Source organism: Lathyrus oleraceus, chromosome 5, assembly GCF_024323335.1.
Source record: "Lathyrus oleraceus cultivar Zhongwan6 chromosome 5, CAAS_Psat_ZW6_1.0, whole genome shotgun sequence".
Classification (NCBI taxonomy): domain Eukaryota; kingdom Viridiplantae; phylum Streptophyta; class Magnoliopsida; order Fabales; family Fabaceae; genus Lathyrus; species Lathyrus oleraceus.
Genome location: NC_066583.1, coordinates 637,795,159 through 637,867,247, shown reverse-complemented (window position 1 = coordinate 637,867,247; position 72,089 = coordinate 637,795,159). Strand labels below are relative to the sequence as shown.

The 72,089-nt window shown below is 35.3% G+C and overlaps 7 non-coding genes across 7 annotated transcripts; all 7 read left to right on the top strand.

Moving 5' to 3' along the window:
* The first annotated feature begins 40,369 nt into the window (after positions 1-40,369).
* On the top strand, positions 40,370-40,442 carry TRNAK-CUU (transfer RNA lysine (anticodon CUU)). Its single transcript has one exon. It is a non-coding gene; the product is annotated as a tRNA-Lys (tRNA).
* Positions 40,443-42,260: 1,818 nt separating this feature from the next.
* TRNAK-CUU (transfer RNA lysine (anticodon CUU)) lies at positions 42,261-42,333 on the top strand. The gene has a single exon. It is a non-coding gene; the product is annotated as a tRNA-Lys (tRNA).
* Positions 42,334-47,745: 5,412 nt separating this feature from the next.
* On the top strand, positions 47,746-47,818 carry TRNAK-CUU (transfer RNA lysine (anticodon CUU)). The gene has a single exon. It is a non-coding gene; the product is annotated as a tRNA-Lys (tRNA).
* A 1,818-nt stretch (positions 47,819-49,636) lies between these two features.
* TRNAK-CUU (transfer RNA lysine (anticodon CUU)) lies at positions 49,637-49,709 on the top strand. The gene has a single exon. It is a non-coding gene; the product is annotated as a tRNA-Lys (tRNA).
* Positions 49,710-51,526: 1,817 nt separating this feature from the next.
* TRNAK-CUU (transfer RNA lysine (anticodon CUU)) lies at positions 51,527-51,599 on the top strand. Its single transcript has one exon. It is a non-coding gene; the product is annotated as a tRNA-Lys (tRNA).
* Positions 51,600-53,416: 1,817 nt separating this feature from the next.
* Positions 53,417-53,489, top strand: TRNAK-CUU (transfer RNA lysine (anticodon CUU)). The gene has a single exon. It is a non-coding gene; the product is annotated as a tRNA-Lys (tRNA).
* A 1,817-nt stretch (positions 53,490-55,306) lies between these two features.
* TRNAK-CUU (transfer RNA lysine (anticodon CUU)) lies at positions 55,307-55,379 on the top strand. The gene has a single exon. It is a non-coding gene; the product is annotated as a tRNA-Lys (tRNA).
* Positions 55,380-72,089: the final 16,710 nt, after the last annotated feature.

Sequence of the window (72,089 nt, the reverse complement as noted above, 5' to 3'; positions counted from 1 at the left end):
TATGAATACAAAACACAAAACATGTATCTCAAAGTAAAATGCCACCAAGGGGCTCAAACGTTGCCTCCTATCGAGGTCTTCCAGCTAGGAAAGCAGAAAAATGCGGGAAAAATGTAAAAGTACCACGCGGATAAAGATCCGAAGTAACAGCAATTAGAGGAATGGGAAACCCTGATATCCTTCCAAGCTAACATCATCAAAGAAAGTGGGTCAGTACAGGTAATCGGGATGAACCTCCAGGGGTTATCCCACAAATAAAGTGGGAAACCACGCAAGTTATCCCTGCAAAAGTCATGTGAGCCCTCACAAAAACTCAACAAAAGGGTTAGTGAAACACCATAAGCATTTTTTTCATGAATAACAGTATGGTTTCAGAAACCTCAAACCCTGTGGCATACATTTCAGAAATTAAACGGTTAAACATTCAAGGCATTGTTTATACATTCATATACATATTAAACCCATGGGCAAAGGTAATGGGAATAATGGCAAACCTGATTGGAGAGCTTGATTGAAATTGAGTTGCACCCGTGAGGTTTACAAAACAATCTTCAGGGTTTAAGTGAGGCAGAGGTGATTCTGTGTAGTTGAGTTCCCTTCGGGGTTTGGAGGCTGCTCTGAACTCCGTTAGGTCTTCTCTCACTATCTTTTTCCTCAGGGTTTTGTTCCAAGGAAACCTCAGAGTATTTTGCTTCTCTTCAAAATCCCCCTTTGTTCTGTGTTCTCTCAAGTGAAGCCTTGGTATTTATAGACTGAATTTCATGGTTTTGTGGGCTCAAATGAGAGAGACCCAAGTCCAAAATTTTTTATTATATTTTATTTATTTAATTATTTATTTAATTAATTAATTAATTAATGATTTTTTTTTTTTTTTTTATTATTTTTTATTTAAAAGTTATATATATATATATATATATACATATATATATATATATATATATATATATATATATATATATATATATATATATTTTTTTTTCGTTTTTTTTTTTTTTTTAATCTAATTCTGATTGACATGATGAAATGCAATATGAAATGCTAAATGAATGCATGAATGAGGAGGGCAAGTTTTGGGGTGTTACACATGGCATTGTACTAACCATTTCGAGGACTTAGGGATTTAACTTTGCTCTGTTTTGTAGGGCTATGGCTTCCAGGAAGACCATCCGGATCAATTTTGTAGCGACCTCTCCTCAACTCAAGGATTTAGTGTCAGAACTTCCCGATCATGCTCAGTTCATCAAGAAACATGGTTATCTCCTCAATTTAGTTACCACCGGTTTCAAGGAAGATATGATGAGAGTTCTATTCCAGTTCTTCGATCCTAAACATCATTGCTTCACCTTCCCAGATTATCAGTTGGTACCCACATTAGAAGAATTTTCCAGGTTGCTTGGGATACTTATCCTTGATCAAACACCTTTCAGTGGTTTAGAAAAGATTCCGAGGTCTGAAGAGGTTGCCACGACTTTACACATGACAACGTTCGACATTGAAACTAATTGGGTAACAAGAAGTGAAGTTAAGGGTTTACTTGCCAAATTTCTGATAAATAAGGCCCGAGAATTCCTAAAAGCTATGAGTGTCCATGCTTTCGAAGATGTTCTAGCATTACTAATCTATGGTTTGGTGCTATTTCCTAATCCAGATCAATTCATAAACATGAATGCTATTAAGATATTTCTCACTCATAACCATGTGCCCACCTTGCTTGGAGACATTTTGCATTCCCTTCACACTCGTACTATGAAAAGGCAAGGGACTCTCATGTGATGCGTACCTTTATTATCTAGGTGGTTTATTTCGCACCTTCCTCAATCAGTCTTGAAGAATGAGCAAAATTTGAAATGGTCTCAAAGGATAATGTCGCTCTCCCATTCAAACATCCATTGGTGTCCCCAACCCAAAGAAAATGTTATCTTCATTGACCATTGTGGAGAATTCTCTAACGTACCACTCCTGGGGATAAGAGGAGGTATTACTTATAATCCTACTTTAGCCCTACGTCAGTTTGGTTATGCTCGAAGAGATGGTCCACATGAAATAATTATCCAAGGCACTCTGTTTGACTATGACAACAATTCTCAAGGTCTCCGTCAAAGGTTTGTACGAGCTTGGGGCATGGTGAAAAGAAGTACTTTAGGACAGAAAAGCTCTATTCCTATGGAACCTTATCTCAGATGGGTACGCGCCAGAGCTCGTGAGCTTATCATGCCATATCTTGCAATCGGACCTCTGATTGTTGAACCAAAAGTTGAAGGAGGTGTCCCTCAGATCATTCCTTATCCAGATATGCCTACCAATGTTGAAGAATTGAAGAAATCTTGGATCCAGTTGAGAGAGGAAAGGGATACTTTTGAAGCTCAGTCCTGTGCTGAAAGGAAGAAAGTATTAGAGCTCACCAGCCAGCTTAATGAGGAACGAAATCTCAATGCATATCTTCGCCCAAAAAGAAGCCGTCCCTGAGAGACTTGAGCTTTCATTTTTTCTTGTAATGAACATTGATTAAAGAAATTATTAATAAAAGTTCCCCTTTTTGGTGGTTTACGCAAAGTTAAATTCCAAAAGTCCTTGAAAACATTTCATACATTGCATAACATAACATAACATTTCATAACAGGTACTCTAAAGGATCAATGTTCTCACGGTCTTCCTCTCAAACAGAAAAATGGCCCTCGAACAAACTGTCAAGGATCTCCAGGCTCAGAATGCTCAATTCCAGGAGATGATCTTGAACTTATCCAAGGGGCAGGAGGAACTGAAGACTCTATTGCTCGAGAAGAAGAAAGACAAGAAATCTGTGAGTTACATTAACCCGGGAAGAAGGCTTAAAGGACAAGCTCCAGGAGTCAAGATTGGAATTCCGAAGGATAAAGAAGATGAGACAGAAAATGATTCGGAAGATGAGAGTGCTGATCCCTTCAACCCTGAGGACGACTATGAAAATCATGAAAATGAACAGTACTCTCCGAAGGATGATAAGTATAAGTTGTTGGAAGAACGTATGCTAGCTATGGAGGGTCAGAAGGCGCCCAATCTGGATTTCAAAAGCTTAGGTCTGGTCTCTGATGTGGTCATTCCTCGCAAATTCAAGGTCCCCGCTTTCACTAAGTATGATGGTGCGTCTTGTCCTCAGATGCATCTGAGAGCTTATGTGAGAAAGATCCAGCCGTATACCACTGATAGGAAGCTATGGATCCATTTCTTCCAAGAGAGTCTGTCTGGCACACAGTTAGAGTGGTATTATCAGCTCGAGAGCTCTAACATCCGCACCTGGACTGATTTAGCGACAACTTTCTACAAGCTTTACCAGTATAATTCTGAATTAGCGCCTACTCGGCTACAGCTGCAGAATATGACTATGGGCTCTAAAGAAAGCTTCAAAGAATATGCTAAAAAATGGAGAGACTTGGCTGGCAGAGTCAAACCCCCTATGACTGATCGAGAATTAGTGGACATGTTCATGGGTACACTGACTGGCCCATTCTACAGTCATCTATTGGGAAGTTCCTCACCGGGTTTCACTGAACTTATATTGACGGGTGAACGTGTTGAAAGCGGCATTCGAAGTGGAAAGATACAGGCGGCTACCTCTGCAAGCACCAAAAAGTCATATCAGGGGAAGAATGAATCAAATGCTGTGTACGGTCAAAGGGGTCATAACAAGAAAAATCGTGACCATACTATTGGAGCAGTTACAATTGCAGCACCGCCATCTCAAAACTTCCAACACAGACAAGACAGGCCAAGAAGGCAGTTTACCAAGATCAATATGACTTTAGCACAAGCACTACAGGTTATGCTAAAAGCAAATTTAATTACCCTTAGAGATCCTCCTGCAAATCCCAACACTACTTCTCCTCGTTATAATCCCAATGCCAGGTGTGCATATCACTCCGATAGCCCTGGGCATGATACAAACGATTGTTGGTTGTTGAAGAATAAGATTCAGGATATGATCGACGCTGGAGAAATTGAATTTGATCCTTCGGAGACTCCTAATGTCATCACTGCTCCTATGCCTAATCATGACAAGACTGTTAATGTTGTGGATGACAATTCTCACATTACTAATGTAGCTGACTTAGCATCTCCTCTCCTAATCATCAAGAAGAATTTATTGCAAGCTGGTTTATTTCCAGGTTGTGCTGAAAATTGCGATCTCTGTATACTCCGACCCAATGATTGCTTGAAGTTGAGGAATGGTATTCAACGACTGATGGATGATCGTACAATTCTCTTTGAAAAGATTCCTAAGGTGGAAAACCCTATTGAAGAAATATCTGTGATTGCTAGGTCCAAAGTTCCAGTGAAGATTACCGCTACTAGAGTGCCTGTGAAGATTACTGCTGAGCCCAAGGTAGCTCCCCTAATTATTACTGCACCTGGCCCAGTACCGTATTCCTCAAGCAAAGCCATTCCGTGGAATTATGGAGGTGATGTTTACATCCACGGCATAAAGCAAGATGATAATTCTGCTAATCCTAATGACGTTGACATTGTTGGGACTAGTAAAATTACTCGAAGTGGAAGGATCTTCTCTCCAGAAATCTCACCTCCCGCCCCTGAAACTCGAGGAAAGGGACCAGTAATCAATCCTTCTCAGTCAAAGACACCAGTCGAAGTTACTACCGAAGATGTTGCCAAGCAGGAAATGGAAGAAATGCTGAAAATCATCCGTAAGAGTGATTTTGATGTGGTAGAACAGCTGGAGCATACTCCGTCTAAAATTTCGATGTTATCCTTGTTGTTATCTTCTGAATCTCATGCCAGTTCGTTGATAAAATTCTTGAAGACCACTCATGTACCTCAGGAGACATCTGTCGATCAGTTAGAAAATTATGTTGCTAACTTGGCTGTTGATAATGGCATAGGCTTTTCTGATGCTGACTTGACACCAGCAGGAAATAATCACAATAAAGCTCTGCATATCCCCATTGAGTGTAAGGGGATCACCTTGTCTCATGTGTTGATCGACAATGGCTCTTCTTTGAATGTGCTACCGAAAGCTGTGCTCGATAACTTTACTGTAAAAGCATTGAACTGAAACCTAGTGACGTTGTGGTGCGTGTTTACGATGGTGCGAAGAGTGTTGTCCATGGTGAAGTGGTTCTCCCTATCAAGATAGGACGTCAAGTATTCAACACTACCTGTTACGTAATGAACATTCGTCCTGCCTATTCCTGCTTGCTGGGACGCCCTTGGATCCATGGGGCAAGTGTTGTAGCTTCGTCTCTCCATCAAAAGCTGAGGTATCCAATAGAGGGCAAGATTGTCACTGTGTGTGGAAAAGAAGAGTATATTGTCAGTAGTGTGCATACCTTCAGATACGTCGAGATGGATGGTGAATTCTTTGAGACTCCTTCTCAGTCATTTGAAGTAGTTCCTCCGACCAGTCCTGTCCTTAAGCCAACTTCCCGTGTGCCCAAGGTTATTCGTGCTCCTTCTGCTATGATTTCTCTGAAAGATGCTCAAGCCGTGGTTGAAGATGGTGGTCGTACTGGCTGGGGTCAACTGATCGAGGTATCGTACAAGTCTGATAAATTTGGCCTGGGGTTTAGCTCTGAAAAGATAGTCAAAGATCAGATTAATGTTGTAGAAGATGCTGATAGCGATTGCGACTTGGATAGCTGGATTTTCCCAACAATTGGTGACAGACTCAATAATTGGAAGGCTGAAGACACTATCCCGATTTCCTTTAGTCAGGAGTAATTGTTATTGCTTATTTTAGTGTTTCAAATTTTGTAATTTTTATTATGAACAATTGAACTTCTTAAAGCATTGTGTCTATGCCCGGGGCACAATAGCTAATTTGTTAAGGGTTTTGTCATTTTCATAAGCATATTCACATTCAATAAATCAATGGACTTTTTGCATTCAAATATTGCGCTCTTTATCTTTCCTGTCATCTTTCAAATAAGCTATGTTTTCTTGCACACACTCACGTAACAAATTGCAGATCCATATCCACTATGGATCCTGTTGATAATAATTCTGCTACTGTTAATTATGGCTTTAAAAATCTGATCTACCAAGCCGAGGATGGAAGTGAGGAAGATTGTGAAGTGCCTGGAGAGCTTGCCAGACTGTTACTGCAAGAAGAAAAGACTATACAGCCGCATGAGGAATCAATTGAAATTGTAAATCTGGGTACTAAAGTAGACAAGAAAGAAGTCAAAATAGGAGCAGGCTTGGAAAACAGTGTCAAAGAAAGATTGATTCAGATGTTACATGACTATGTAGAGATTTTTGCTTGGTCTTATGAAGACATGCCAGGACTGGATACTGATATAGAAGTACATCGTTTGCCGATGAAGGAAGATTGTCATCCTGTTAAGCAAAAGGTTCGCCGCACGCGTCTTGAAATGTCTGAGAAAATCAAAGCCGAGGTTATGAAACAATTTAATGCAGGTTTTCTAGCTGTTACTTCTTATCCTCAATGGGTTGCTAATGTGGTACTAGTGCCAAAGAAGGATGGTAAGGTGCGAATGTGTGTAGATTACAGAGATTTGAATAAAGCAAGTCCCAAAGATGACTTTCTACTTCCGCACATTGATGTTCTGGTAGATAACACTGCTCAACACAAGGTATTCTCATTCATGGATGGATTCTTAGGTTATAGCCAGATTAAGATGGCACCTGAAGACATGGAGAAAACTACGTTTGTGACGCAATGGGGCACTTTTTGTTACAAAGTAATGCCATTCGGTTTAAAGAATGCAGGGGAAACATACCAGCGTGCTATGGTGGTTTTGTTCCATGATATGATCCATCATGAAATAGAGGTATATGTGGATGACATGATAGCTAGATCTCATACTGAAGAAGAACATCTCGATCATTTATACAAACTGTTTGAGAGGTTGAAGAAATACAAGTTGAGATTGAACCCGAACAAATGCACCTTTGGAGTAAGATCCGGTAAACTCTTGGGCTTTATTGTCATTGGTAAAGGAATTAAGGTTGACCCGGCTAAGGTGAGAGCTATTCAAGAAATGCCAGTTCCCCGTACAGATAAAGAAGTCAGAGGTTTCTTGGGACACTTAAATTACATTGCCCGATTTATCTCCCATTTGACTTCTACTTGCAAACCCATCTTCAAATTACTGAGGAAAAATCAAGAGATAATATGGAATGATGAATGTCAAGAAGCTTTTGACAAAATCAAGAAGTATCTCCAAGAACCTCCAATTCTGATGCCACCAGTTGAAGGAAGACCTCTAATCATGTATTTGATCGTGTTAGAAAATTCAATGGGGTGTGTGCTGGGGAAACATGACGAGTCTGGTCGAAAAGAGCATGCAATATACTACCTTAGCAAAAAGTTTACCGACTGTGAAACAAGATACTCACTGCTTGAGAAAACTTGCTGTGCTTTGGCTTGGGATGCTCGCCGACTAAGACAGTATATGTTGAATCATACCACTTTATTGATTTCTAAGATGGATCCTATCAAATATATATTTGAGAAACCCGCTCTCTCCGGAAGAATAGCAAGATGGCAGATGATTTTAACAGAGTATGATATCCAGTATACTACCTAGAAAGCAATCAAAGGAAGCGTGTTAGCTGATCATTTGGCTCATCAAGCAGTTGATGATTACCAATCTATGAATTTTGAGTTCCTTGATGAGGATGTTATGCTTGTTACTGATTATGAAGAACCTGGACCGGATGAAGGACCCGAACTGGGATCCCGATGGATTATGGTTTTTGATGGATCTTCTAATGCATTGGGCAATGGTGTTGGTGTTGTAATTATTTCTCCCAAGGGTTATCATACGCCTTTCACTGCTAGACTATGTTTTGATTGTACCAATAATATGGCTGAGTATGAAGCATGTATTTTGGGACTCAGAGCTGCTATAGACCTGAGAATCAAGTTTTTGAGTGTGTACGGAGACTCATCCTTAGTAATCAGTCAGATCAAAGGAGAATGGGACACTAAACATCTGAATCTCATCCCTTATCGAGAGCGGGTGTTGACATTAATCCCATACTTTGAAGAGATTACATTCAAACATATTCCACGAGAAGAGAATCAGTTGGCAGACGCATTGGCTACCATGTCATCTATGTTCAGAGTCAGATGGGACAATGAAGCTCCCATGATCACCATTGAACGATTAGATGAACCAGCATATTGTTATGAACTTAATGCTGATGAAGTAGAAGAGAAACCTTGGTTCCACGAAGTAAAAAGATATTTAGAAACTCAGGAATACTCTGAAGGGGCATCCATCAATGACAGAAAATTTCTGAGGAAGTTCTCCGCTAAGTTCTTTTTGAGTAATGGAGTATTATACAAACGTAATCATGATTCGACTTTGCTTCGCTGTGTGGATAAAAAGGAAGCAGAAAAGATTATGGAAGACATGCATGACGGTATTTTTGGGACTCATTCTAGTGGACATACGATGGCCAAGAAGATTCTGAGATAAGGGTATTATTGGTCTACCATGGAAGCTGATTGCCACCAGCACTCCAGAACTTGTCACAAGTGCAAGATCTATGCGGACAAAGTACATGTACCTTCTGCTCCATTGAACGTGTTGACAGCCCCTTGGCCCTTTGCAATGTGGGGCATTGATATGATTGGAGAGATTAAACCTACTGCTTCTAATGGACATCGTTTCATTCTTGTTGCTATTGATTACATTACGAAGTGGGTAGAGGCAGCCTCATTTGCTTCTGTCACCAAGAATGTGGTGGCACGGTTCATCAAGAATAGTCTTATTTGTCGGTATGGCATCCCTGAAAGAGTTATCACTGATAATGATACTAATTTGAACAACAAGATGATTACTGAACTCTGCACGCAGTTCAAAATAAAACACCATAACTCTTCTCCGTACCGGCCAAAGATGAATGGCGCCGTAGAAGCTGCTAATTAGAATATTAAGAAGATTATACAAAAGATGACAGTAACATACAAAGACTGACATGAGATGTTACCATTTTCTCTTCATGGTTATCGCACTTCAGTACGCACTTCGACAGGGGCAACTCCTTTCTCTTTAGTCTACGGAATGGAAGCCGTTTTACCAGTGGAAGTTCATATTCCCTCTCTAAGAATTATGAAAGATGCAGGCTTAGATGAAGATGAATGGATTCAGACTCGACTCGATCAGATAAATTTGATTGATGAAAAGAGACTTGCGGTTGTTTGTCATGGACAAATATATCAGAAGCGCATGACCCAGGCATTTAATAAAAAAGTCAAGAGACAGGTGTATCAAATTGGCGACTTGGTGATAAAGCGTATCATTCTACCACAAGGTGATCCTAGAGGCAAATGGACTCCCACATACGAAGGGCCATTTGTAGTTAAGAAGGTATTCTCTGGTGGAACCATGATGCTTGCTACAATGGATGGCGAAGATTTCCCGCATCCCGTGAACGCGGACATAGTTAAAAATACTACGCATAAAAGAGACCCGCTAGGTCGACATATCTAGGCAAAAGTAAGGGCATCCCGGCGAACCAAAAGGGTTCGGGCAAAAATTAGGGATAAACATATAAAAATGTACACCCGGCAAGTCGAAAACCTGAAAAGGCGGCTTGGGCAAAAAAGGGTATCCTGGTGGACTGAAAACCTGAAAAGGCGGTCCAGGCAAAACTTAGGGATTAAAGCGTATGACTATGTCCCGTTCTCGGTCAGCTTCACCAAAGTCAAAGAGACTGAACAAGCCAATCACTTCTATCTGACAGCAAGAGATGAGATGCTTGAAGACATAATAGCAATAGTAGAATTAAAATCAATAGGACTTTTTTTTCATAGCTGTTTTTTCTTTGCTTTCTTGACAATTTCCTCTTACTAGGATTTCTGTCTCCTTGTATTAAAATTGCTTGTTTATAGGCCCTCTTTCAAAATCAATACAATTTTATTTTCAAAAAGATACTTTTGTTTTACTTTCTCCGTTTTGTTTGCATAAACGTCCATTGATTTAATTCGAATTAATATATGCATTTTAATATGATTGATGTTTACCGAAAATACATGCATAAAATAGAAATAGCAATTACTAAAAGACTTTAGGATCAAGGATAAGGTTTAACCATGCGTTCTAACAAATCCGGTTGCAAATCCTATTCCCCAGCAAAACCAGTTATTCCCAGAAGAAATTGGCACTACTAGACAGACTGGTCATCTCTTTTATCCCCATTCAGGTTCTGTTGAATATTTCTACCATCAGACAGAAATCAAATATCCCCAGCTAAGAAAGGGTCATCAATACAAATATCTCCAACCAGAATATCGGGATTTATTTTCCCATGGCAAAAATTTTCAGACGCATAATTCATTCATGCATCATTTCACAGCATATACATGCATGCAATGTTCGCATTTATTTTCAAGAGCATAAAACATCTCATGCATCATGACATGGCATGAGGCTAACTCTTTTTTTTCCAGGTTAATTATCCTCCTGATATAGTCAAAATAAAGATTCATTCAGACGGATATCTTTATCGATTACATTCAAGATTCAGATACATCTTTCAGATATAATCCATATGAATATTCATTTTGACAAGCATTCTGATATCCTCCTAATGATGGCATCTTTAAGCCCATCCCAAACATTTATTGCAAATACAACATATACAAATATTATCAGATATAGCCTAACGTACGGCTGATTCTGATTCAGCCTAACGTATGGTTCCTTCAACTGTTCCAAAATACGGTCTAGCGTACGACCCATTTGGATATTCATCCCCTCAGATACTACCTAGCGTACGGTACATTCTGAAATGTAGTCTAGCGTATGACTACCCCTTTTATCATCAGATACAACCTAATGGACGGCTCATTCTGCTACTCAGATACGATCTAGGGTATGATCCATTCTGATCTTTTATCCTCAGATACAGCCTAATGGACGGCTCATTCTGCAACTCAGATACGGTCTAGTGTACGACCCAGTTTGGCTCTTCTCATCAGATACTACTTTTTATCGCTAGATACAGCCTAACGGACGACTCATTCTACTACTCAGATACGATCTAGCGTACGATCCATTCTGATCTTTATTTCTCAAGATACAGCCTAACGGACGGCTCACTCTGCTACTCAGATACGGTCTAGCGCATGACCCATTCTGATCCTTATCTCATCAGGTTCAACTCACCCTAATATCACCTAATGGATGACTCATTATACGGTCTAGCGTACGACCCAGTGTGACACCCATGTCTTCAAATATGGTCTAATGTACGACGCACTCTAAAGCTCTCATCATCAAACTTTCTGGATGGTATCTTTAAGCCCATCTCCATCAAGACTATCTTTTAATTAACAAGTGCAAATTTTTGGGGCATTCTAAGTGTTTAATAATCTTCCCCCTCCAGATCACGAATGGCGTGCATACCATTCTAATTCTCTCGGTTTAAGAATATTGAACAGGGGCAGCTGTCATACCCCAAAATTTGCCTGTTAACTTTTATGATAAATTGATTCATGCATGGCATTCATTTCACATTTGCATTCATTCATTAGCATACATTCTCATATAAATTATAAATTTTAATTTATTTATTATGTGATACAGATATAAAAAATAATAATGATTTTGGTTATCTGTATGATATAAATAAATTATATATATAAATAAATTAGTTTTAATTTAATGATAAATAAAAATAGATTTGAATTTTAATTGTATAATTAAAATTTTAAATTAATTTTATTTGTTAAAGCTCATTAAATTATAATAACTATTTTTTATAATTTAGTGACTCATGTTCCATTTATTCATTATGTAACAACCCGTATAATATATATCTAGAATAATATCATACAAGTGTTAAATTTTGGTACTGTCACAACATAAGTGCCTAATGGCATCAATATATATACATGTCCAAACTAAAAACATCAATGGAACATGTTATACAATAATGCCTAAACAATAAAATCTAAGAACTATGTGCAACATCTTCATTGCACACCACTCCACAGCGGAAGATCATAATGAACAGCAACCCTTGAAAATCCATAACAGCTTCTCTTAGATTCAACCTGTAAAGAATTACCTGAAAAATAACAACAATGATGGGATGAGATAATAATCTCAGTGAGTTCTCCTATCCTATGGGTCCACTCGGCTCTACAGGGTTTCTAATCAATATTCAGCTCATATCCAACTCAAGTCAACAAGGGAACGAAGACTTGAGCGATGGGGAAACTATCTCGCAATTGTATGGCAACATGCATCTGAGTTCTCATAACTCAACCACGATCATTATTCAGATCACGAAACATCAATTCCCGACCGGACTTACGTCTAAGCCAGCCTCGGTTCATGCATGCTCGTATGATTCGACTTTCGCGGTGGATATCAGGTTCCCCTATGGGAATCTAACCCACTTTTAAGAACCATCACCCATATGGGACTCTAACCCACCTAGGGTATCTTTCACCGTATGGGACTCTAACCCACATAGGTGTCCACCTTTCCCCCATGTCCGCCATGGTTGGGGCTCAAACCCAATTGAGGCTCGAGTCATTGGTCCCACATCCCAATGCTTACACGTTTAAGCATACCAATAGAGATGTGTACCATCACAGAAAAACACACATTCTGAATACATGATCGGTTCGCAAATCATTGGTTCCATGAACCATAACAAAATTCATTATTCATAGGTGACTTCATTCACCACAATACACAAATAATAACATGGCATGTTCCATACAATGCGTCTCATTCTCAATCATGGTAACAATTCGTCCACGACCTCACATAAGCGTCGTACAAATGATTACCGTATTCTCATACATATATCACACATATTTCATAACCTAGATTATCTTACTAAGTTATTAATCATTTTATCCTCCTAGGTTTCCTCACTCGCCTTTGGTAAGGTTTTAATCATGTTATTTCACAATCAAACATATCAACCATGTTTAACACCCATCATAAATATAATTCATTTAATTTGTAAGACACATAATATACTATAATATGATATCATAATAATAGCCTTTTTCATTATCTTACTAATGCATCCGGCTGTGTCCAAAACGGAGGTATAATACTCAATTAATTCATTAATCTATCTTAATCAAGATTTAGATTAATATTTATTCATTGCATAAGCATTCAACAACAACTTCTCTAGCCTAGTGGTAAGGCATGTACAGTTCCAAGGAGGTCCTGGGTTCGAATTCCCTTGGTGACATATCTTGTACAAATAGGAAATTTAATTCTGTTTCAGTGTTAACCGGTTAACCTAAACCGTTAACCGGTTAACCACTCACGAAATTGCCCAGAATGTGAATTTTGCTACGCGTTAACCGGTTACCTCATACCGTTAACCGGTTAACACTCTAAAAAGAGGAAAAATTCCAATTTCAAATTAATTCTCTCAGTAACTTCTTTCCTTAAATAACTCCTCTTTTATTTTCCTTTCCATATATCATTTACATGATTTTTCAACACATATCATGGATAGGGAGTATGCACACAACAAGTTTATCACAAATTCACACAAATCCTAACCCCACAAACATAGGATATTTTCCCCCAATGCTAAAACTATATAAGAACTCACCTAGTAGAAGAAGATGAAGATGGTGATGATGAAGATGACATGGTGGTGGTGGTGGTTCCTTCCTCTTCTTCTCCTCTTCTTCCACTTTCTCCTTTCTTCTTTTCCTCTTTCTTTTCTTTCCTTTCTTTTCTTCTTTATGATATATCTTCTCTTCTTCTTACCCACTTTTCTTCTCTTTCTTTCTACACCACACAATTATATATATAATATATATATAATATATAATATCAAGTAGTAACCAAAATATTCCAATTGATATTTTATCTTCCAGCACCAATTGACCAATTATTAATGTTACCAAAAATATCCTCTCTTGTACTTATTAATATTGGTATGTCTCTTTATTAATAATTAATCCCTTCAGAGTTCACCAGTTACTCTATTTCCTTTCCATATATCATTTTTACCTACTATTTCCACATAACATGATTTTTCAACACATATCATGGATAGGGAGTATGCACACAACAAGTTTATCACAAATTCACACAAATCCTAACCCCACAAACATAGGATATTTTCCCCCAATGCTAAAACTATATAAGAACTCACCTAGTAGAAGAAGATGAAGATGGTGATGATGAAGATGACATGGTGGTGGTGGTGGTTCCTTCCTCTTCTTCTCCTCTTCTTCCACTTTCTCCTTTCTTCTTTTCCTCTTTCTTTTCTTTCCTTTCTTTTCTTCTTTATGATATATCTTCTCTTCTTCTTACCCACTTTTCTTCTCTTTCTTTCTACACCACACAATTATATATATAATATATATAATATATAATATCAAGTAGTAACCAAAATATTCCAATTGATATTTTATCTTCCAACACCAATTGACCAATTATTAATGTTACCAAAAATATCCTCTCTTGTACTTATTAATATTGGTATGTCTCTTTATTAATAATTAATCCCTTCAGAGTTCACCAGTTACTCTATTGGTCCCAATTGACAACATTTAGAGCACATAGGAGCTTCAATTGTTATAACTAACAAAAGATATAGTACACAGGTACTCAATTGATCTCAACTGACAACTAATTGAGCATTTAAGGGAATATGGGATATTACATTCTCCCCCCCTTAAATTGAAATTCGCCCCCGAATTTCCTTCACTCAACAAACAAACAAACCTTGAATCAACATCTTAGACCAACACTTGACTTCTCTTCAATTCCAAGTCTCTAACATACTCATTCTTCTAAGTTGTCTTTGCTGACAAATTTCCTTCTTTCATGAACTCTCGAAACTTCTTGATTTCCATCACAATCTCATTCTGATATTGGATCAACATTTAAACTTGCTTCCACATAATTCCTCTTATATACCACTCAACATCAGGGGGTCACTTTCTTCCCCGAAACCACGACTTCCCTTCCTTGCACTAAGTTACACAAAACATAATTACAACATCTTATCTGGACTCGGTTAATCAATACTCATTAACTCTTCATAAGAAAATTTATTGGTTCCTTAACCACACAAATATTGACCGCCCTGCTCTTGTTATTCCTTCAACAAATGCAACAACTTTGTAATCCATTTATCGATAATTTCATCAACTTCACTTGATCTGATAATGCATGCTACAAGCCTCTACTCCTACTAATTCACTTTTCCCGTACTACTCCAATGAGATAGAACCATTAGCACGAGATCGTCTTACTTTTATCCTTACCTCCATTCTCACGAGTAACTATCTCCCTGATCCTCATAGACTTGATTGAACTCTTTCATCCATCACCTTCCATTGTGATACTCTGATTCCAATAGTGGAACACTTGGGATTTCTAGGCACTACTGGTTAGCTAACAATCTTCAAAAAAACACACTTACCCTCAGAGTGCCTACTGTCCAAAATGGTACTAGAACCTTACCGACTTCCATTAGTAGAATAACTTCCTTGGTGACTCACAAAAGTGTAGAATAAAACCAACACTCTTCAAAAGATAGGTATCCAGGATTTACATTGTTACAACCATAAAAACATAAAACATCCAAATTCATCATGGGTTCCATGTAGCTAAACCAAATTGGTTTGACAATATCCGATCCTGGTTACTATATTCCATATCAAATCCTCTCATAGGGTTTTGATTCATTCAATATTTCTCCCAACACATGATCTCGACCAAAACAACATAACATCATCAAGGAACTTTAAATCATCAACAAAATACCATTTCTAAGGAACTTAAGCAATCTCGAACATAACTATGAGTGTCCATACACCTCATAGAGTCACACACAATATTCCATACACATCTAGAGATGACATTTCACTTTGTATCCAAAATCATTCATCTCAATCATTCTGTCCCATCTTCCATAATCTTAGCTCATGCTCTTACTAACATACCATCCGAGTTACATGTTTAACCGTAGGAATAACTGATTCTCGTTCCTCCTGGGAAGTATAACTCATGAATCCTTCCAATAGGGTAGAATATCATCGTACACATCCATTACCACTCTCAAGGAGTTTACATCTAAGGCTATGAATCCAAATGAATCAATCAATTTCATACCATGACCAACCACTTCACACCTTATCAATATCTATACCACATACTGTAACACCTCAAAATTTGCCCTCCTCTCTTGGGACTAGCATAACATATTACATATCATTTTTAGGTCATTAGGCATTGCATATTGCATATCATGTGGTTACATGGTGCAAGTCATACTCCCAAGCATTGATCAGAAGATGAGGAGGTCATGTGCAAGCTAGGGTTTTTTGGACTGGATCACTAACTGTCTGAGGGTGGTTCAAATTAGGGTTTCATAGTTCTCAAGGAGATTGGTCTTCATCTTGATTGAAGTGATACATCATCATCATCATGGTCTTGTTATCATCAAGTGTTGAAGCATATTCCTTGAGATTAGGGTTTTGACCACTGGTCAACCCTAATCAGTTGCTTTGGGCCAATCAGGGCATGACTAGGAGATGGGGTCTATGATGGATATGAGGATCATTATTTGATTATATGGAGCTTATTGAGGCTAGGGGTTCACCCTTGAGCCATTTCATCAGAGAATTGGAGCTCAGATTGATTTATGCATTGCCACATTCATCTATCAGTTGAAAAGTCAACTGTGGTCAACTGTGCATGATTTAATGGATTTGGAGGTGGAAATGAGTTGGATACACTTCATTCATGTTGGAACAAGTGTTATTTGACATTTCAAAGCTCAAGAATGGAGGAAATCAAGTCAGAACAAAAATTGCCAAAAATAGAAAGTGACTTGTAATAGAAGTTTCCAAAAATGGAAAGTTTTTGACCTCAAAATTACATGTCCAAGGAAGCTTCAAATGAAAATTTGTTCAACACGAAAGTTGTAGATCTTGGTCTCACCTTTCCAAAAAGTCCAAGAACTTGAAAATCCCATGTATGGTTGACAAGTTATGGTCCACTCAATTTCAAAAATGACCCATAATCAGAGGGGCATAACTTCCACATGGAGTGTCCAAATTGAGTGATCTTTTTATGCACAAACTCCATTTGACATGTACTTTCATGGTGCATAATTGGATTTCATCAAAAATGGTCAATGCAAAAAGTCAAATTTCAAGTGTACAGTTAAAAAAGTCCAGGGGCAAAATTGTCCAACTTGAGAAATAATGGGATTTTTTGAATGGGGATTTTTGCAACACTTCACAAATGACATTTGAAAATTGTTGGAATGCTCATAACATGCCAAGGCCTTGTGGTTTGAGAATTGGCTTTTGAAATGAACTTGGAAAAATGAGCAAAGTGCCATCACATGTGGAAAATAAGAAATATACATCCAATGAACATGAAACAAGTGGCAATGGCTCATGACAGGTGTTTAGGGTTTGTGTGAGCTGTCAATGAGCTGGCATTAGCTGGCATATGAAAGTACATTTTTGCCCTTGGCTTGAAAATGACACATTTGCTAATCATATTCCATTTGGTTAATTGAAGTGATTAAGCATTGATTAATTGGAGGTACTTAAGCTTAATCATAACTAACTTCTAACAGAAAATCACAATTCCCAAAATCACATCTCAAATTCTCCAATTTCTGAAAATTCTTCAAGAACACTTCACACCAAAATCCAAAGATCTCTTCAAATTCTTGATCATTTGGCAAAGTGCTTTTGGATTCGAGCTTCATTCAGCATCTACTTCATCTGTTTTGGCAAGGCAAGATCAAGAGGAGCTTCATTCATCACTGTCCAAGTTTGGTTCAGCCATGGCTTTTGAGAATTTCGTGCACTAGGAGCAAAATCAATCAAACCTGAGCATTGCATTCACCTTCTTGAAGCTTGTTCTGTATCTGTTTTGGATCTACAGGCCTTGAAACATCGAATTCCATCACTGCCTTCCAAATAAGGTAACAAATCGAATCTCATGAATTGCTTAATTGTTATATGCATTTGAAAGTTCGTTCCATGTAGATTGCAATGCTAGGTTTAGTTTGGATTATGATGAAGCATAGCTTGAGTTATCGCGCTTGAAAGTTGTGAATGCAAAACCTAATTCCATCGATTCGCTTCATGTGTGAATTTCTGGACGTTTTTATGATGATATTTAGATTCCTCATGATCAGACCTTCCCAACGCATATTCGTTTGTTAATTTTCATTGAGAGTTGTTGTTCTTCGTGTTCATGGAATTCTGGAAAATGTATGAAGATGTTGATGAAATTTCTGGACATTTCTTGTGTTTGATCCGTTTCATTGCCTTTCCAATTTGAATTCATGTTTAGCGCGAAAACTGACCAATCGCACGCCACCACCGAATTATTGAAACGACCGCGTTTTGGTCTGGGAAGAGAGAATTACAATAATGCCATTCGTTCACTTTAATTAATTAATATAATCCAAATAATTATTAAAAAATTACACAAACATTAGAAAATTCATAAAAAATGTTTTAGTGATCAGAAAAATATGAGGTTTTTTTGGTAGCTTCCATTTTCCCTGTAGAATTTTATGAGTATGATTTTAGAAATTGTGCTTGGTGAAAATTTGGTTTGACCTAGGGTTGTTTGACTTGTATGCAATTTTGACACATTTTGCCATTTCCATTGTGAAACTCTCCTGCCTTAAAAGAAATGTCTGAAATTTTTTGTGGTGATTGTAGACATGTTGCTGGTGATTTGCATATAAAGTTTGTGAGTTTTTGATACCTGTGGAGTGAGATATGAATTTTTGAACTTAGGTGTGACAATTTGTGTCACACCTAGATAGGTCAATTTCATGAAATTATTTGACTGGCCTATGATTGTTGAAATGGAGTGAAATTTTGCATGTATGATCATTGATATGTTGAGATGCTATGTGAATTTTTCTGGATTTTTATGTGGCATTTTCAATTTGATTGATATTTTGCATCTCTGTTGGTCAATTATGCAAGTTCATATGACACATGTTTGTAAATTTAATGTGAAATTCTCATATGGTTTTAGATAAATGTGAAATTTGGTATGCTGGTTGTAGACACATTGTAGGACATCCCTGTTTTGGTCCCATTCATTTCTTAATTGATTTCACTGATTTATGAATTTTTGAAGTGAATGCTTGTGTTGATGTCATGGTTTGGTTGGAATAATTGTGTCTGTTTTTCTTGATTTTCATTGACATAGTTCCTTTTGTCCAATTGAGCTGAAAATTGACATGCTATACCTTGAACATGTCCTGTTTAGGTGTGAATTATTTGAGGATTTTTTGAATTGTTTTGATATGGAATTGAATGCAATAGTTCTGTTTGGATGTTTGGTGTTGCATTTGACCTAGTTTGATTTGTTTTGTGCATAAAAGGAATATGGTGAATGATATAAACATGGGATCGATTGCCTTGGCTTTCTATTTGTGTTAATTTGGTTTTGGTTGGAGATTGCTTGCTGTTTAGACATTTTGCCACTTTTGGACCCTAGGCTTGGCCTAGTGGTCCAGTTTCTCACATTTGGTTTGACTTTTCAGGATGAAATGCACAAAGCTTAAGGAGAATGCTTCAAGTCAATTAAATTGAGATTGTTTGGTGTTGTGAACTAACATGAATTTGTTTTGTAGGTTGTGAAGCTTGAGCTTGAGCTTATAGCTTGCCTTTGTGTTGCTTGATTGTATAGTCTGACTGATTAACATTTGCTGTTTATTGTTGTCTGGCTGAGTACTGATGATACTTGATTGATTTCAGGTACATTTAGTCGCTTACAGTTCTTTAAGAACTTGCTTGCTGCTGCTTGGTTTTTAAACCACTTGAGGTAGGACTTCTATTCTTCATGTAGTCTGGAGACCCGGCCTATTATTTGGCCGGGCAAACTGTCTGAAGTCCTCCTTAAGAGGCAATGTTTGTGGTTGTTTACATTTGTGCCAAGCAGGTGAAAGACCTCTATGAGGCAATTGGTGGATCAAAGGGATATGCAATCTATCCCCCACTATTCTGTGAGTCGTCCCTCTGCTCACACGGCTGTGTGTTGATGCATTGGGACACAAACCCAAGATCTCGTGCTGTTGCACAATCGAGTCAGAGTCTTTGAGCGTAGAAGGGTCCCTCCATTCTGGACCCACGCTCCTTTGTCTAAAAGCTCTCCCTGGTCAGGGATAAGAGCTGTGAGGTCCCATCCTCACTTCACCTTTTCATCTGCTTCACCTTAGCCTCGTAATGGCAAGGTTAAGAGCGAATAATACCCATGTACAGATGACTTGCTTCGGCAGTCAAACCCATTGTGTGAGCCTCACTTGATTGGTTATAGTGTGTGCTATGTGAATATTTGCTTGAAATGCTTGTGTTTGCTCTGTTTTGATTTGTATGCTTGTATGCTTGCTTCTTTCCTGGATAGGATTAGTTTGCAATTGTGCAAGTAGGTAGAAACCTGAACGTAGGGTAACGATGCATGACAACACTAGGCTCGAGTCCAACTCCCTGGTAGTGTGTCTTCCCCTGGTTTCTGGCTAGATTTTCTTTCCCTTGAGGGGGAACTACATCGCCCTGATCCTTGTTCCAGACGAGGTATGTAGGCAGGTGGTCGTGCGAGACCACTCCGGGCAACCTTTTTCTTTTTGTGTGTGTTTACTTGTCATCTGATTGTGTGTTTTGGTTCGGATGCCGACGTAAGTCCAGTGATTGGCAGTCGGGCTCCACGTTTGCCGTTTTGTGCGTGTTTTGGTTCGGATGCTGACGTAATTCCATCAAGTGGTTGTCGGGCTCCATGTTTGCCATCTGTTTGTGCGTTTTGTGTTGTTTGGCGTGCGTAAGCCGAACTACAGTGGCTCTGATTCTCGTTCCAGACGAGATATGTAGGCATAGGATGCGATGTCCTATCGAGCTCCCTTCTCTTTACCCCACCTGCGTTCCCTGTGTGTGTGTGTGATGTTTTAGCAACCTATTCTTTATTTTAGAACGTGGATCCCGTCGAGTACGACGGACGTGAGGGGTGCTAATACCTTCCCCTTGCGTAACCGACTCCCTTACCCTTTCTCTTTGGTCGCAAGACCATTTCCTTTATAGGTTTCTCTGAGCGTTTCCTTTCCCTATCTTGGGATAAATAACGCGCAGTGGCGGCTCTGTGTTGTGTTTTTATTTGAGTCCCGCCGGTTGTTTTTTCGCGGATGCGACAGCTGGCGACTCTGTTGGGGACTTACAAGATGTTGACCTGTGCTGGTCCATCTTCCCTAAGCGAGTCTTTCCTAGCGTTCTAGGATAGTTTAGGTTGCTTGTTGTGCTGTTATTTATTGCATTTATTATTCTAACAGTGTATATATTTGCATAAATATTTGCATGCATCATACTATCATGTTGTTGTCGTCCTCTGTACAGGTGGTTCCTCTGTTTGGGGTGGGTGTTCTGAGTGGGGCTAAAACCCAGGCCCGAGTATACACCTAGGATTAGTGTGGTCTCACGTTCCTCAATTGCTAAATCAGCATATTGTTGCAACGTGACATGCCACAAGCCGGACGAGGTTCATCTGATAGTGCTTTCCATTGTGGAACATTCCACTTTGGTTGAGTTACTTCATTTGAGCTGTTGACTCTGGTGACCGATCATTTCCCGGATCTTTGGTTTAGACGATCTCAGGAGAGCTACAATGGCACACCCGAAAGGGCAAACCCATTGAGTATCTCTGCCCAATTGTCGAGACCATTATCCGCCTTAGGATAACCTGTTTAGAATTTACCTGTGAGGGGAGGGTGATTCTTTCAGATGCATGTTCAGATGGTGATTCAGATGGTGACTATTTGTTCCGTGGGTCCTATTTATGAGTCGGATTTATGGCCGTTTATTTCTGAGACGCCGGAGTGCTGTCCGTGATATTTATCAGTGGGGATCCGTTTATTTCAGGATTCCCCGGGCCAAGTTATTTATCAGTGGGGATCCGTTTATTTCAGGATTCCCCGGGCCGATTCAGATGGTTTTGGGTATCTGCTCAGAGATGGTTTGGTGATGATGATGGTGATGTATCTCCCGTTTATTTCGGAACCCGTGGGTCAGATTGGTGGTTACTTATTCCTCAGATGGTTATGATCAGTTCAGAAACCAGGTTTCGGTACAGATGATCAGAGGACTTGGAGGATGGCACAATGCATTGCATTCATTCATCAGCATCATTTTGCATTCATCTGCACCAAACCTACGTCTAGTCATATGGGGAGTATTATGGATTGAGAATCTGGTTGAGAGACATCTGGATGTCAAAATGTTATTGGTGAAATATTATCTGTCTCGATGAAACCAGAATCAAAGGACAGAAGCTTCCTCATATGGATAGACGTTGCATTCATGCATATTAACCTGTTTGCTGTTTTGCAGGAATCATTGCTCGTGCTCGCAGAGTTGTACCCTTGCACTCAACCCATCCTCACAGATACTTCACAAGACGCAATACTCCCAGACTAATGGATCTACCAAGTACCGACATTCTCGAGCTGAAAGAGAAGATGGGAGAGCTGATCAGTGTCATGCAAGAGTTCGCCTTAGGGCAGAAAGTGATTGCCGAGAAGGTGGGGAGGATTGAAGACTGGCTGAAGATGGGGAACATGCAAGGAAACGCTTCGTCATCTGGACCGAAGAAATCCTTTGGTAATGACCAGCACAAGGATGAGGGTGAATCAAGTGCTGTGTACGCCCAGAGAGGACACGGTAGGGGTCGTTACTACCAGCACACTGCTGCAGTAACCATCCCTGCTGGTAAACAGTCAGTCCGACAGTAACCTCAGACAACTCCACAGAGGGCACAGGGAGCTGGGAGCCAAGTGAGAGGGAAGGGGATTGATCGTCAGTTCGATAAACCGCCCGTGACTTACGCTTCTCTGTTTAAAAAGTTGATGGATCTTGGATTGGTACGGCCAAGGATGTTAGCTCCATTGAGATCAGATCAGAGGCCACCTAACTATAATGAGAACGCCAGGTGTGAATTCCATTCTGGTGCGCCTGGGCATAACATTGAGGGTTGTAGAGCCTTTAAGCATACTGTCCAAGACCTGGTGGAGTCCAAGGCCCTCCATTTTTCACTGTCGTCAAATGTTAATGCTAATCCTATGCCGGCGCATGGTCAGACGATGGTGAATGCAATTGCTGAAGATTCAGATCACGCCTATGCGGTGGGGGAAGAGACTGACAGCGACTGTGAACTTGAGTCATGGATAAAGCCGTGCGCACCAGGGATGGGAATCCAGAACTGGAAGGCCTAAAAAAGATCATCACTGACACTCGTCCGGAAGAGTAATATTTCTTGTTTTCAGTTTTATCTGCATGAAAGCCATACGTGTTGCCCGACACGTAATGGTCAATTGTAAGGGCCACCTCATGTTTAAATTTGCATTTTCTGCATCATTAATAAATGGATGTTTTTCAGTCAAAAAGCGGTGTTCCCTGTTTTTCATTTATTTTTGCAGTTTTAAAAACAAATAAAAATGGCAATGTTTGTTTTCTGTTTTTCCCTTTTTGATCTATCTTGTCCCGACTTCGAAAAGTAATTCTCCGGATCTCGTTGATAACGATTTGGTTACCCCTCATATGACTTCGACAAACCGATCTATCATGCCGAAGAAGAAGGCGAAGAAGATTGTGATCTGCTGGAAGATTAGCCAGGTTGTCTAAACAAGAGGAGAAGGTGATTCAGCCGCTCGAGGGCGATGCGAGATTGTTATTCCAAGCACCGCCGAAGTCAGGAATTGGAAAATGAGGCCGTTTCAGAGGCGAATCGGGAGCAGAATGGTAGTCCTGTTGAAGGGACATGTGGATACCTTCACCTGGTCGTGTCAGGATATGCCAGGGTCGGATACCGGTGTCGTTGTGCACAAGCTGCCATGGAGAGAAGACTGTCCTCCAGAGAAGCAGAACGCCAGTGCCTGTATCAGAGAGCCATGGTGACTTTGTTTCGTGATATGATTCATCATGAAATTGAATGCTATGCTATGACATGATAGCAAAGTCCCAAACAAGAGTGGGGGCATCTGGTGGAGATAATTCAGACTGAGGTTGAATCCAAGTGAGTGCGCTATCAGAGTGCGATCCGGTAAGCTGCTGGGGGTTCATTGTAAGTAAGAGAGGGATCGAGGTTCATCCTGCTAAAAAAAAAATAAAAATAAATAAATAAAATAAATAAAAAAAAATGCCTGAACCGAGAAAAAGTAAAGAAAGAGGTTCGTGGTTTCTTAGAAAGATTGAACTACCTGTCATGGTTCACATCTCATCTAACAGCCACGTGCGAACCTATATTCAAGATGTTGAAAATAGATCAAACGGTCAGGCGAAATAATGATTGCCAAAGGGTATTGAAAGAATAAAGAATAAGTTGCAGGAACCTCTGATTCTGATACCTCCTATGGGAGGAGCGATTGTTAATTCTGTACTTGACGGCCTTCGAGGGGTCTACGAGGTGTATTGGGTCAGCATGATGCGTCTTGTCGAAAAGAGCATGCAATTTACCTTAGCAAAAAGTTTACCGACTGTGAAACAATACATTCACTGTTCGAGAAAACTTGATGTACTTTGGCATAGGCTGCTCGCCGACTGAGACAGTATATGCTGGTTCATACCACTTTGTGGATTTCGAGATGGATCTGATCAGGTAGATTTCTGAAGAAGCCAGCAATGACCGGACGGGTTGCGAAAGGGCCAATGATTTTGATTGAATACGATATTCGATATATCTCCCAGAAAGCAATCAAGGGGAGTGTATTGTCTGATTACATTGCTCCGCAACCCATTGAGGATTATCAATCGAGGAAGTTTGAGTTCCCTGATGAGGACATCTCGAGGTGCTCTAATCGAAAGATTGAGAGTAACCGATCCCGGAGGAGGGGCCTGACCCTGAATCCGAACGGATTCTGATGTCTGATGGGGAAGTTAAGGTGAATAAGCTTTTGTTGCCCGGATAACGTTTGAAGGCACCGACGGTGTGATTAAGTAGGAAGCCGGTATCCTGGGTATTGAACCTCGGTGCACCTACTGGGGCAACGCCGTTCTCACTCATGTAGGGAAGGGAAGCAGTATTACCTGTTGAGGTTCAGATTCCCTCTTTGAGAGTCCTGATGGACGTGAAGCTGCAAGAGGCTGAATGGGTAAGGACCCGGTACGAAGAGTTGAGCCTGATTGAAGAAAAGAGGCTAGCAGCCATTTGTCATGGGCAGTTATACCAACAGCGGATGAAGCGTGCTTTTGACAAGAAGGTGCGACCTCGGGTATATCACGTGGGTGATATGGTGCTGAAAAGGATCCTTCCTCCTCAACACGATCGAAGGGGAAAATGGACACCGAATTATGAAGGTCCATTCGTGGTCAAGAAGGTTTTCTCTGGCGGAGCCTTGTTGTTAACGACCATGGATGGTGAAGATTTTCCGTCCCCTGTGAATGCGGACGCGGTTAAAAAATACTTCGTATGAAGAGACCCGCTGGACGAAAAGAATAAAATAGTCCAGGCAAAAATGGGCATCCCGGCGAACCAAAACAGAAAGAAAAGGTTCGGGCAAAAATTAGGGATAAAAGAAAAAACTGTACACCCGGCAAGTCGAAAACCTGAAAAGGCGACTTGGGCAAAAAAGGGTATCCCGGTGGACTGAAAACCCGAAAGGGCGGTCCAGGCAAAAGAGGGATTGAAACGAACAACTGCGTCCCGCATGATCGTTTGCGCTTTGGTTAAAGCATCATGGATAATACCCGGTGGGGATCAATCAGAACCGTCTTGTTCAGAAGGCAGAAAGCATGGAGAGTCTGAGGACATATGGGGTGTAACCGAGTTGGAACTCGATGAGATCACGGGTTTCACATTGCCATTAGGATAGATTTTTCCTTTTGTGCGCAATTACCTCTTTTCAGGAATTGCTTCCTTTTGTATTGCTCAATTTGAGCCACACTTTTTTCCAATCAATAAAATGCATATTTGGTCAAATAATTTTGTTTTTGTTTTTCATTACCGCTTTGATTGCAAAAACATCCAATATTTTTGATAAAGAATGTTGCATTTTAAGACATACAGGTCCCTTCCAATGCATGTTTATAAGATTGAAAGCTTGAAATCTTATTCGGAAGGTTGAGTGACTCAAGTGTTGAAATCTTGACACGCCTGGGGCACGGTTTTATCTAACTGTCTGTTTTGCAGGAACTGTTAGATATTTTCGCTCACTTGCAGGTTGTGATGTGGAAGCTTTGTAACAGATCCCCAGAGAGTTCGCTCAGGGACGAATGGATATGAAAGAACGGCAAAGTGACGTTGAGGCGTACGACGATCCTTGATGGTAATCAAGAAGACTCTTCAAAGTCGGAAGATTGGAAAGTCTGTAGAAATCCCCACAGGGTCCAGTCAGGGACGAGAGACGATGAAGGGATGAATGAATGGGTAGAAAAGTGATGAGAAGACGTCGAGACGTCCGACGACTTTTGGAATTAATCAAGAAGACTCTTCAAAGTCAGAAGATTGAAAAGTATGTATAAATCCCAGGAGTACGCTCTTCGTAGGGTGTGGAGCGATTGGGGGGTACAAGATGATGGAGTAGAAAAGGTCCAGACGAGTCTGGGAGTTCTCAAAAGTGGAAAGTTGATACGAGATTGGGAGGTGGATATCATGGTTCGACGAGTCGACGGGTGTTCTGTACCAACTTTTCTCATTTCCCCAGCGAAGTCCCCAAGCAGAGCGGTGAGGACTAGCTCCCCAGCAGATCCAAGGTCCGTGGACTTCTCCAGCCGAGTCAGGATGGTTATCCCCGACAGGTAAACGATGTTTCCTCAACAGCCAGGCCTGAAGGTTGCTATCCCCGAGTGGAGCGGGTTTCAATGAAATATATCTCCAGCAGTGTTCATCCTACCAGTGGATTGGACAAGTTCCCGTAGCGGACGGATTTTTGCATCCCCAGCTGAGTTGATTCTACCTATGGGTTGCATGGGTTGTTCCCAGCGGAGTAGCATTCGCTTCCCTAGCAGGGTCAGGATGGTTATCCCCAGCAGGTGTCAGATCGATGCTTCCCTAGTTGCCAGACCTGAAGGTGGCTGTTTCCCGGCGGAGTATCTGTGAGCATTTCCCCAGTAAAGTCGTCAGGTATCTGTGAGGGTTTCCCGAAGCAGAGTCGGGATTGATATCCCCAGCAAATCAAAGATTGTTGTATCCCCACAGAGCGTTGGTGGTTCTTATCCCCAGCAGTCTCCCGAGCGGATTGGGTGCAAAGGAGGTTCTTCCCCAGCAAGGGTTGCCTTATTCCCAGCAGTAGTGCTATTCCCCAGCAGGGTGGAGATTGGAGTATTGACGAGTTCCTCAGCAGAGTGTCTCGTGCTCCTCGGAAGAGTCCCTTGAGGGGGATGCTTTTTATGCATTCATCATGTAGAGTAAGCATAGCATATTGCATAGAAAAAATAATAAATCGCGTAGCATTTCCATAATTATGGGGCATTACGCAGAAAAAGATCATGCATCATTGTTGCAAGCATAGAGCTAGTCTCAAGCCGTGGTTACCGTTTGAGAGGTGGTTGTGCCAGAAAGCGAAGATGTTACTCTGTGGAGTTTAGCATCATGACGTCAGATCAGCAATGTTCCCCAGTAGTGCGATATTGGAGGAAATGTTTCCATCGGACAGAGATGGAAATAAAATCAGAGGACGTTACGCGATCATCGCGATTCAAGCCGTGGTTACCGCTTGAGGATTGGTTTTATCAGACAGTGAAGGTGTTACTCCGAGGAGTCTAGCATCATGGTTTTAATCAAGGATATTCCCCAGTAGTACAATACTGGAGGGTAAGTTTCCGTCGGACAGAGATGGAAATAACATCAGAAGACGTTACGCGATCAGCGCGATTTCGGGGTCCAAAAAGAAAAACAAGAAAGAAGATAATCCCCAGCTAAACGCGAAGTGTTTGTCTGCCAGGGTTGAATAGAGAGCAGTCGGCTCAGGGCTTGTCATCCTCAGCATGGGTCGTTGTGGCACTCCGGCCAGTTTCCGATTTCCAGATCGAAGAGGTTCTCAACAGTCAGGACGAAGAACTTGTGGCATTCCGGCCAGTTTCCGATTTCCAGATCGAAGAGGTTCTCAACAGTCAGGACGAAGAACTTGTGGCATTCCGGCCAGTTTCCGATTTCCAGATCGAAGAGGTTCTCAACAGTCAGGACGAAGAACTTGTGGCACTCCGGCCAGTTTCCGATTTCCAGATCGAAGAGGTTCTCAACAGTCAGGACGAAGAACTTGTGGCACTCCGGCCAGTTCCGATTTCCAGATCGAAGAAGCTCATGATGATTAGATCGATGCAGCTTGCGGCAATCCGGCCAGTTTCCCGGTATCCAGACCGAAGTGGTATCCAGACCGAGGAGGTGTTCAGACCAAAGTGGCGTTCAGGCCAAGAAAATGAAAAAAGAAGAGAAAATTCTGGGGTCCAAGAAAATCAAAAAGAAATAATAATCCCGAGCGGATGAGTGGTGTTCAGGCCATGGTTATCCCTGTGTTACCATTTATTTTGGTATCCAGGTCGACGTTTCTATTTTGGGGTTCGAGCCGAGTTTTCTCCGTACCAGACGGATTTCTTGTTCAGAGGTTGTTTCTTCGCTGATGCTGACAGGCGTCGTTAATTATCTTCCCTTCAGAGTGCAAATTGTTCGTCTGTTCTTGGTATTCAATCACTCTTCATCCTGATCATCTGAAAGCCGAGGCTGTTCATATCGACAGGTTCATAGTGGATTGAATAGGGGCAGCTATAACACCTCAAAATTTGCCCTCCTCTCTTGGGACTAGCATAACATATTACATATCATTTTTAGGTCATTAGGCATTGCATATTTCATATCATGTGGTTACATGGTGCAAGTCATACTCCCAAGCATTGATCAGAAGATGAGGAGGTCATGTGCAAGCTAGGGTTTTTTGGACTGGATCACTAACTGTCTGAGGGTGGTTCAAATTAGGGTTTCATAGTTCTCAAGGAGATTGGTCTTCATCTTGATTGAAGTGATACATCATCATCATCATGGTCTTGTTATCATCAAGTGTTGAAGCATATTCCTTGAGATTAGGGTTTTGACCACTGGTCAACCCTAATCAGTTGCTTTGGGCCAATCAGGGCATGACTAGGAGATGGGGTCTATGATGGATATGAGGATCATTATTTGATTATATGGAGCTTATTGAGGCTAGGGGTTCACCCTTGAGCCATTTCATCAGAGAATTGGAGCTCAGATTGATTTATGCATTGCCACATTCATCTATCAGTTGAAAAGTCAACTGTGGTCAACTGTGCATGATTTAATGGATTTGGAGGTGGAAATGAGTTGGATACACTTCATTCATGTTGGAACAAGTGTTATTTGACATTTCAAAGCTCAAGAATGGAGGAAATCAAGTCAGAACAAAAATTGCCAAAAATAGAAAGTGACTTGTAATAGAAGTTTCCAAAAATGGAAAGTTTTTGACCTCAAAATTACATGTCCAAGGAAGCTTCAAATGAAAATTTGTTCAACACGAAAGTTGTAGATCTTGGTCTCACCTTTCCAAAAAGTCCAAGAACTTGAAAATCCCATGTATGGTTGACAAGTTATGGTCCACTCAATTTCAAAAATGACCCATAATCAGAGGGGCATAACTTCCACATGGAGTGTCCAAATTGAGTGATCTTTTTATGCACAAACTCCATTTGACATGTACTTTCATGGTGCATAATTGGATTTCATCAAAAATGGTCAATGCAAAAAGTCAAATTTCAAGTGTATAGTTAAAAAAGTCCAGGGGCAAAATTGTCCAACTTGAGAAATAATGGGATTTTTTGAATGGGGATTTTTGCAACACTTCACAAATGACATTTGAAAATTGTTGGAATGCTCATAACATGCCAAGGCCTTGTGGTTTGAGAATTGGCTTTTGAAATGAACTTGGAAAAATGAGCAAAGTGCCATCACATGTGGAAAATAAGAAATATACATCCAATGAACATGAAACAAGTGGCAATGGCTCATGACAGGTGTTTAGGGTTTGTGTGAGCTGTCAATGAGCTGGCATTAGCTGGCATATGAAAGTACATTTTTGCCCTTGGCTTGAAAATGACACATTTGCTAATCATATTCCATTTGGTTAATTGAAGTGATTAAGCATTGATTAATTGGAGGTACTTAAGCTTAATCATAACTAACTTCTAACAGAAAATCACAATTCCCAAAATCACATCTCAAATTCTCCAATTTCTGAAAATTCTTCAAGAACACTTCACACCAAAATCCAAAGATCTCTTCAAATTCTTGATCATTTGGCAAAGTGCTTTTGGATTCGAGCTTCATTCAGCATCTACTTCATCTGTTTTGGCAAGGCAAGATCAAGAGGAGCTTCATTCATCACTGTCCAAGTTTGGTTCAGCCATGGCTTTTGAGAATTTCGTGCACTAGGAGCAAAATCAATCAAACCTGAGCATTGCATTCACCTTCTTGAAGCTTGTTCTGTATCTGTTTTGGATCTACAGGCCTTGAAACATCGAATTCCATCACTGCCTTCCAAATAAGGTAACAAATCGAATCTCATGAATTGCTTAATTGTTATATGCATTTGAAAGTTCGTTCCATGTAGATTGCAATGCTAGGTTTAGTTTGGATTATGATGAAGCATAGCTTGAGTTATCGCGCTTGAAAGTTGTGAATGCAAAACCTAATTCCATCGATTCGCTTCATGTGTGAATTTCTGGACGTTTTTATGATGATATTTAGATTCCTCATGATCAGACCTTCCCAACGCATATTCGTTTGTTAATTTTCATTGAGAGTTGTTGTTCTTCGTGTTCATGGAATTCTGGAAAATGTATGAAGATGTTGATGAAATTTCTGGACATTTCTTGTGTTTGATCCGTTTCATTGCCTTTCCAATTTGAATTCATGTTTAGCGCGAAAACTGACCAATCGCACGCCACCACCGAATTATTGAAACGACCGCGTTTTGGTCTGGGAAGAGAGAATTACAATAATGCCATTCGTTCACTTTAATTAATTAATATAATCCAAATAATTATTAAAAAATTACACAAACATTAGAAAATTCATAAAAAATGTTTTAGTGATCAGAAAAATATGAGGTTTTTTTGGTAGCTTCCATTTTCCCTGTAGAATTTTATGAGTATGATTTTAGAAATTGTGCTTGGTGAAAATTTGGTTTGACCTAGGGTTGTTTGACTTGTATGCAATTTTGACACATTTTGCCATTTCCATTGTGAAACTCTCCTGCCTTAAAAGAAATGTCTGAAATTTTTTGTGGTGATTGTAGACATGTTGCTGGTGATTTGCATATAAAGTTTGTGAGTTTTTGATACCTGTGGAGTGAGATATGAATTTTTGAACTTAGGTGTGACAATTTGTGTCACACCTAGATAGGTCAATTTCATGAAATTATTTGACTGGCCTATGATTGTTGAAATGGAGTGAAATTTTGCATGTATGATCATTGATATGTTGAGATGCTATGTGAATTTTTCTGGATTTTTATGTGGCATTTTCAATTTGATTGATATTTTGCATCTCTGTTGGTCAATTATGCAAGTTCATATGACACATGTTTGTAAATTTAATGTGAAATTCTCATATGGTTTTAGATAAATGTGAAATTTGGTATGCTGGTTGTAGACACATTGTAGGACATCCCTGTTTTGGTCCCATTCATTTCTTAATTGATTTCACTGATTTATGAATTTTTGAAGTGAATGCTTGTGTTGATGTCATGGTTTGGTTGGAATAATTGTGTCTGTTTTTCTTGATTTTCATTGACATAGTTCCTTTTGTCCAATTGAGCTGAAAATTGACATGCTATACCTTGAACATGTCCTGTTTAGGTGTGAATTATTTGAGGATTTTTTGAATTGTTTTGATATGGAATTGAATGCAATAGTTCTGTTTGGATGTTTGGTGTTGCATTTGACCTAGTTTGATTTGTTTTGTGCATAAAAGGAATATGGTGAATGATATAAACATGGGATCGATTGCCTTGGCTTTCTATTTGTGTTAATTTGGTTTTGGTTGGAGATTGCTTGCTGTTTAGACATTTTGCCACTTTTGGACCCTAGGCTTGGCCTAGTGGTCCAGTTTCTCACATTTGGTTTGACTTTTCAGGATGAAATGCACAAAGCTTAAGGAGAATGCTTCAAGTCAATTAAATTGAGATTGTTTGGTGTTGTGAACTAACATGAATTTGTTTTGTAGGTTGTGAAGCTTGAGCTTGAGCTTATAGCTTGCCTTTGTGTTGCTTGATTGTATAGTCTGACTGATTAACATTTGCTGTTTATTGTTGTCTGGCTGAGTACTGATGATACTTGATTGATTTCAGGTACATTTAGTCGCTTACAGTTCTTTAAGAACTTGCTTGCTGCTGCTTGGTTTTTAAACCACTTGAGGTAGGACTTCTATTCTTCATGTAGTCTGGAGACCCGGCCTATTATTTGGCCGGGCAAACTGTCTGAAGTCCTCCTTAAGAGGCAATGTTTGTGGTTGTTTACATTTGTGCCAAGCAGGTGAAAGACCTCTATGAGGCAATTGGTGGATCAAAGGGATATGCAATCTATCCCCCACTATTCTGTGAGTCGTCCCTCTGCTCACACGGCTGTGTGTTGATGCATTGGGACACAAACCCAAGATCTCGTGCTGTTGCACAATCGAGTCAGAGTCTTTGAGCGTAGAAGGGTCCCTCCATTCTGGACCCACGCTCCTTTGTCTAAAAGCTCTCCCTGGTCAGGGATAAGAGCTGTGAGGTCCCATCCTCACTTCACCTTTTCATCTGCTTCACCTTAGCCTCGTAATGGCAAGGTTAAGAGCGAATAATACCCATGTACAGATGACTTGCTTCGGCAGTCAAACCCATTGTGTGAGCCTCACTTGATTGGTTATAGTGTGTGCTATGTGAATATTTGCTTGAAATGCTTGTGTTTGCTCTGTTTTGATTTGTATGCTTGTATGCTTGCTTCTTTCCTGGATAGGATTAGTTTGCAATTGTGCAAGTAGGTAGAAACCTGAACGTAGGGTAACGATGCATGACAACACTAGGCTCGAGTCCAGCTCCCTGGTAGTGTGTCTTCCCCTGGTTTCTGGCTAGATTTTCTTTCCCTTGAGGGGGAACTACATCGCCCTGATCCTTGTTCCAGACGAGGTATGTAGGCAGGTGGTCGTGCGAGACCACTCCGGGCAACCTTTTTCTTTTTTGTGTGTGTTTACTTGTCATCTGATTGTGTGTTTTGGTTCGGATGCCGACGTAAGTCCAGTGATTGGCAGTCGGGCTCCACGTTTGCCGTTTTGTGCGTGTTTTGGTTCGGATGCTGATGTAATTCCATCAAGTGGTTGTCGGGCTCCATGTTTGCCATCTGTTTGTGCGTTTTGTGTTGTTTGGCGTGCGTAAGCCGAACTACAGTGGCTCTGATTCTCGTTCCAGACGAGATATGTAGGCATAGGATGCGATGTCCTATCGAGCTCCCTTCTCTTTACCCCACCTGCGTTCCCTGTGTGTGTGTGTGATGTTTTAGCAACCTATTCTTTATTTTAGAACGTGGATCCCGTCGAGTACGACGGACGTGAGGGGTGCTAATACCTTCCCCTTGCGTAACCGACTCCCTTACCCTTTCTCTTTGGTCGCAAGACCATTTCCTTTCCAGGTTTCTCTGAGCGTTTCCTTTCCCTATCTTGGGATAAATAACGCGCAGTGGCGGCTCTGTGTTGTGTTTTTATTTGAGTCCCGCCGGTTGTTTTTTCGCGGATGCGACACATACCTAGCTAATCTCTTCTAGATCACCACTTAGTATATCTCTTCCAAATCTGTTCCTTATAGTTATTCATAATCATAATAGTGGTACTTCCCAGACTCACTTAAACTGAGTATGGTCTATCAAGTTGGTTTTCCCACACGTCTGACTTCCATGAACTCTCTACAGATGACCAACTATGCACTACACCTTCGGAAATCCCAATTTTAAAACTACCAATCCGACTTGTGGTAACTTGTAACTCCATCCTCGATTTGTACATCCACAACGGTACACTTATGACATTTAAGACATCCTTAGCTCCAACACGGTGTGAATGTTTATACTCCGCGACTAACCAACCAACCAAATACTTCTCAAGAAGATAAATAACAACCAGATTTCCAATAAGCCAATATTACTCTTTCAATCCAAATAAAATGCACTTAAGATGAACCTCATCATTGCCACACACTTATGATTGATTTTTTTTTCTAAACCAATACCTACTACACATTGCATCATACCGGGGTTACTTGTCTCTATAACTTCCCACGAATAATCCTCATTGCCCCCCCAATAAACTCTTACAACATAAAATATTCCACATTCTACACTTAGTCCACATGCTCCAGCTTAGCTTATCTTTCATTGTCTATCATCAACTCAACTTCTTAGAATACAAGACTCACTGCTCAACAAAATGTATGTTACTTTACATCCATCTCAAGACAAGGAATCCATTACACTTACTTATGACCATAATGCTGCTATCACATACTTCTCTTAACACCAAGGTTTAACTTCCTCTATTCCACTATGTAACACCCCAGACTGCTTTCAGGATTATCAACTAACCCCACAAATCAACACGGGCCTTTTCAACATGTTTTGTCCTCACTCGCACGCTTTCTAGGAAACTTCCCAGAAGGTCACCCATCCCAATACTACTCAAAGTCAAGCATGCTTAACTATAGAGTTCTTATTGGTTAGGATACTGAAAAGAAGATGCATCTTGTTGATATAGGTAGTACCAATTAATCCCTATAAGCCTTCTTTCAACCATGTAGTCTCATACCTGCACAGCCTCAGGATCCCTCTCATTCCGATGTGAATTCGGTTTTTCCCCTAGAAGCTGCTAGGAGTGTCTCATTGTCATGCATCATGCATCGACAACCACTCCATCGCCCTCGGATGTTACATGTAACCACTCTTCGGCCTCTCCGGCCTCGGGTGTTACACACTACATACTCTAGAAATCCTCGATGTGAACAATCATCAACTACACGCCCATAACTTTGTCTTAATGAATCTTAAGGGTCTCATTGTGCCTTTATCTAAAATGTGCCCCATTACAACAGTTGTATTGCAACATCCACACTACTTCCGCACTCGGTGTTCACTTGTCTCCCTATGGTAATTCTCTCAGTTCCAATTACAAAAACCATTCTACTATAAGTCCTTAAATCCAACTTAATTGCTCTTATCCTCAACCAGTTCTCATACAACCAAAACCCACGGGAGCTTCCATTACTATATAATGTGCGCTATCTGCCTCCAATCCAAACTCTTATAATTGATCTTTAGGTAACTCATCATTCCATAATGGTCTCTTACTAACACTGAACCGCTGACGAGCTATCTCAAATCCGATTTCCCTTCTAAAACTGAACATACTTGGTTTATCTTCTAACCTCCATTTGGTCCATACATGTTTCACTTGGAATAGGCAACCATGTCCTCGAGTCTCTTCTTAAAATTCACCACTACCTTAGGCTCCCAACAAAACTGAACGTCCTTATCCCTCAAGTCTTCAACCACTTGCAAGGTACCATTCCAAATATATATATATTCCATTAAGTACTCTTGTTCTTCCAAAATATTTTAGTGGCCTTAGAAACTGAAACACTAATACACTACCTCACTTCCAGACCTTATGACATATGCGTAACATAACCATCCTTCCTCCTTTACCATACAGAATCACTCGCAATACTTATTCCATATTAGTGAGTGCATCTTATTCCACTAGCAAATTCACTTATTCCTCAAACTTCTGACAACTCATCTGATAGAATTCCCCAATTTCTCAACTCCGTTAACACTGCAGAATCGCTTGAACGATATACTACTCTTCAATTCCATAATACCCAAATCACAACGCCTCTGAAACTTCAACTGGGCCATCTAGTTCTCCTTACTTTCTAACTCTTGGCTTGAGCCTATTCTCAAAGCGCAAGTTCAACCCACACTTTGGAGTCCTCGTGGTCGCTCAACCATGATCCTACCTACCATGCACATAATATTAGGTTGATCAGGCCCAATACTATATACAGTGATATTAAGAATCATGTTGGCTAAACACACATATGAGGCAGGAATATATTTACTTATGATGTTTCAAGGCTAGGTCGAGAATCGACCTGCTCTGATACCAACTGTAACAACCCGTATAATATATATCTAGAATAATATCATACAAGTGTTAAATTTTGGTACTGTCACAACATAAGTGCCTAATGGCATCAATATATATACATGTCCAAACTAAAAACATCAATGGAACATGTTATACAATAATGCCTAAACAATAAAATCTAAGAACTATGTGCAACATCTTCATTGCACACCACTCCACAGCGGAAGATCATAATGAACAGCAACCCTTGAAACATCCATAACAGCTTCTCTTAGATTCAACCTGTAAAGAATTACTTGAAAAATAACAACAATGATGGGATGAGATGATAATCTCAGTGAGTTCTCCTATTCTATGGGTCCACTCGGCTCTACAGGGTTTCTAATCAATATTCAGCTCATATCCAACTCAAGTCAACAAGGGAACGAAGACTTGAGCGATGGGGAAACTATCTCGCAATTGTATGGCAACATGCATCTGAGTTCTCATAACTCAACCACGATCATTATTCAGATCACGAAACATCAATTCCCGATCGGACTTACGTCTAAGCCAGCCTCGGTTCATGCATGCTCGTATGATTCGACTTTCGCGGTGGATATCAGGTTCCCCTATGGGAATCTAACCCACTTTTAAGAACCATCACCCATATGGGACTCTAACCCACCTAGGGTATCTTTCACCGTATGGGACTCTAACCCACATAGGTGTCCACCTTTCCCCCATGTCCGCCATGGTTGGGGCTCAAACCCAATTGAGGCTCGAATCATTGGTCCCACATCCCAATGCTTACACGTTTAAGCATACCAATAGAGATGTGTACCATCACAGAAAAACACACATTCTGAATACATGATCGGTTCGCAAATCATTGGTTCCATGAACCATAACAAAATTCATTATTCATAGGTGACTTCATTCACCACAATACACAAATAATAATATGGCATGTTCCATACAATGCGTCTCATTCTCAATCATGGTAACAATTCGTCCACGACCTCACATAAGCGCCGTACGAATAAATATTTAGCAAGGTATAGGAAGGGATCCAAATATTTAGCAAGGTTAAACCCTAAAGTATAAGAAGGGATCCAAATATTTAGCAAGGTTAAACCCTAATCCACACCATTATAAATACTTCATATGGCTGCAGCGAGAGAGAGGAGAGGAAAAAGAGGAGAGATACAACAGAAGAAGATACACAAGGCAAGACAGAAGCAAGAAGATTCATGGGCAGGGAAAAGAGAAGCAACCATAAAGCACTCATAGCCTGAATAAGAACAACACACATACAGTGAGCAAACTAGAAGAATCAAATCCCCAGTTTGTTGTATTCACATGAAAGAAACAACATGAGAAAAATAAAGTAGCTTGCCGTAAGAGAGAAAGCTGTAACATGCATGGTGGTGTTGTGTCAAAATGGAAAAATCCATATAGAATTAATATATATTTTAATGAAGGCGAATAAATAACGAATGGACCAACATGGCTTGTTGGTAGCTCCCCCCTCACTACAACGTAGAGGTCCTGGGGGTTCGTGTTTTTACTATGTTTACTCCCTTTCCACTATAATTAATTCACCACTATTTTTCTATTATTAAAATAAAACCCATTAATTAATTTTCTAATTAATATATTATATTAGTTATTTAAACTAGGATATAATTTAATCTAGTTTATTAATTAAATTTTCATATATCACTTAATTAATTAAAATGAGCTATTTTGAATAATAAAAATCTAATTATATTTTTTTTTCTCTTTTCTTTTAAAATTTCTATCAATTTAGTCTAAGTTTTTCCATAAATTCCTAAAAAAAAGTTTCTATTATTATAGACTAAAAATATTCTTAATTCATTCTTAAATTTAGTTTATTTATTTTATTTGTCATGAACTTTCTATGCCCTTTTAATTTTGTACTCGTTAATTAAGATTTAGATATTTTATATCCCCTTTTAAATTATGTACCCCCCATCCCGAAGCCATGTAATAGCGTAGTCTTATTTTTCGCACTTTAATTTTTCCATACTGTGAATATAACTGTCTAGATGTATGCTAATAGGATTGCATGGAAAGATAAATAATCGAATTTAGATAAATTAATTCAAGATAATATATCTGAATCCAATCATTTCCACACTTGCACCTCTAGGGTAACCCTCTCTTTGTTGCCTTACGATATTACGGTCATGTCCCGCGAATGTGGGGATACCCTTAAGCAAAGACCCTTTCGATTAAATCATCATCATCCCTAAACAGATAAGTCATAATCCCTTCGATCAAAAGGTCAATGTCCCTACAAGATAAATCATAGTCCCTCGAACGTTGCCTTCGAATATATGACCTTGTCCCTCGAACGTTGCCTTCAAATATATGACTTTGTCCCTCGATGACCCTTCGTTGTAGCCTACGATTAAATGATGATCGTCTCTTCGAATGCTAAGGTATCCTTACAAATGTTGCCTTCAATGACCAATCGACGACCCCACGATGTCCCTTTACATCCGAAGGATAAGACTACTTACTTCTCAATAGTAAGGACAGTTTTACCCTCCTAAGGATAGGAAATAACAAAATAGCAAATAACTCACATAAAATTTACTATATGGAAATTTTCTTGTTTGCTACCATAAATGTTTTCATGCATTAATAACTTCAATTACATATTTTCAATAAAATATTTTTATGTATGAAGATGAGAAAAGGTATTTTTGTGAAATTTAATACAATATTTTTCTCCAAAGAAAAAAACTAATAATTCAAAGAAAACTTATGATATTTTTAAAGTAAATAATTGATTAGACAATAATCGTCGTCATGCTTGCAAGAATAAAGGATCTCTTGAATGAAATATTTCGAATGATGTTTATTGCTGGATTTTTTTTTGTCTTTCATGGACCATTTTCGCCGAGTAATGGTGGGTGTGATTGATCAATCGAAGAATTCATGTTTTTCGTCATTTCTGAAGATCGGAAGATGCTGGGTGAGGGTGCACATTTAAACACTCCGACGATTAAATCAATTTAAATTGTAAGCATGAGGGTTAGCTTTAAAAAGTATGTACTCATTTGTAGTATTAATTTTATAGTGATGTTTTACATATTTAAGACCCTAAGCATTATGATAATTATTCTTACCACACGGTACATATGTTAGATGATATTTAAGAGTGGGATATGGAGGTCTCCATCATCGTGTTAGTTGTGACCAAGCACAACTCTCGAACTGACCAATATAAAGACTCTTTAGTACTAGAACTTTCTTCAATTAAAACTATTCTTGTGGAGCTTATGTTTATGGGTCTAATCGTTCATGTGATCAAAAGTTTCTTGGAGGCGTTACCAACGACTATTTGATTTGATGACAAGGGTGACATCACGTTGTACTCAACACTCTTGAATTTTATTTCAGTTACAAATCCAACAACTGACTCATAGGATCATTTAATTAATTCAACGGTCTTGTTAGATGGATAACTTTTAGTTATCTAATGATGCTTAACATTCTAAGGTTTGAATATGATTCTACCAGTAACTTGTCAAGATAGGATCGACAGAGTTGCGATGTAGTTTATTTCAATTTTTTTAGGCATGACAAGTCTTTCGTGGTCATAATTACATTTATGATCTTATAGCGACTCATGCTATGAAACTTAAGTAAGGGTCATATGAAAAATTTATTGAAGCCTATATGGATGAGATATTAAATACCTTGGTGTCACCATCGGATAATTTTTTTTGCATGAGTTACATGTTTTGATTCTTCAATATTGCATAAAGACAATTTCTTGGGTATAAGGTACTTTTCAAAGCCCGATCTGATGAAGGTACGGAATTTTATTCGAGTATCCCTCCAGTGTATTTATCTACTATGACTTACAAAAATCATTGTGATCTCTCATGATATAGTTAGAAAAAAAAATTCTTAAGATAAAATTCCGTAAAGGTTATATCATAAAAACAATATGAAACTTAAACTTTGAAACTTTGAGAGTCGGAATTTTGAATTTTCATATTAATACGTGTATTTCAACATATGAATTGTACACACAAAATTTTATTAACTAATTTCTATTTAAGGAAATGTTCAACACATTTCTAATTAAAATTATAACCGCATGTTATTTAAATCTTTCGAAATTTGAAAAATAAAAAGATGAGAATTCAAATTAGAAGTAATACAATTAGTAATAATAATAAATTACTAGAATTATAATTTCAAATATTAGTCTTTCAAGCCGAGCCCGTATTGCCCGTCTAGCTCAGTTGGTAGAGCGCAAGGCTCTTAACCTTGTGGTCGTGGGTTCTAGCCCCACGGTGGGCGTTAGTACATTATATATAATACATGCTAAAAACAAAATAGCAAATAAGTCACATAAAATTTACTATATTTCATTTAAAATAAGTAATTGTTTAAAATGGAAATTTTCTTGTATGCTACCATAAATGTTTTCATGCATTAATAACTTCAATTACAAATTTTTATGTATGAAGATGAGAAAAGGTATTCTCGTGGAAATTTTCATGTTTGCTATCATAAATCTTTTCATGAATTAATAACTTCAATTACATATTTTTATGTATGAAGATGAGAAAAGGTATTCTCGTGAAATTTAATACAATATTTTTCTTCAAAGAAAAAAATTAATAATTCAAAGAAAACTTACGATGTTTTTAAGGTAAATAATTGATTAGACAATAATCGTCGTCATGCTTGCAAGAATAAAGGATCTCTTGAATGAAATATTTCCAATGATGTTTATCGTATGATTTTTTTTGTCTTTCATGGACCATTATCGCCGAGTAATGGTGGGTGTGATTGATCAATCGACGAATTAATGTTTTTCATTATTTCTGAAGATCTGAAGATGCTGGGTGAGGGTGCACATTTAAACACTCCGACGATTAAATCAATTTAAATTGTAAGCATGAGGGTTAGCTTTAAAAAGTATGTACTCATTTGTAGTATTAATTTTATAGTAATGTTTTACATATTTAAGACCCTAAGCATTATGATAATTATTCTTACCACACGGTACATATGTTAGATGATATTTAAGAGTGGGATGTGGAGGTCTCCATCATCGTGTTAGTTGTGACCAAGCACAACTCTCGAACTGACCAATATAAAGATTCTTTAGTACTAGAACTTTCTTCAATTAAAATTATTCTTGTGGAGCTTATGTTTTTGGGTCTAATCGTTCATGTGATCAAAAGTTTCTTGGAGACGTTACCAACGACTATTTGATTTGATGACAATGGTGACCTCCCGTTGTACTCAACACTCTTGAATTTTATTTCAGTTACAAATCCATCAACTGTCTCATAGGATCATTTAATTAATTCAACGGTCTTGTTAGATGGATAACTTTTAGTTATCTAATGATGCTTAACATTCTAAGGTTTGAATATGATTCTACCAGTAACTTGTCAAGATAGGATCGACAGAGTTGTGATGTAGTTTATTTCAATTTTTTTAGGCTTGACAAGTCTTTCGTGGTCATAATTACATTTATGATCTTATAGCGACTCATGCTATGAAACTTAAGTAAGGGTCATATGAAAAATTTATTGAAGCCTATATGGATGAGATATTAAATACCTTGGTGTCACCATCGGATAATTTTTTTTGCATGAGTTACATGTTTTGATTCTTCAATATTGCATAAAGACAATTTCTTGGGTATAAGGTACTTTTCAATGCCCGATCTGATGAAGGTACGGAATTTTATTCGAGTATCCCTCCAGTGTATTTATCTACTATGACTTACAAAAATCATTGTGATCTCTCATGATATAGTTAGAAAAAAAAATTCTTAAGATAAAATTCCGTAAAGGTTATATCATAAAAACAATATGAAACTTAAACTTTGAAACTTTGAGAGTCGGAATTTTGAATTTTCATATTAATACGTGTATTTCAACATATGAATTGTACACACAAAATTTTATTAACTAATTTCTATTTAAGGAAATGTTCAACACATTTCTAATTAAAATTATAACCGCATGTTATTTAAATCTTTCGAAATTTGAAAAATAAAAAGATGAGCATTCAAGTTAGAAGTAATACAATTAGTAATAATAATAAATTACTAGAATTATAATTTCAAATATTAGTCTTTCAAGCCGAGCCCGTATTGCCCGTCTAGCTCAGTTGGTAGAGCGCAAGGCTCTTAACCTTGTGGTCGTGGGTTCTAGCCCCACGGTGGGCGTTAGTACATTATATATAATACATTGTAAAAACAAAATAGCAAATAAGTCACATAAAATTTACTATATTTCATTTAAAATAAGTAATTGTTTAAAATGGAAATTTTCATGTTTGCTACCATAAATGTTTTCATGCATTAATAACTTCAATTACAAATTTTTATGTATGAAGATGAGAAAAGGTATTCTCGTGAAATTTAATACAATATTTTTCTTCAAAGAAAAAAATTAATAATTCAAAGAAAACTTACGATGTTTTTAAGGTAAATAATTGATTAGACAATAATCGTCGTCATGCTTGCAAGAATAAAAGATCTCTTGAATGAAATATTTCCAATGATGTTTATCGTATGATTTTTTTTGTCTTTCATGGACCATTATCGCCGAGTAATGGTGGGTGTGATTGATCAATCGACGAATTCATGTTTTTCATTATTTCTGAAGATCTGAAGATGCTGGGTGAGGGTGCACATTTAAACACTCCGACGATTAAATCAATTTAAATTGTAAGCATGAGGGTTAGCTTTAAAAAGTATGTACTCATTTGTAGTATTAATTTTATAGTAATGTTTTACATATTTAAGACCCTAAGCATTATGATAATTATTCTTACCACACGGTACATATGTTAGATGATATTTAAGAGTGGGATGTGGAGGTCTCCATCATCGTGTTAGTTGTGACCAAGCACAACTCTCGAACTGACCAATATAAAGATTCTTTAGTACTAGAACTTTCTTCAATTAAAATTATTCTTGTGGAGCTTATGTTTTTGGGTCTAATCGTTCATGTGATCAAAAGTTTCTTGGAGACGTTACCAACGACTATTTGATTTGATGACAATGGTGACCTCCCGTTGTACTCAACACTCTTCAATTTTATTTCACTTACAAATCCATCAACTGTCTCATAGGATTATTTAATTAATTCAACGGTCTTGTTAGATGGATAACTTTTAGTTATCTAATGATGCTTAACATTCTAAGGTTTGAATATGATTCTACCAGTAACTTGTCAAGATAGGATCGACAGAGTTGCGATGTAGTTTATTTCAATTTTTTTAGGCTTGACAAGTCTTTCGTGGTCATAATTACATTTATGATCTTATAGCGACTCATGCTATGAAACTTAAGTAAGGGTCATATGAAAAATTTATTGAAGCCTATATGGATGAGATATTAAATACCTTGGTGTCACCATCGGATAATTTTTTTTGCATGAGTTACATGTTTTGATTCTTCAATATTGCATAAAGACAATTTCTTGGGTATAAGGTACTTTTCAAAGCCCGATCTGATGAAGGTACGGAATTTTATTCGAGTATCCCTCCAGTGTATTTATCTACTATGACTTACAAAAATCATTGTGATCTCTCATGATATAGTTAGAAAAAAAAATTCTTAAGATAAAATTCCGTAAAGGTTATATCATAAAAACAATATGAAACTTAAACTTTGAAACTTTGAGAGTCGGAATTTTGAATTTTCATATTAATACGTGTATTTCAACATATGAATTGTACACACAAAATTTTATTAACTAATTTCTATTTAAGGAAATGTTCAACACATTTCTAATTAAAATTATAACCGCATGTTATTTAAATCTTTCGAAATTTGAAAAATAAAAAGATGAGCATTCAAGTTAGAAGTAATACAATTAGTAATAATAATAAATTACTAGAATTATAATTTCAAATATTAGTCTTTCAAGCCAAGCCTGTATTTCCCGTCTAACTCAGTTGGTAGAGCGCAAGGCTCTTAACCTTGTGGTCGTGGGTTCTAGCCCCACGGTGGGCGTTAGTACATTATATATAATACATTGTAAAAACAAAATAGCAAATAAGTCACATAAAATTTACTATATTTCATTTAAAATAAGTAATTGTTTAAAATGGAAATTTTAATGTTTGCTACCATAAATCTTTTCATGAATTAATAACTTCAATTACATATTTTTATGTATGAAGATGAGAAAAGGTATTCTCGTGAAATTTAATACAATATTTTTCTTCAAAGAAAAAAATTAATAATTCAAAGAAAACTTACGATGTTTTTAAGGTAAATAATTGATTAGACAATAATCGTCGTCATGCTTGCAAGAATAAAGGATCTCTTGAATGAAATATTTCCAATGATGTTTATCGTATGATTTTTTTTGTCTTTCATGGACCATTATCGCCGAGTAATGGTGGGTGTGATTGATCAATCGACGAATTCATGTTTTTCATTATTTCTGAAGATCTGAAGATGCTGGGTGAGGGTGCACATTTAAACACTCCGACGATTAAATCAATTTAAATTGTAAGCATGAGGGTTAGCTTTAAAAAGTATGTACTCATTTGTAGTATTAATTTTATAGTAATGTTTTACATATTTAAGACCCTAAGCATTATGATAATTATTCTTACCACACGGTACATATGTTAGATGATATTTAAGAGTGGGATGTGGAGGTCTCCATCATCGTGTTAGTTGTGACCAAGCACAACTCTCGAACTGACCAATATAAAGATTCTTTAGTACTAGAACTTTCTTCAATTAAAATTATTCTTGTGGAGCTTATGTTTTTGGGTCTAATCGTTCATGTGATCAAAAGTTTCTTGGAGACGTTACCAACGACTATTTGATTTGATGACAATGGTGACCTCCCGTTGTACTCAACACTCTTGAATTTTATTTCAGTTACAAATCCATCAACTGTCTCATAGGATCATTTAATTAATTCAACGGTCTTGTTAGATGGATAACTTTTAGTTATCTAATGATGCTTAACATTCTAAGGTTTGAATATGATTCTACCAGTAACTTGTCAAGATAGGATCGACAGAGTTGCGATGTAGTTTATTTCAATTTTTTTAGGCTTGACAAGTCTTTCGTGGTCATAATTACATTTATGATCTTATAGCGACTCATGCTATGAAACTTAAGTAAGGGTCATATGAAAAATTTATTGAAGCCTATATGGATGAGATATTAAATACCTTGGTGTCACCATCGGATAATTTTTTTTGCATGAGTTACATGTTTTGATTCTTCAATATTGCATAAAGACAATTTCTTGGGTATAAGGTACTTTTCAAAGCCCGATCTGATGAAGGTACGGAATTTTATTCGAGTATCCCTCCAGTGTATTTATCTACTATGACTTACAAAAATCATTGTGATCTCTCATGATATAGTTAGAAAAAAAAATTCTTAAGATAAAATTCCGTAAAGGTTATATCATAAAAACAATATGAAACTTAAACTTTGAAACTTTGAGAGTCGGAATTTTGAATTTTCATATTAATACGTGTATTTCAACATATGAATTGTACACACAAAATTTTATTAACTAATTTCTATTTAAGGAAATGTTCAACACATTTCTAATTAAAATTATAACCGCATGTTATTTAAATCTTTTGAAATTTGAAAAATAAAAAGATGAGCATTCAAATTAGAAGTAATACAATTAGTAATAATAATAAATTACTAGAATTATAATTTCAAATATTAGTCTTTCAAGCCGAGCCCGTATTGCCCGTCTAGCTCAGTTGGTAGAGCGCAAGGCTCTTAACCTTGTGGTCGTGGGTTCTAGGCCCACGGTGGGCGTTAGTACATTATATATAATACATGCTAAAAACAAAATAGCAAATAAGTCACATAAAATTTACTATATTTCATTTAAAATAAGTAATTGTTTAAAATGGAAATTTTCTTGTATGCTACCATAAATGTTTTCATGCATTAATAACTTCAATTACAAATTTTTATGTATGAAGATGAGAACAGGTATTCTCGTGGAAATTTTCATGTTTGCTACCATAAATCTTTTCATGAATTAATAACTTCAATTACATATTTTTATGTATGAAGATGAGAAAAGGTATTCTCGTGAAATTTAATACAATATTTTTCTTCAAAGAAAAAAATTAATAATTCAAAGAAAACTTACGATGTTTTTAAGGTAAATAATTGATTAGACAATAATCGTCGTCATGCTTGCAAGAATAAAGGATCTCTTGAATGAAATATTTCCAATGATGTTTATCGTATGATTTTTTTTGTCTTTCATGGACCATTATCGCCGAGTAATGGTGGGTGTGATTGATCAATCGACGAATTCATGTTTTTCATTATTTCTGAAGATCTGAAGATGCTGGGTGAGGGTGCACATTTAAACACTCCGACGATTAAATCAATTTAAATTGTAAGCATGAGGGTTAGCTTTAAAAAGTATGTACTCATTTGTAGTATTAATTTTATAGTAATGTTTTACATATTTAAGACCCTAAGCATTATGATAATTATTCTTACCACACGGTACATATGTTAGATGATATTTAAGAGTGGGATGTGGAGGTCTCCATCATCGTGTTAGTTGTGACCAAGCACAACTCTCGAACTGACCAATATAAAGATTCTTTAGTACTAGAACTTTCTTCAATTAAAATTATTCTTGTGGAGCTTATGTTTTTGGGTCTAATCGTTCATGTGATCAAAAGTTTCTTGGAGACGTTACCAACGACTATTTGATTTGATGACAATGGTGACCTCCCGTTGTACTCAACACTCTTGAATTTTATTTCAGTTACAAATCCATCAACTGTCTCATAGGATCATTTAATTAATTCAACGGTCTTGTTAGATGGATAACTTTTAGTTATCTAATGATGCTTAACATTCTAAGGTTTGAATATGATTCTACCAGTAACTTGTCAAGATAGGATCGACAGAGTTGCGATGTAGTTTATTTCAATTTTTTTAGGCTTGACAAGTCTTTCGTGGTCATAATTACATTTATGATCTTATAGCGACTCATGCTATGAAACTTAAGTAAGGGTCATATGAAAAATTTATTGAAGCCTATATGGATGAGATATTAAATACCTTGGTGTCACCATCGGATAATTTTTTTTGCATGAGTTACATGTTTTGATTCTTCAATATTGCATAAAGACAATTTCTTGGGTATAAGGTACTTTTCAAAGCCCGATCTGATGAAGGTACGGAATTTTATTCGAGTATCCCTCCAGTGTATTTATCTACTATGACTTACAAAAATCATTGTGATCTCTCATGATATAGTTAGAAAAAAAAATTCTTAAGATAAAATTCCGTAAAGGTTATATCATAAAAACAATATGAAACTTAAACTTTGAAACTTTGAGAGTCGGAATTTTGAATTTTCATATTAATACGTGTATTTCAACATATGAATTGTACACACAAAATTTTATTAACTAATTTCTATTTAAGGAAATGTTCAACACATTTCTAATTAAAATTATAACCGCATGTTATTTAAATCTTTCGAAATTTGAAAAATAAAAAGATGAGCATTCAAATTAGAAGTAATACAATTAGTAATAATAATAAATTACTAGAATTATAATTTCAAATATTAGTCTTTCAAGCCGAGCCCGTATTGCCCGTCTAGCTCAGTTGGTAGAGCGCAAGGCTCTTAACCTTGTGGTCGTGGGTTCTAGCCCCACGGTGGGCGTTAGTACATTATATATAATACATGCTAAAAACAAAATAGCAAATAAGTCACATAAAATTTACTATATTTCATTTAAAATAAGTAATTGTTTAAAATGGAAATTTTCTTGTATGCTACCATAAATGTTTTCATGCATTAATAACTTCAATTACAAATTTTTATGTATGAAGATGAGAAAAGGTATTCTCGTGGAAATTTTCATGTTTGCTACCATAAATCTTTTCATGAATTAATAACTTCAATTACATATTTTTATGTATGAAGATGAGAAAAGGTATTCTCGTGAAATTTAATACAATATTTTTCTTCAAAGAAAAAAATTAATAATTCAAAGAAAACTTACGATGTTTTTAAGGTAAATAATTGATTAGACAATAATCGTCGTCATGCTTGCAAGAATAAAGGATCTCTTGAATGAAATATTTCCAATGATGTTTATCGTATGATTTTTTTTGTCTTTCATGGACCATTATCGCCGAGTAATGGTGGGTGTGATTGATCAATCGACGAATTCATGTTTTTCATTATTTCTGAAGATCTGAAGATGCTGGGTGAGGGTGCACATTTAAACACTCCGACGATTAAATCAATTTAAATTGTAAGCATGAGGGTTAGCTTTAAAAAGTATGTACTCATTTGTAGTATTAATTTTATAGTAATGTTTTACATATTTAAGACCCTAAGCATTATGATAATTATTCTTACCACACGGTACATATGTTAGATGATATTTAAGAGTGGGATGTGGAGGTCTCCATCATCGTGTTAGTTGTGACCAAGCACAACTCTCGAACTGACCAATATAAAGATTCTTTAGTACTAGAACTTTCTTCAATTAAAATTATTCTTGTGGAGCTTATGTTTTTGGGTCTAATCGTTCATGTGATCAAAAGTTTCTTGGAGACGTTACCAACGACTATTTGATTTGATGACAATGGTGACCTCCCGTTGTACTCAACACTCTTGAATTTTATTTCAGTTACAAATCCATCAACTGTCTCATAGGATCATTTAATTAATTCAACGGTCTTGTTAGATGGATAACTTTTAGTTATCTAATGATGCTTAACATTCTAAGGTTTGAATATGATTCTACCAGTAACTTGTCAAGATAGGATCGACAGAGTTGCGATGTAGTTTATTTCAATTTTTTTAGGCTTGACAAGTCTTTCGTGGTCATAATTACATTTATGATCTTATAGCGACTCATGCTATGAAACTTAAGTAAGGGTCATATGAAAAATTTATTGAAGCCTATATGGATGAGATATTAAATACCTTGGTGTCACCATCGGATAATTTTTTTTGCATGAGTTACATGTTTTGATTCTTCAATATTGCATAAAGACAATTTCTTGGGTATAAGGTACTTTTCAAAGCCCGATCTGATGAAGGTACGGAATTTTATTCGAGTATCCCTCCAGTGTATTTATCTACTATGACTTACAAAAATCATTGTGATCTCTCATGATATAGTTAGAAAAAAAAATTCTTAAGATAAAATTCCGTAAAGGTTATATCATAAAAACAATATGAAACTTAAACTTTGAAACTTTGAGAGTCGGAATTTTGAATTTTCATATTAATACGTGTATTTCAACATATGAATTGTACACACAAAATTTTATTAACTAATTTCTATTTAAGGAAATGTTCAACACATTTCTAATTAAAATTATAACCGCATGTTATTTAAATCTTTCGAAATTTGAAAAATAAAAAGATGAGCATTCAAATTAGAAGTAATACAATTAGTAATAATAATAAATTACTAGAATTATAATTTCAAATATTAGTCTTTCAAGCCGAGCCCGTATTGCCCGTCTAGCTCAGTTGGTAGAGCGCAAGGCTCTTAACCTTGTGGTCGTGGGTTCTAGCCCCACGGTGGGCGTTAGTACATTATATATAATACATGCTAAAAACAAAATAGCAAATAAGTCACATAAAATTTACTATATTTCATTTAAAATAAGTAATTGTTTAAAATGGAAATTTTCTTGTATGCTACCATAAATGTTTTCATGCATTAATAACTTCAATTACAAATTTTTATGTATGAAGATGAGAAAAGGTATTCTCGTGGAAATTTTCATGTTTGCTACCATAAATCTTTTCATGAATTAATAACTTCAATTACATATTTTTATGTATGAAGATGAGAAAAGGTATTCTCGTGAAATTTAATACAATATTTTTCTTCAAAGAAAAAAATTAATAATTCAAAGAAAACTTACGATGTTTTTAAGGTAAATAATTGATTAGACAATAATCGTCGTCATGCTTGCAAGAATAAAGGATCTCTTGAATGAAATATTTCCAATGATGTTTATCGTATGATTTTTTTTGTCTTTCATGGACCATTATCGCCGAGTAATGGTGGGTGTGATTGATCAATCGACGAATTCATGTTTTTCATTATTTCTGAAGATCTGAAGATGCTGGGTGAGGGTGCACATTTAAACACTCCGACGATTAAATCAATTTAAATTGTAAGCATGAGGGTTAGCTTTAAAAAGTATGTACTCATTTGTAGTATTAATTTTATAGTAATGTTTTACATATTTAAGACCCTAAGCATTATGATAATTATTCTTACCACACGGTACATATGTTAGATGATATTTAAGAGTGGGATGTGGAGGTCTCCATCATCGTGTTAGTTGTGACCAAGCACAACTCTCGAACTGACCAATATAAAGATTCTTTAGTACTAGAACTTTCTTCAATTAAAATTATTCTTGTGGAGCTTATGTTTTTGGGTCTAATCGTTCATGTGATCAAAAGTTTCTTGGAGACGTTACCAACGACTATTTGATTTGATGACAATGGTGACCTCCCGTTGTACTCAACACTCTTGAATTTTATTTCAGTTACAAATCCATCAACTGTCTCATAGGATCATTTAATTAATTCAACGGTCTTGTTAGATGGATAACTTTTAGTTATCTAATGATGCTTAACATTCTAAGGTTTGAATATGATTCTACCAGTAACTTGTCAAGATAGGATCGACAGAGTTGCGATGTAGTTTATTTCAATTTTTTTAGGCTTGACAAGTCTTTCGTGGTCATAATTACATTTATGATCTTATAGCGACTCATGCTATGAAACTTAAGTAAGGGTCATATGAAAAATTTATTGAAGCCTATATGGATGAGATATTAAATACCTTGGTGTCACCATCGGATAATTTTTTTGCATGAGTTACATGTTTTGATTCTTCAATATTGCATAAAGACAATTTCTTGGGTATAAGGTACTTTTCAAAGCCCGATCTGATGAAGGTACGGAATTTTATTCGAGTATCCCTCCAGTGTATTTATCTACTATGACTTACAAAAATCATTGTGATCTCTCATGATATAGTTAGAAAAAAAAATTCTTAAGATAAAATTCCGTAAAGGTTATATCATAAAAACAATATGAAACTTAAACTTTGAAACTTTGAGAGTCGGAATTTTGAATTTTCATATTAATACGTGTATTTCAACATATGAATTGTACACACAAAATTTTATTAACTAATTTCTATTTAAGGAAATGTTCAACACATTTCTAATTAAAATTATAACCGCATGTTATTTAAATCTTTCGAAATTTGAAAAATAAAAAGATGAGCATTCAAATTAGAAGTAATACAATTAGTAATAATAATAAATTACTAGAATTATAATTTCAAATATTAGTCTTTCAAGCCGAGCCCGTATTGCCCGTCTAGCTCAGTTGGTAGAGCGCAAGGCTCTTAACCTTGTGGTCGTGGGTTCTAGCCCCACGGTGGGCGTTAGTACATTATATATAATACATGCTAAAAACAAAATAGCAAATAAGTCACATAAAATTTACTATATTTCATTTAAAATAAGTAATTGTTTAAAATGGAAATTTTCTTGTATGCTACCATAAATGTTTTCATGCATTAATAACTTCAATTACAAATTTTTATGTATGAAGATGAGAAAAGGTATTCTCGTGGAAATTTCATGTTTGCTACCATAAATCTTTTCATGAATTAATAACTTCAATTACATATTTTTATGTATGAAGATGAGAAAAGGTATTCTCGTGAAATTTAATACAATATTTTTCTTCAAAGAAAAAAATTAATAATTCAAAGAAAACTTACGATGTTTTTAAGGTAAATAATTGATTAGACAATAATCGTCGTCATGCTTGCAAGAATAAAGGATCTCTTGAATGAAATATTTCCAATGATGTTTATCGTATGATTTTTTTTGTCTTTCATGGACCATTATCGCCGAGTAATGGTGGGTGTGATTGATCAATCGACGAATTCATGTTTTTCATTATTTCTGAAGATCTGAAGATGCTGGGTGAGGGTGCACATTTAAACACTCCGACGATTAAATCAATTTAAATTGTAAGCATGAGGGTTAGCTTTAAAAAGTATGTACTCATTTGTAGTATTAATTTTATAGTAATGTTTTACATATTTAAGACCCTAAGCATTATGATAATTATTCTTACCACACGGTACATATGTTAGATGATATTTAAGAGTGGGATGTGGAGGTCTCCATCATCGTGTTAGTTGTGACCAAGCACAACTCTCGAACTGACCAATATAAAGATTCTTTAGTACTAGAACTTTCTTCAATTAAAATTATTCTTGTGGAGCTTATGTTTTTGGGTCTAATCGTTCATGTGATCAAAAGTTTCTTGGAGACGTTACCAACGACTATTTGATTTGATGACAATGGTGACCTCCCGTTGTACTCAACACTCTTGAATTTTATTTCAGTTACAAATCCATCAACTGTCTCATAGGATCATTTAATTAATTCAACGGTCTTGTTAGATGGATAACTTTTAGTTATCTAATGATGCTTAACATTCTAAGGTTTGAATATGATTCTACCAGTAACTTGTCAAGATAGGATCGACAGAGTTGCGATGTAGTTTATTTCAATTTTTTTAGGCTTGACAAGTCTTTCGTGGTCATAATTACATTTATGATCTTATAGCGACTCATGCTATGAAACTTAAGTAAGGGTCATATGAAAAATTTATTGAAGCCTATATGGATGAGATATTAAATACCTTGGTGTCACCATCGGATAATTTTTTTTGCATGAGTTACATGTTTTGATTCTTCAATATTGCATAAAGACAATTTCTTGGGTATAAGGTACTTTTCAAAGCCCGATCTGATGAAGGTACGGAATTTTATTCGAGTATCCCTCCAGTGTATTTATCTACTATGACTTACAAAAATCATTGTGATCTCTCATGATATAGTTAGAAAAAAAAATTCTTAAGATAAAATTCCGTAAAGGTTATATCATAAAAACAATATGAAACTTAAACTTTGAAACTTTGAGAGTCGGAATTTTGAATTTTCATATTAATACGTGTATTTCAACATATGAATTGTACACACAAAATTTTATTAACTAATTTCTATTTAAGGAAATGTTCAACACATTTCTAATTAAAATTATAACCGCATGTTATTTAAATCTTTCGAAATTTGAAAAATAAAAAGATGAGCATTCAAATTAGAAGTAATACAATTAGTAATAATAATAAATTACTAGAATTATAATTTCAAATATTAGTCTTTCAAGCCGAGCCCGTATTGCCCGTCTAGCTCAGTTGGTAGAGCGCAAGGCTCTTAACCTTGTGGTCGTGGGTTCTAGCCCCACGGTGGGCGCTAGTACATTATATATAATACATGTAAAAACAAAATAGCAAATAAGTCACATAAAATTTACTATATTTCATTTAAAATAAGTAATTATTTAAAATGGAAATTTTCTTGTATGCTACCATAAATGTTTTCATGCATTAATAACTTCAATTACAAATTTTTATGTATGAAGATGAGAAAAGGTATTCTCGTGGAAATTTTCATGTTTGCTACCATAAATCTTTTCATGAATTAATAACTTCAATTACATATTTTTATGTATGAAGATGAGAAAAGGTATTCTCGTGAAATTTAATACAATATTTTTCTTCAAAGAAAAAAATTAATAATTCAAAGAAAACTTACGATGTTTTTAAGGTAAATAATTGATTAGACAATAATCGTCGTCATGCTTGCAAGAATAAAGGATCTCTTGAATGAAATATTTCCAATGATGTTTATCGTATGATTTTTTTTGTCTTTCATGGACCATTATCGCCGAGTAATGGTGGGTGTGATTGATCAATCGACGAATTCATGTTTTTCATTATTTCTGAAGATCTGAAGATGCTGGGTGAGGGTGCACATTTAAACACTCCGACGATTAAATCAATTTAAATTGTAAGCATGAGGGTTAGCTTTAAAAAGTATGTACTCATTTGTAGTATTAATTTTATAGTAATGTTTTACATATTTAAGACCCTAAGCATTATGATAATTATTCTTACCACACGGTACATATGTTAGATGATATTTAAGAGTGGGATGTGGAGGTCTCCATCATCGTGTTAGTTGTGACCAAGCACAACTCTCGAACTGACCAATATAAAGATTCTTTAGTACTAGAACTTTCTTCAATTAAAATTATTCTTGTGGAGCTTATGTTTTTGGGTCTAATCGTTCATGTGATCAAAAGTTTCTTGGAGACGTTACCAACGACTATTTGATTTGATGACAATGGTGACCTCCCGTTGTACTCAACACTCTTGAATTTTATTTCAGTTACAAATCCATCAACTGTCTCATAGGATCATTTAATTAATTCAACGGTCTTGTTAGATGGATAACTTTTAGTTATCTAATGATGCTTAACATTCTAAGGTTTGAATATGATTCTACCAGTAACTTGTCAAGATAGGATCGACAGAGTTGCGATGTAGTTTATTTCAATTTTTTTAGGCTTGACAAGTCTTTCGTGGTCATAATTACATTTATGATCTTATAGCGACTCATGCTATGAAACTTAAGTAAGGGTCATATGAAAAATTTATTGAAGCCTATATGGATGAGATATTAAATACCTTGGTGTCACCATCGGATAATTTTTTTTGCATGAGTTACATGTTTTGATTCTTCAATATTGCATAAAGACAATTTCTTGGGTATAAGGTACTTTTCAAAGCCCGATCTGATGAAGGTACGGAATTTTATTCGAGTATCCCTCCAGTGTATTTATCTACTATGACTTACAAAAATCATTGTGATCTCTCATGATATAGTTAGAAAAAAAAATTCTTAAGATAAAATTCCGTAAAGGTTATATCATAAAAACAATATGAAACTTAAACTTTGAAACTTTGAGAGTCGGAATTTTGAATTTTCATATTAATACGTGTATTTCAACATATGAATTGTACACACAAAATTTTATTAACTAATTTCTATTTAAGGAAATGTTCAACACATTTCTAATTAAAATTATAACCGCATGTTATTTAAATCTTTCGAAATTTGAAAAATAAAAAGATGAGCATTCAAATTAGAAGTAATACAATTAGTAATAATAATAAATTACTAGAATTATAATTTCAAATATTAGTCTTTCAAGCCGAGCCCGTATTGCCCGTCTAGCTCAGTTGGTAGAGCGCAAGGCTCTTAACCTTGTGGTCGTGGGTTCTAGCCCCACGGTGGGCGTTAGTACATTATATATAATACATGCTAAAAACAAAATAGCAAATAAGTCACATAAAATTTACTATATTTCATTTAAAATAAGTAATAGTTTAAAATGGAAATTTTCTTGTATGCTACCATAAATGTTTTCATGCATTAATAACTTCAATTACAAATTTTTATGTATGAAGATGAGAAAAGGTATTCTCGTGGAAATTTTCATGTTTGCTACCATAAATCTTTTCATGAATTAATAACTTCAATTACATATTTTTATGTATGAAGATGAGAAAAGGTATTCTCGTGAAATTTAATACAATATTTTTCTTCAAAGAAAAAAATTAATAATTCAAAGAAAACTTACGATGTTTTTAAGGTAAATAATTGATTAGACAATAATCGTCGTCATGCTTGCAAGAATAAAGGATCTCTTGAATGAAATATTTCCAATGATGTTTATCGTATGATTTTTTTTGTCTTTCATGGACCATTATCGCCGAGTAATGGTGGGTGTGATTGATCAATCGACGAATTCATGTTTTTCATTATTTCTGAAGATCTGAAGATGCTGGGTGAGGGTGCACATTTAAACACTCCGACGATTAAATCAATTTAAATTGTAAGCATGAGGGTTAGCTTTAAAAAGTATGTACTCATTTGTAGTATTAATTTTATAGTAATGTTTTACATATTTAAGACCCTAAGCATTATGATAATTATTCTTACCACACGGTACATATGTTAGATGATATTTAAGAGTGGGATGTGGAGGTCTCCATCATCGTGTTAGTTGTGACCAAGCACAACTCTCGAACTGACCAATATAAAGATTCTTTAGTACTAGAACTTTCTTCAATTAAAATTATTCTTGTGGAGCTTATGTTTTTGGGTCTAATCGTTCATGTGATCAAAAGTTTCTTGGAGACGTTACCAACGACTATTTGATTTGATGACAATGGTGACCTCCCGTTGTACTCAACACTCTTGAATTTTATTTCAGTTACAAATCCATCAACTGTCTCATAGGATCATTTAATTAATTCAACGGTCTTGTTAGATGGATAACTTTTAGTTATCTAATGATGCTTAACATTCTAAGGTTTGAATATGATTCTACCAGTAACTTGTCAAGATAGGATCGACAGAGTTGCGATGTAGTTTATTTCAATTTTTTTAGGCTTGACAAGTCTTTCGTGGTCATAATTACATTTATGATCTTATAGCGACTCATGCTATGAAACTTAAGTAAGGGTCATATGAAAAATTTATTGAAGCCTATATGGATGAGATATTAAATACCTTGGTGTCACCATCGGATAATTTTTTTTGCATGAGTTACATGTTTTGATTCTTCAATATTGCATAAAGACAATTTCTTGGGTATAAGGTACTTTTCAAAGCCCGATCTGATGAAGGTACGGAATTTTATTCGAGTATCCCTCCAGTGTATTTATCTACTATGACTTACAAAAATCATTGTGATCTCTCATGATATAGTTAGAAAAAAAAATTCTTAAGATAAAATTCCGTAAAGGTTATATCATAAAAACAATATGAAACTTAAACTTTGAAACTTTGAGAGTCGGAATTTTGAATTTTCATATTAATACGTGTATTTCAACATATGAATTGTACACACAAAATTTTATTAACTAATTTCTATTTAAGGAAATGTTCAACACATTTCTAATTAAAATTATAACCGCATGTTATTTAAATCTTTCGAAATTTGAAAAATAAAAAGATGAGCATTCAAATTAGAAGTAATACAATTAGTAATAATAATAAATTACTAGAATTATAATTTCAAATATTAGTCTTTCAAGCCGAGCCCGTATTGCCCGTCTAGCTCAGTTGGTAGAGCGCAAGGCTCTTAACCTTGTGGTCGTGGGTTCTAGCCCCACGGTGGGCGTTAGTACATTATATATAATACATGCTAAAAACAAAATAGCAAATAAGTCACATAAAATTTACTATATTTCATTTAAAATAAGTAATTGTTTAAAATGGAAATTTTCTTGTATGCTACCATAAATGTTTTCATGCATTAATAACTTCAATTACAAATTTTTATGTATGAAGATGAGAAAAGGTATTCTCGTGGAAATTTTCATGTTTGCTACCATAAATCTTTTCATGAATTAATAACTTCAATTACATTTTTATGTATGAAGATGAGAAAAGGTATTCTCGTGAAATTTAATACAATATTTTTCTTCAAAGAAAAAAATTAATAATTCAAAGAAAACTTACGATGTTTTTAAGGTAAATAATTGATTAGACAATAATCGTCGTCATGCTTGCAAGAATAAAGGATCTCTTGAATGAAATATTTCCAATGATGTTTATCGTATGATTTTTTTTGTCTTTCATGGACCATTATCGCCGAGTAATGGTGGGTGTGATTGATCAATCGACGAATTCATGTTTTTCATTATTTCTGAAGATCTGAAGATGCTGGGTGAGGGTGCACATTTAAACACTCCGACGATTAAATCAATTTAAATTGTAAGCATGAGGGTTAGCTTTAAAAAGTATGTACTCATTTGTAGTATTAATTTTATAGTAATGTTTTACATATTTAAGACCCTAAGCATTATGATAATTATTCTTACCACACGGTACATATGTTAGATGATATTTAAGAGTGGGATGTGGAGGTCTCCATCATCGTGTTAGTTGTGACCAAGCACAACTCTCGAACTGACCAATATAAAGATTCTTTAGTACTAGAACTTTCTTCAATTAAAATTATTCTTGTGGAGCTTATGTTTTTGGGTCTAATCGTTCATGTGATCAAAAGTTTCTTGGAGACGTTACCAACGACTATTTGATTTGATGACAATGGTGACCTCCCGTTGTACTCAACACTCTTGAATTTTATTTCAGTTACAAATCCATCAACTGTCTCATAGGATCATTTAATTAATTCAACGGTCTTGTTAGATGGATAACTTTTAGTTATCTAATGATGCTTAACATTCTAAGGTTTGAATATGATTCTACCAGTAACTTGTCAAGATAGGATCGACAGAGTTGCGATGTAGTTTATTTCAATTTTTTTAGGCTTGACAAGTCTTTCGTGGTCATAATTACATTTATGATCTTATAGCGACTCATGCTATGAAACTTAAGTAAGGGTCATATGAAAAATTTATTGAAGCCTATATGGATGAGATATTAAATACCTTGGTGTCACCATCGGATAATTTTTTTTGCATGAGTTACATGTTTTGATTCTTCAATATTGCATAAAGACAATTTCTTGGGTATAAGGTACTTTTCAAAGCCCGATCTGATGAAGGTACGGAATTTTATTCGAGTATCCCTCCAGTGTATTTATCTACTATGACTTACAAAAATCATTGTGATCTCTCATGATATAGTTAGAAAAAAAATTCTTAAGATAAAATTCCGTAAAGGTTATATCATAAAAACAATATGAAACTTAAACTTTGAAACTTTGAGAGTCGGAATTTTGAATTTTCATATTAATACGTGTATTTCAACATATGAATTGTACACACAAAATTTTATTAACTAATTTCTATTTAAGGAAATGTTCAACACATTTCTAATTAAAATTATAACCGCATGTTATTTAAATCTTTCGAAATTTGAAAAATAAAAAGATGAGCATTCAAATTAGAAGTAATACAATTAGTAATAATAATAAATTACTAGAATTATAATTTCAAATATTAGTCTTTCAAGCCGAGCCCGTATTGCCCGTCTAGCTCAGTTGGTAGAGCGCAAGGCTCTTAACCTTGTGGTCGTGGGTTCTAGCCCCACGGTGGGCGTTAGTACATTATATATAATACATGCTAAAAACAAAATAGCAAATAAGTCACATAAAATTTACTATATTTCATTTAAAATAAGTAATAGTTTAAAATGGAAATTTTCTTGTATGCTACCATAAATGTTTTCATGCATTAATAACTTCAATTACAAATTTTTATGTATGAAGATGAGAAAAGGTATTCTCGTGGAAATTTTCATGTTTGCTACCATAAATCTTTTCATGAATTAATAACTTCAATTACATATTTTTATGTATGAAGATGAGAAAAGGTATTCTCGTGAAATTTAATACAATATTTTTCTTCAAAGAAAAAAATTAATAATTCAAAGAAAACTTACGATGTTTTTAAGGTAAATAATTGATTAGACAATAATCGTCGTCATGCTTGCAAGAATAAAGGATCTCTTGAATGAAATATTTCCAATGATGTTTATCGTATGATTTTTTTTGTCTTTCATGGACCATTATCGCCGAGTAATGGTGGGTGTGATTGATCAATCGACGAATTCATGTTTTTCATTATTTCTGAAGATCTGAAGATGCTGGGTGAGGGTGCACATTTAAACACTCCGACGATTAAATCAATTTAAATTGTAAGCATGAGGGTTAGCTTTAAAAAGTATGTACTCATTTGTAGTATTAATTTTATAGTAATGTTTTACATATTTAAGACCCTAAGCATTATGATAATTATTCTTACCACACGGTACATATGTTAGATGATATTTAAGAGTGGGATGTGGAGGTCTCCATCATCGTGTTAGTTGTGACCAAGCACAACTCTCGAACTGACCAATATAAAGATTCTTTAGTACTAGAACTTTCTTCAATTAAAATTATTCTTGTGGAGCTTATGTTTTTGGGTCTAATCGTTCATGTGATCAAAAGTTTCTTGGAGACGTTACCAACGACTATTTGATTTGATGACAATGGTGACCTCCCGTTGTACTCAACACTCTTGAATTTTATTTCAGTTACAAATCCATCAACTGTCTCATAGGATCATTTAATTAATTCAACGGTCTTGTTAGATGGATAACTTTTAGTTATCTAATGATGCTTAACATTCTAAGGTTTGAATATGATTCTACCAGTAACTTGTCAAGATAGGATCGACAGAGTTGCGATGTAGTTTATTTCAATTTTTTTAGGCTTGACAAGTCTTTCGTGGTCATAATTACATTTATGATCTTATAGCGACTCATGCTATGAAACTTAAGTAAGGGTCATATGAAAAATTTATTGAAGCCTATATGGATGAGATATTAAATACCTTGGTGTCACCATCGGATAATTTTTTTTGCATGAGTTACATGTTTTGATTCTTCAATATTGCATAAAGACAATTTCTTGGGTATAAGGTACTTTTCAAAGCCCGATCTGATGAAGGTACGGAATTTTATTCGAGTATCCCTCCAGTGTATTTATCTACTATGACTTACAAAAATCATTGTGATCTCTCATGATATAGTTAGAAAAAAAAATTCTTAAGATAAAATTCCGTAAAGGTTATATCATAAAAACAATATGAAACTTAAACTTTGAAACTTTGAGAGTCGGAATTTTGAATTTTCATATTAATACGTGTATTTCAACATATGAATTGTACACACAAAATTTTATTAACTAATTTCTATTTAAGGAAATGTTCAACACATTTCTAATTAAAATTATAACCGCATGTTATTTAAATCTTTCGAAATTTGAAAAATAAAAAGATGAGCATTCAAGTTAGAAGTAATACAATTAGTAATAATAATAAATTACTAGAATTATAATTTCAAATATTAGTCTTTCAAGCCGAGCCCGTATTGCCCGTCTAGCTCAGTTGGTAGAGCGCAAGGCTCTTAACCTTGTGGTCGTGGGTTCTAGCCCCACGGTGGGCGTTAGTACATTATATATAATACATTGTAAAAACAAAATAGCAAATAAGTCACATAAAATTTACTATATTTCATTTAAAATAAGTAATTGTTTAAAATGGAAATTTTCATGTTTGCTACCATAAATGTTTTCATGCATTAATAACTTCAATTACAAATTTTTATGTATGAAGATGAGAAAAGGTATTCTCGTGAAATTTAATACAATATTTTTCTTCAAAGAAAAAAATTAATAATTCAAAGAAAACTTACGATGTTTTTAAGGTAAATAATTGATTAGACAATAATCGTCGTCATGCTTGCAAGAATAAAGGATCTCTTGAATGAAATATTTCCAATGATGTTTATCGTATGATTTTTTTTGTCTTTCATGGACCATTATCGCCGAGTAATGGTGGGTGTGATTGATCAATCGACGAATTCATGTTTTTCATTATTTCTGAAGATCTGAAGATGCTGGGTGAGGGTGCACATTTAAACACTCCGACGATTAAATCAATTTAAATTGTAAGCATGAGGGTTAGCTTTAAAAAGTATGTACTCATTTGTAGTATTAATTTTATAGTAATGTTTTACATATTTAAGACCCTAAGCATTATGATAATTATTCTTACCACACGGTACATATGTTAGATGATATTTAAGAGTGGGATGTGGAGGTCTCCATCATCGTGTTAGTTGTGACCAAGCACAACTCTCGAACTGACCAATATAAAGATTCTTTAGTACTAGAACTTTCTTCAATTAAAATTATTCTTGTGGAGCTTATGTTTTTGGGTCTAATCGTTCATGTGATCAAAAGTTTCTTGGAGACGTTACCAACGACTATTTGATTTGATGACAATGGTGACCTCCCGTTGTACTCAACACTCTTGAATTTTATTTCAGTTACAAATCCATCAACTGTCTCATAGGATCATTTAATTAATTCAACGGTCTTGTTAGATGGATAACTTTTAGTTATCTAATGATGCTTAACATTCTAAGGTTTGAATATGATTCTACCAGTAACTTGTCAAGATAGGATCGACAGAGTTGCGATGTAGTTTATTTCAATTTTTTTAGGCTTGACAAGTCTTTCGTGGTCATAATTACATTTATGATCTTATAGCGACTCATGCTATGAAACTTAAGTAAGGGTCATATGAAAAATTTATTGAAGCCTATATGGATGAGATATTAAATACCTTGGTGTCACCATCGGATAATTTTTTTTGCATGAGTTACATGTTTTGATTCTTCAATATTGCATAAAGACAATTTCTTGGGTATAAGGTACTTTTCAAAGCCCGATCTGATGAAGGTACGGAATTTTATTCGAGTATCCCTCCAGTGTATTTATCTACTATGACTTACAAAAATCATTGTGATCTCTCATGATATAGTTAGAAAAAAAAATTCTTAAGATAAAATTCCGTAAAGGTTATATCATAAAAACAATATGAAACTTAAACTTTGAAACTTTGAGAGTCGGAATTTTGAATTTTCATATTAATACGTGTATTTCAACATATGAATTGTACACACAAAATTTTATTAACTAATTTCTATTTAAGGAAATGTTCAACACATTTCTAATTAAAATTATAACCGCATGTTATTTAAATCTTTCGAAATTTGAAAAATAAAAAGATGAGCATTCAAATTAGAAGTAATACAATTAGTAATAATAATAAATTACTAGAATTATAATTTCAAATATTAGTCTTTCAAGCCGAGCCCGTATTGCCCGTCTAGCTCAGTTGGTAGAGCGCAAGGCTCTTAACCTTGTGGTCGTGGGTTCTAGCCCCACGGTGGGCGTTAGTACATTATATATAATACATGCTAAAAACAAAATAGCAAATAAGTCACATAAAATTTACTATATTTCATTTAAAATAAGTAATAGTTTAAAATGGAAATTTTCTTGTATGCTACCATAAATGTTTTCATGCATTAATAACTTCAATTACAAATTTTTATGTATGAAGATGAGAAAAGGTATTCTCGTGGAAATTTTCATGTTTGCTACCATAAATCTTTTCATGAATTAATAACTTCAATTACATATTTTTATGTATGAAGATGAGAAAAGGTATTCTCGTGAAATTTAATACAATATTTTTCTTCAAAGAAAAAAATTAATAATTCAAAGAAAACTTACGATGTTTTTAAGGTAAATAATTGATTAGACAATAATCGTCGTCATGCTTGCAAGAATAAAGGATCTCTTGAATGAAATATTTCCAATGATGTTTATCGTATGATTTTTTTTGTCTTTCATGGACCATTATCGCCGAGTAATGGTGGGTGTGATTGATCAATCGACGAATTCATGTTTTTCATTATTTCTGAAGATCTGAAGATGCTGGGTGAGGGTGCACATTTAAACACTCCGACGATTAAATCAATTTAAATTGTAAGCATGAGGGTTAGCTTTAAAAAGTATGTACTCATTTGTAGTATTAATTTTATAGTAATGTTTTACATATTTAAGACCCTAAGCATTATGATAATTATTCTTACCACACGGTACATATGTTAGATGATATTTAAGAGTGGGATGTGGAGGTCTCCATCATCGTGTTAGTTGTGACCAAGCACAACTCTCGAACTGACCAATATAAAGATTCTTTAGTACTAGAACTTTCTTCAATTAAAATTATTCTTGTGGAGCTTATGTTTTTGGGTCTAATCGTTCATGTGATCAAAAGTTTCTTGGAGACGTTACCAACGACTATTTGATTTGATGACAATGGTGACCTCCCGTTGTACTCAACACTCTTGAATTTTATTTCAGTTACAAATCCATCAACTGTCTCATAGGATCATTTAATTAATTCAACGGTCTTGTTAGATGGATAACTTTTAGTTATCTAATGATGCTTAACATTCTAAGGTTTGAATATGATTCTACCAGTAACTTGTCAAGATAGGATCGACAGAGTTGCGATGTAGTTTATTTCAATTTTTTTAGGCTTGACAAGTCTTTCGTGGTCATAATTACATTTATGATCTTATAGCGACTCATGCTATGAAACTTAAGTAAGGGTCATATGAAAAATTTATTGAAGCCTATATGGATGAGATATTAAATACCTTGGTGTCACCATCGGATAATTTTTTTTGCATGAGTTACATGTTTTGATTCTTCAATATTGCATAAAGACAATTTCTTGGGTATAAGGTACTTTTCAAAGCCCGATCTGATGAAGGTACGGAATTTTATTCGAGTATCCCTCCAGTGTATTTATCTACTATGACTTACAAAAATCATTGTGATCTCTCATGATATAGTTAGAAAAAAAAATTCTTAAGATAAAATTCCGTAAAGGTTATATCATAAAAACAATATGAAACTTAAACTTTGAAACTTTGAGAGTCGGAATTTTGAATTTTCATATTAATACGTGTATTTCAACATATGAATTGTACACACAAAATTTTATTAACTAATTTCTATTTAAGGAAATGTTCAACACATTTCTAATTAAAATTATAACCGCATGTTATTTAAATCTTTCGAAATTTGAAAAATAAAAAGATGAGCATTCAAGTTAGAAGTAATACAATTAGTAATAATAATAAATTACTAGAATTATAATTTCAAATATTAGTCTTTCAAGCCGAGCCCGTATTGCCCGTCTAGCTCAGTTGGTAGAGCGCAAGGCTCTTAACCTTGTGGTCGTGGGTTCTAGCCCCACGGTGGGCGTTAGTACATTATATATAATACATTGTAAAAACAAAATAGCAAATAAGTCACATAAAATTTACTATATTTCATTTAAAATAAGTAATTGTTTAAAATGGAAATTTTCATGTTTGCTACCATAAATGTTTTCATGCATTAATAACTTCAATTACAAATTTTTATGTATGAAGATGAGAAAAGGTATTCTCGTGAAATTTAATACAATATTTTTCTTCAAAGAAAAAAATTAATAATTCAAAGAAAACTTACGATGTTTTTAAGGTAAATAATTGATTAGACAATAATCGTCGTCATGCTTGCAAGAATAAAGGATCTCTTGAATGAAATATTTCCAATGATGTTTATCGTATGATTTTTTTTGTCTTTCATGGACCATTATCGCCGAGTAATGGTGGGTGTGATTGATCAATCGACGAATTCATGTTTTTCATTATTTCTGAAGATCTGAAGATGCTGGGTGAGGGTGCACATTTAAACACTCCGACGATTAAATCAATTTAAATTGTAAGCATGAGGGTTAGCTTTAAAAAGTATGTACTCATTTGTAGTATTAATTTTATAGTAATGTTTTACATATTTAAGACCCTAAGCATTATGATAATTATTCTTACCACACGGTACATATGTTAGATGATATTTAAGAGTGGGATGTGGAGGTCTCCATCATCGTGTTAGTTGTGACCAAGCACAACTCTCGAACTGACCAATATAAAGATTCTTTAGTACTAGAACTTTCTTCAATTAAAATTATTCTTGTGGAGCTTATGTTTTTGGGTCTAATCGTTCATGTGATCAAAAGTTTCTTGGAGACGTTACCAACGACTATTTGATTTGATGACAATGGTGACCTCCCGTTGTACTCAACACTCTTGAATTTTATTTCAGTTACAAATCCATCAACTGTCTCATAGGATCATTTAATTAATTCAACGGTCTTGTTAGATGGATAACTTTTAGTTATCTAATGATGCTTAACATTCTAAGGTTTGAATATGATTCTACCAGTAACTTGTCAAGATAGGATCGACAGAGTTGCGATGTAGTTTATTTCAATTTTTTTAGGCTTGACAAGTCTTTCGTGGTCATAATTACATTTATGATCTTATAGCGACTCATGCTATGAAACTTAAGTAAGGGTCATATGAAAAATTTATTGAAGCCTATATGGATGAGATATTAAATACCTTGGTGTCACCATCGGATAATTTTTTTTGCATGAGTTACATGTTTTGATTCTTCAATATTGCATAAAGACAATTTCTTGGGTATAAGGTACTTTTCAAAGCCCGATCTGATGAAGGTACGGAATTTTATTCGAGTATCCCTCCAGTGTATTTATCTACTATGACTTACAAAAATCATTGTGATCTCTCATGATATAGTTAGAAAAAAAAATTCTTAAGATAAAATTCCGTAAAGGTTATATCATAAAAACAATATGAAACTTAAACTTTGAAACTTTGAGAGTCGGAATTTTGAATTTTCATATTAATACGTGTATTTCAACATATGAATTGTACACACAAAATTTTATTAACTAATTTCTATTTAAGGAAATGTTCAACACATTTCTAATTAAAATTATAACCGCATGTTATTTAAATCTTTCGAAATTTGAAAAATAAAAAGATGAGCATTCAAATTAGAAGTAATACAATTAGTAATAATAATAAATTACTAGAATTATAATTTCAAATATTAGTCTTTCAAGCCGAGCCCGTATTGCCCGTCTAGCTCAGTTGGTAGAGCGCAAGGCTCTTAACCTTGTGGTCGTGGGTTCTAGCCCCACGGTGGGCGTTAGTACATTATATATAATACATGCTAAAAACAAAATAGCAAATAAGTCACATAAAATTTACTATATTTCATTTAAAATAAGTAATAGTTTAAAATGGAAATTTTCTTGTATGCTACCATAAATGTTTTCATGCATTAATAACTTCAATTACAAATTTTTATGTATGAAGATGAGAAAAGGTATTCTCGTGGAAATTTTCATGTTTGCTACCATAAATCTTTTCATGAATTAATAACTTCAATTACATATTTTTATGTATGAAGATGAGAAAAGGTATTCTCGTGAAATTTAATACAATATTTTTCTTCAAAGAAAAAAATTAATAATTCAAAGAAAACTTACGATGTTTTTAAGGTAAATAATTGATTAGACAATAATCGTCGTCATGCTTGCAAGAATAAAGGATCTCTTGAATGAAATATTTCCAATGATGTTTATCGTATGATTTTTTTTGTCTTTCATGGACCATTATCGCCGAGTAATGGTGGGTGTGATTGATCAATCGACGAATTCATGTTTTTCATTATTTCTGAAGATCTGAAGATGCTGGGTGAGGGTGCACATTTAAACACTCCGACGATTAAATCAATTTAAATTGTAAGCATGAGGGTTAGCTTTAAAAAGTATGTACTCATTTGTAGTATTAATTTTATAGTAATGTTTTACATATTTAAGACCCTAAGCATTATGATAATTATTCTTACCACACGGTACATATGTTAGATGATATTTAAGAGTGGGATGTGGAGGTCTCCATCATCGTGTTAGTTGTGACCAAGCACAACTCTCGAACTGACCAATATAAAGATTCTTTAGTACTAGAACTTTCTTCAATTAAAATTATTCTTGTGGAGCTTATGTTTTTGGGTCTAATCGTTCATGTGATCAAAAGTTTCTTGGAGACGTTACCAACGACTATTTGATTTGATGACAATGGTGACCTCCCGTTGTACTCAACACTCTTGAATTTTATTTCAGTTACAAATCCATCAACTGTCTCATAGGATCATTTAATTAATTCAACGGTCTTGTTAGATGGATAACTTTTAGTTATCTAATGATGCTTAACATTCTAAGGTTTGAATATGATTCTACCAGTAACTTGTCAAGATAGGATCGACAGAGTTGCGATGTAGTTTATTTCAATTTTTTTAGGCTTGACAAGTCTTTCGTGGTCATAATTACATTTATGATCTTATAGCGACTCATGCTATGAAACTTAAGTAAGGGTCATATGAAAAATTTATTGAAGCCTATATGGATGAGATATTAAATACCTTGGTGTCACCATCGGATAATTTTTTTTGCATGAGTTACATGTTTTGATTCTTCAATATTGCATAAAGACAATTTCTTGGGTATAAGGTACTTTTCAAAGCCCGATCTGATGAAGGTACGGAATTTTATTCGAGTATCCCTCCAGTGTATTTATCTACTATGACTTACAAAAATCATTGTGATCTCTCATGATATAGTTAGAAAAAAAAATTCTTAAGATAAAATTCCGTAAAGGTTATATCATAAAAACAATATGAAACTTAAACTTTGAAACTTTGAGAGTCGGAATTTTGAATTTTCATATTAATACGTGTATTTCAACATATGAATTGTACACACAAAATTTTATTAACTAATTTCTATTTAAGGAAATGTTCAACACATTTCTAATTAAAATTATAACCGCATGTTATTTAAATCTTTCGAAATTTGAAAAATAAAAAGATGAGCATTCAAATTAGAAGTAATACAATTAGTAATAATAATAAATTACTAGAATTATAATTTCAAATATTAGTCTTTCAAGCCGAGCCCGTATTGCCCGTCTAGCTCAGTTGGTAGAGCGCAAGGCTCTTAACCTTGTGGTCGTGGGTTCTAGCCCCACGGTGGGCGTTAGTACATTATATATAATACATTGTAAAAACAAAATAGCAAATAAGTCACATAAAATTTACTATATTTCATTTAAAATAAGTAATTGTTTAAAATGGAAATTTTCATGTTTGCTACCATAAATGTTTTCATGCATTAATAACTTCAATTACAAATTTTTATGTATGAAGATGAGAAAAGGTATTCTCGTGAAATTTAATACAATATTTTTCTTCAAAGAAAAAAATTAATAATTCAAAGAAAACTTACGATGTTTTTAAGGTAAATAATTGATTAGACAATAATCGTCGTCATGCTTGCAAGAATAAAGGATCTCTTGAATGAAATATTTCCAATGATGTTTATCGTATGATTTTTTTTGTCTTTCATGGACCATTATCGCCGAGTAATGGTGGGTGTGATTGATCAATCGACGAATTCATGTTTTTCATTATTTCTGAAGATCTGAAGATGCTGGGTGAGGGTGCACATTTAAACACTCCGACGATTAAATCAATTTAAATTGTAAGCATGAGGGTTAGCTTTAAAAAGTATGTACTCATTTGTAGTATTAATTTTATAGTAATGTTTTACATATTTAAGACCCTAAGCATTATGATAATTATTCTTACCACACGGTACATATGTTAGATGATATTTAAGAGTGGGATGTGGAGGTCTCCATCATCGTGTTAGTTGTGACCAAGCACAACTCTCGAACTGACCAATATAAAGATTCTTTAGTACTAGAACTTTCTTCAATTAAAATTATTCTTGTGGAGCTTATGTTTTTGGGTCTAATCGTTCATGTGATCAAAAGTTTCTTGGAGACGTTACCAACGACTATTTGATTTGATGACAATGGTGACCTCCCGTTGTACTCAACACTCTTGAATTTTATTTCAGTTACAAATCCATCAACTGTCTCATAGGATCATTTAATTAATTCAACGGTCTTGTTAGATGGATAACTTTTAGTTATCTAATGATGCTTAACATTCTAAGGTTTGAATATGATTCTACCAGTAACTTGTCAAGATAGGATCGACAGAGTTGCGATGTAGTTTATTTCAATTTTTTTAGGCTTGACAAGTCTTTCGTGGTCATAATTACATTTATGATCTTATAGCGACTCATGCTATGAAACTTAAGTAAGGGTCATATGAAAAATTTATTGAAGCCTATATGGATGAGATATTAAATACCTTGGTGTCACCATCGGATAATTTTTTTTGCATGAGTTACATGTTTTGATTCTTCAATATTGCATAAAGACAATTTCTTGGGTATAAGGTACTTTTCAAAGCCCGATCTGATGAAGGTACGGAATTTTATTCGAGTATCCCTCCAGTGTATTTATCTACTATGACTTACAAAAATCATTGTGATCTCTCATGATATAGTTAGAAAAAAAAATTCTTAAGATAAAATTCCGTAAAGGTTATATCATAAAAACAATATGAAACTTAAACTTTGAAACTTTGAGAGTCGGAATTTTGAATTTTCATATTAATACGTGTATTTCAACATATGAATTGTACACACAAAATTTTATTAACTAATTTCTATTTAAGGAAATGTTCAACACATTTCTAATTAAAATTATAACCGCATGTTATTTAAATCTTTCGAAATTTGAAAAATAAAAAGATGAGCATTCAAATTAGAAGTAATACAATTAGTAATAATAATAAATTACTAGAATTATAATTTCAAATATTAGTCTTTCAAGCCGAGCCCGTATTGCCCGTCTAGCTCAGTTGGTAGAGCGCAAGGCTCTTAACCTTGTGGTCGTGGGTTCTAGCCCCACGGTGGGCGTTAGTACATTATATATAATACATTGTAAAAACAAAATAGCAAATAAGTCACATAAAATTTACTATATTTCATTTAAAATAAGTAATTGTTTAAAATGGAAATTTTCATGTTTGCTACCATAAATGTTTTCATGCATTAATAACTTCAATTACAAATTTTTATGTATGAAGATGAGAAAAGGTATTCTCGTGAAATTTAATACAATATTTTTCTTCAAAGAAAAAAATTAATAATTCAAAGAAAACTTACGATGTTTTTAAGGTAAATAATTGATTAGACAATAATCGTCGTCATGCTTGCAAGAATAAAGGATCTCTTGAATGAAATATTTCCAATGATGTTTATCGTATGATTTTTTTTGTCTTTCATGGACCATTATCGCCGAGTAATGGTGGGTGTGATTGATCAATCGACGAATTCATGTTTTTCATTATTTCTGAAGATCTGAAGATGCTGGGTGAGGGTGCACATTTAAACACTCCGACGATTAAATCAATTTAAATTGTAAGCATGAGGGTTAGCTTTAAAAAGTATGTACTCATTTGTAGTATTAATTTTATAGTAATGTTTTACATATTTAAGACCCTAAGCATTATGATAATTATTCTTACCACACGGTACATATGTTAGATGATATTTAAGAGTGGGATGTGGAGGTCTCCATCATCGTGTTAGTTGTGACCAAGCACAACTCTCGAACTGACCAATATAAAGATTCTTTAGTACTAGAACTTTCTTCAATTAAAATTATTCTTGTGGAGCTTATGTTTTTGGGTCTAATCGTTCATGTGATCAAAAGTTTCTTGGAGACGTTACCAACGACTATTTGATTTGATGACAATGGTGACCTCCCGTTGTACTCAACACTCTTGAATTTTATTTCAGTTACAAATCCATCAACTGTCTCATAGGATCATTTAATTAATTCAACGGTCTTGTTAGATGGATAACTTTTAGTTATCTAATGATGCTTAACATTCTAAGGTTTGAATATGATTCTACCAGTAACTTGTCAAGATAGGATCGACAGAGTTGCGATGTAGTTTATTTCAATTTTTTTAGGCTTGACAAGTCTTTCGTGGTCATAATTACATTTATGATCTTATAGCGACTCATGCTATGAAACTTAAGTAAGGGTCATATGAAAAATTTATTGAAGCCTATATGGATGAGATATTAAATACCTTGGTGTCACCATCGGATAATTTTTTTTGCATGAGTTACATGTTTTGATTCTTCAATATTGCATAAAGACAATTTCTTGGGTATAAGGTACTTTTCAAAGCCCGATCTGATGAAGGTACGGAATTTTATTCGAGTATCCCTCCAGTGTATTTATCTACTATGACTTACAAAAATCATTGTGATCTCTCATGATATAGTTAGAAAAAAAAATTCTTAAGATAAAATTCCGTAAAGGTTATATCATAAAAACAATATGAAACTTAAACTTTGAAACTTTGAGAGTCGGAATTTTGAATTTTCATATTAATACGTGTATTTCAACATATGAATTGTACACACAAAATTTTATTAACTAATTTCTATTTAAGGAAATGTTCAACACATTTCTAATTAAAATTATAACCGCATGTTATTTAAATCTTTCGAAATTTGAAAAATAAAAAGATGAGCATTCAAATTAGAAGTAATACAATTAGTAATAATAATAAATTACTAGAATTATAATTTCAAATATTAGTCTTTCAAGCCGAGCCCGTATTGCCCGTCTAGCTCAGTTGGTAGAGCGCAAGGCTCTTAACCTTGTGGTCGTGGGTTCTAGCCCCACGGTGGGCGTTAGTACATTATATATAATACATTGTAAAAACAAAATAGCAAATAAGTCACATAAAATTTACTATATTTC